The 65219-nt window shown below is 35.3% G+C and overlaps 2 protein-coding genes and 1 long non-coding RNA gene across 7 annotated transcripts in view; 1 reads left to right on the top strand and 2 right to left on the bottom strand.

Annotated features, from left to right (window-relative positions):
- Positions 1 to 5508: 5508 nt before the first annotated feature.
- On the bottom strand, positions 5509 to 41658 carry LOC106868254 (uncharacterized). 3 transcript variants are annotated; one of them, XM_014913425.3, is made up of 12 exons: positions 40310 to 41655; positions 36481 to 36539; positions 33753 to 33814; positions 26441 to 26525; positions 21370 to 21493; positions 20937 to 21065; positions 16802 to 16935; positions 13401 to 14307; positions 12142 to 12208; positions 10857 to 10999; positions 8385 to 8448; positions 5509 to 5881 (listed from the first exon to the last, which is right to left on the bottom strand). In XM_014913425.3, exons 1-12 carry the CDS (start codon positions 41573 to 41575, stop codon positions 5577 to 5579), a joined length of 3345 nt encoding a protein of 1114 aa, XP_014768911.1. In that variant the 5' UTR covers positions 41576 to 41655; the 3' UTR covers positions 5509 to 5576. The 3 variants fall into 3 exon arrangements, 2 of the variants coding, with proteins under 2 accessions (XP_014768911.1, XP_089213970.1); XM_089357844.1 differs by lacking the exon at positions 5509 to 5881 and adding an exon at positions 6821 to 7795 and having other exon boundaries at positions 40310 to 41658; XR_008264926.2 differs by lacking the exon at positions 5509 to 5881 and having other exon boundaries at positions 12134 to 12208; positions 40310 to 41658.
- Positions 41659 to 41698: 40 nt separating this feature from the next.
- On the top strand, positions 41699 to 44015 carry LOC149134220 (uncharacterized). The gene is made up of 2 exons (XR_016243201.1): positions 41699 to 41948; positions 42853 to 44015. It is a non-coding gene; the product is annotated as an uncharacterized LOC149134220 (long non-coding RNA).
- An 11466-nt stretch (positions 44016 to 55481) lies between these two features.
- LOC106868253 (uncharacterized) overlaps positions 55482 to 65219 on the bottom strand; it is a 23472-nt gene continuing 13734 nt past the window's right edge. For all 3 annotated transcript variants that reach the window (XM_014913424.3, XM_014913422.2, XM_014913423.2), the window contains 5 exons: positions 65017 to 65145; positions 63453 to 63586; positions 58652 to 60974; positions 57382 to 57481; positions 55482 to 55971 (listed from right to left, as the gene is read on the bottom strand). In XM_014913424.3, the coding sequence (XP_014768910.1) occupies positions 55601 to 55971; positions 57382 to 57481; positions 58652 to 60974; positions 63453 to 63586; positions 65017 to 65145 (3057 nt within the window). In that variant the 3' untranslated portion in view covers positions 55482 to 55600. The remainder of the gene's footprint in view (positions 55972 to 57381; positions 57482 to 58651; positions 60975 to 63452; positions 63587 to 65016; positions 65146 to 65219) is intronic.

Here is a 65219-nt window from a genome sequence, read left to right as displayed (position 1 = left end):
TTGATTTTTATTACTCTCTGTACATGTCCTGAGATAGACACCCAAACACTCTGAAATCTCCGTATTGGAGCTTCCGTTGCGAATGCCAAGCAGTACAGCATGCCTTTTCCAAATTTCTTCTTGCAGAGTGAGCTGCATAATGGTGCTGTTTTTCTCATAGAAGGTGCCCAACTGACCTTACCATACTATGTAGTCAATAAAATCGAAAACAAACGATGCGCATGCGCGAAATAAGAAATGTAGAAAGGCGACAATTTATCCATTGTACCCTTATATATATATTTACACACACACATACACACACACACACACACACACACACACACACACACACAGAGATATATATATATATATATATATATATAAATTAAATAAATAAATAAAACGGAATCTAAAAATACGTTACGAACAACATATCATACACAATTAATAATTATTCATGAATATGTCAATGACCAAAAAGTGTAATAATAAATTACATAAAGGAAGAGTGTTTATATATATATATATATATATATATATATATATATATATATTATAGCCGGTAAGCTGTGGTGACCAGTTCATCGGGAACGGGTGGTATCTTGCAGTTTTTAAAAACTATGTGTATATATATATATATATATATATATATATATATATATATATATATATATATATATATATATATATATATATATATATATATATATATATATATATATATATATATATATATATATATATATATATATATATTTCGGTGCGAATGGTTTTGTTATACAGTGCCCTGTTTTGCAATCCTGTAAATAATAATAATAATGGTATTTAGATAAGCTTATGGCGGTCACTGTGGAATGACTAAGGAAAATAGTCTAATAAAGGGGCATATAAGCCCTCGACAGAAAAAAAAAAACAAGGCGTTCCTATCCGCGGTGGACTCGAACGAACATCGCTTTCTTAACGCGATTTGATGTGTAAAGGTAACACAGTCGCGCTAACAAAGGGATGTGGGTTCGAGTCCAACGCGGATAGGAAAGCCTTCTTTTTTCTGTTGAGAGCATATATGCCTCTTTATTAAACTTTTTTTTCCCTAGTCATTGCACGGTGGTCGCCGGACATAATGCAGTTCGTGAAATACTAAACAAAAAAAAATATGGTACCACACCCAACATTCTTAAATGAAAGAGAAATCAAAAATACATTGGGTGATTTAACCCCGTGTGTTCGTTGTGTCTGGAAATAAAGACAGGGCATCACAACAAGAATGTCTCAGATTATATGTGCCGTTAAATCAGAGCTGACGTGAGGCCAAACAATTACAACAATAACTGTTATTTCTTATCGGAGATGAATGTTGCTGATGACGTTTTGGTTCATGGGAAAATACGATATTCAAGTACAATATATTTATGGTTACATTATTATCAAATGTGGCCCATCAATTTAATGGTAGTTTTTTTTATTTCTTTTCACTTCCTTCTTTTGCTTTTTTTTTGTCTTTTCAGAAGGGCATTTTCAAGTGTTTAGTTGTTGTGTCACTGATCGGGATGGAATGTTATTTTCTTTATGCTTGTGTCTCCTATTGAGATATGGCTATGTTTGCTTTTATGTGGGTGTGTGTGTGTGTGTGTGCGTATGTGCGTGAGAATATCTACCTCTATGTCTATATGTCTCTGTTCCGATGTGTGTGTGTCTCTGTGTGTGTGTGTGTCTGTGTGTGTGTGTCTGTGTGTGTGTGTCTGTGTGTTTCTGTGTGTATGTGTCTGTCTCTGTGTGTCTCTGTGTGTGTGTCTGTCTGTGCGTGCGTGTACGCATGTGTATATTTATAATTATATGGCTGTGTGGTAAAAAGCTTGTTTCCCAACCACATAGTTTCGGTTTCAATCGCACTGAGTGGCACCTTGGGCAAGTGTTTTCTGCTATAATGGATTTGGTAGACGGAAACTGAAAGAAACCCGTCGTATATATATGTGTGTGTGTGTATATATATATATATATATATATATATATATATATATATATATATATTGTGTGCGTGTGTTTGTTCCGCCCGCCATCACTTGACAACAGATGATGGTATGTTTACGACCTGTGAGATAGCGGTTCGGCAAAAGGGTTCGATAGAATAAGTACTAGGCTTACAAAGAATAAGTTCATTATGATGTGTGGTTTGTGCCTGGTGAATATGTTTGCGATATTTCTCAACATATGAAACTATTAGAAGCACTTAAAGCCATGTACTATGACCCTTAAATAGGTTTGATATATATATGTATGTATACATATAAATATATACGTACATACTACACACATACACCTCACACATATGTCTCTATGTGGACTTATATGGGAGTGCATCATATATATTGTATTTGATAGGAGTTTGAACGTGGGAAACAATATAACGAATATAAAAGTCAAGACAATGTGGCTACACTAGATTAAATGATACTGAATTCTGAGCTATTAATTTCCATTTCGTTAACTTCTCAACTGAAGAGTTCAATGCTAAAAGAAATAGAATACAATACAAGGACAAAGAGAGGAGATTAAACAATGAGAGGTTTAGAAATGAGCTGAGCTAAAACGAGAAGGAAACAAATTATAAGAGGGCGAAAAAAGTGAAAAGAAGAACTTGTGGGTTTTCTTGTTACCTTAATATTCGTTCCGAATGATTTACGTGTATGTATGTATGTGTGTATGTATGTATGTATTATGTATGTATGTATGTGTGTATGTATGTATGTGTGTATGTATGTATGTGTGTATGTATGTATTTATGTATGTATGCATGTGTGTGTATGTATGTATTTATGTATGTATGCATGTGTGTGTATGTATGTGTGTATGTATGCATGTGTGTGTATGTATGTGTGTATGTATGTGTGTATGTATGTATGTGTGTATGTATGTATGTGTGTATGTATGTATTTATGTATGTATGCATGTGTGTGTGTATGTATGTATGCTTGCGTATGTATGAATGTATGTATGTATATATGTGCGTACATACATACACATGCATACATACATTCATATACACACACACATACATACATACATACATACATGCATACGTAATCTCTGGGACTCTGTCAGTTACGACGACCAGTGTTCCACTTGATCCGATTCAACCGAACAGCCTGCTCGTGATATTTAACGTACAAGCGGCTGAGCACTCCGTAGACGCACGTACTATTACCTTAGTTCCCAGCGTGAGTCAGTGTGACAAAGAATGTGACAGGGCTGACCTTTTTGTGGTACAGGTAGCACCTATTTTTGCATGCTGAGTGGACTGGAGCAACGTGAAGTAAAGTACCTTGCTCAAGCACACAACTGGCCGCCAGTGAACCCACGGCACTATGGTCGTGAACCGAATACACAAACCCCATACTTTTACATCAAGTAGATATGTATATATACACACACACACATACCTGTGTGTGTTGGTACTCCGTCGCTTACGACGTCGAGGGTTCCAGTTAATCCGATCAACGGAACAGCCTGCTCGTGAAATTAACGTGCAAGTGGCTGAGCACTCCACAGACACGTGTACCCTTAACGTAGTTCTCAGAGATATTCAGCGTGACACAGTGTGACAAGGCTGACCCTTTGAATTACAGGCACAACAGAAACAGGAAGAAAGAGTGAGAGAAAGCTGTGATGGAAGAATACAGCAGGGTTAGCCACCATCCCCTGCCGGAGCCTCGTGGAGCTTTAGGTATTTTCGCTCAATAAACACTCACAACACCCGGTCTGGGAATCGAAACCGCGATCCTATGACCGCGAGTCCTCTGCCCTAACCAGTGGGCCATTGCGCCTCCACACCTACAGGAAACTGAAAACCTGGTGCTTTAGAAATGAACTCCATTGAATTAGTTAAAAATATTTCATAGTCATTGAGAAATGACACTCCTTAATCGCCATCGGAAATGTAGAGAACTTAGTCATTTGAAACTTAGAAATCTGAAGCCAAACATGCCGCTGTTTGCAAATTGCCCTATAGAAAATATTACATAAATGTAATCACCTTTGACGTCAGAATTTTCAGAACAAGAGTAGTGAGCGTCATTCGTAGCACTTCATTGAATCCAGGAAAAACTGTTGAAACTCCGCAACAACATATCTCACAAAGGGATTGATCGGGGGTGCAGCTCCAGGGCGTGCTCTAGCTCCACATTTACACCCCCGCGTTCAGTTTATCTCGACTACAAGACGTTTATACTGCAGCATGATGAAAACATGTTATGACATTTATATTTAAATCCTTTAAGGAGACACACTTCGTTCATCATTTAGGAATATCACAAATGTTTCTACTGCTTCTTTTCTCAATACTTTCCAGTAGATGTGATCAAGGTGTAACTGGAAAAGGTTACTATTAGCGCCTCTCAGTTTCTTTTGGCCTACAACCATAATCGCTCAAATACCTGCGTGTGTGCTACTGTTACAGGATCGGCATAATGCTCTTGATGGTTCATTGTAAGATGGCGATAACATGTTGAAGTTACATCATCATATAAAGGCCACTGAACTACTGAACCATTTTCAAAATCTCGTTCGATAACTGGTCATAAGGTGTTTCTTCGACGCCGTTCCACATAAAAGTATCGACAGTCAGAGCCTCGTTTCAGATCAAAGACCATCAATTCTACGTCTATAGTTCCTGTTGTTTTGTGCATTTACATAACTTTGTTCAGAGAGAGGAGCATTGTTACCATTTAGTATACTTCTGAGTGTATTTCTGTCGACCAGCAAATCTTGTCTCCTCAGTTTGAATGGGGTTATCATTTGTTTCAACCATCTTACCTTGCTAACGAACAGAAATTATGGTTTCCCCCACTTCTCGGTATATATTATATCTTTGAATTAACATATTTGAAGTCTTTCCTATTAGCTACATCGCAAACTGAAAGCAGTAAGTTTGATTTTGATGTGGGTGGAGCAATGAAATTTCTCTAACTATGGAGTGATAGGCACGTAGGGTTCCAAACAGTAAATACCTCTGAGATACCTTTCACGAGGTATTTGTGAATATAAGGCTATATTTGTGAATATAAGGCGCAATGGCCCAGTGGTTAGGGTAGCGTACTCGCGGTCATAGGATCGCGGTTTCGATTCCCAGACCGGGCGTTGTGAGTGTTTATTGAGCGAAAACACCTAAAGCTCCACAAGGCTCCGGCAGGGGATGGTGGCGAACACTGCTGTACTCTTCCACCACAACTTTCTCTCACTCTTACTTCCTGTTTCTGTTGTGCCTGTAATTCAAAGGGTCAGCCTTGTCACACTGTGTCACGCTGAATCTTCCCGAGAATTACGTTAAGGGTACACGTGTCTGTGGATTGCTCAGTCACTTGCACGTTAATTTCACGAGCAGGCTGTTCCGTTGATCGGATCAACTGGAACCCTCGACGTCGTAAGCGACGGAGTGCCAACAACAAGGCTTTGACAGAAGACACGGTGTCGCACAGCGAAGTCTAACCCAGAAATATGTGGATACATAAAATAACAGAAAGAACAAAAATACCATGTTCACATTTTTTAATCATTTCAATATTAAACCAAACAATAAAATAAAAACGATATAGTTCCCCCTAATCATAACGTGAAATACGAAACAGTGTCTCTATATCCAAAAATCTGTAAGACTTTAGAAATTCTCCTAATATAAACTGACTTTGAAATGCATATTTTGCTACGGCACTTTGAAAGCGCAACAGTATGTTTGTTGGCAGATCTGCATAAATACAAATATCTTTTCCACAAAAGGGGCACTTCCAGAAATCGATATAAGACCACCGTAATTTTCTGTCATCATCAAAATATTTTGCATGTTCTTTTGCACGGGAGTTGTTGTTTTTATTAATGTAGTAGATCTCGTTCTCATTAGTCCATGAACCTACAAGAAGATAGATTTAAAGAATTTTTATTAAACAGGTGTAGCTGTGTAGTAAGAAGCTTGCTTCCCAACCACATGGTTCCGGGTTCAGTTCCACTGCGTAGCACCTGAGGCAAGTATCTTCTACTATAGCCTCGGGCCGACCAAAACCTTGTGAGTGGATTTGATAGACGAAAACTGCGAGAAGCCCATCGTGTACATATATATATATATATATATATATATATATATGTATGTATGAAAGTATATATGTATTTGTGTGTTCGCGTCTGTGTTTCTCGCCCCACCATCGCTTGACAACCGATGTCGGTGTGTTTATGTCCCCGTAAACTAGCGGTTCGGCAAAAGAGACCGGTAGAATAAGTACTAAGCTTACAAAGAATAAGGCCTGGGGTCGATTTCTTCGACGAAAACCTCTTAAGGTGGTGCCCCAGCTTGGCCGCAGTCAAATGACAAACAAATGAAAGAATAAAAAAAAGTGGCAACAGCCTCATGCTTTCCCTGAAAATATTTCAGGGCGTGGTCGAGCAAGCAAGTTCGATTTGCAAACGACCTACTTTCAGGCTGGATTGTTCTGTGCAGTATCTTCGCCAAGTATTTTTACTTCACCCTTGTGTTGGGTGATGTTTTCCGGTGGAATTTTGGTAAACATAATTTGTGCTTAACACCGTCATTTTTGGCAATTTTCTTTCTCCGTCTTCCCTTCTTTGGACTTTTTCTGTATTCCTGATGAAGAGCTCCGCTCGAAACATAAAATCCTCTTTCTTTTCTTTCCTTTCCTGGGTGTCCAATAACATTGTACTTATTCCACGTCATCGCGTTGTTGTTTTTTTCTTGCTTGGTCATGTTTGGATTGATCATATATATATATATATATATATATATATATATATATATATATTGGGTTTGGCAAGAAAATTAGTTCGGTTTTTTAGTGTGGAAGTCATTTTTTTTCTTACAAAGAATGAACTTTAATCAATTATATATTTTCCATTTTGTTCAATGACTTTTTGCCATCTTTCTGACAACTTCATGATTCCATACTCATAGGCCTTCTAATCATTATTAGCCAAAAACTGAAGCAAATGCGATTTCAGGTCATTATAATTATTGTATGTTTTACCATTGAAAGAATTTTGCAAACTTCGAAATAAATGGTAATCTGATGGTGCAAGGTCAGGGCTATATATGGTAGATGTGACATCACTTCCTAACCAAGCTCCAGTAAGTTTTCATGAGTTAGCAAAGACGCGTGGTCTAACGTAGTCATGGTGGAACACGATTCCTTTACGATTTGCCAATTCTGGCCATTTTTCTTTCATTGCTTCCTCCAGTTTCAGTAGTTGTTGACAGTAAATATCTGAATTGATCGTTTGGTTCCTGGGAAACCAAACTGACAGCATAACCTTTTCTTTCTTAAATCAATTCAGCTTTCGATGTGGTTTGTGCTGGTTCATTACGCTTGAACCACGATCGTTTTCAATTGATGCTATTGTAGACAATCCATTTTTTCATCATGAGTGATGATTCGTTTCAAGACAAAGCCGATTTCATTGCATTTGAGATGCATGTCGCAAATATTAATTCGTTGTGTTAAGTGAATCCCTTTCAACTTATGTGGAACCCAAATATCGAACTTCTTAACTAGTCCAATACATTTTAAGTGATTTTCAATTGTTATGCGATACACTTAACCTCTCCGCAATCTCTCGTACAGTTATTTAACAATCAGATTCAATTATGGTTTTGATTCTGTCATCATCAACTTCAGTAGGTCGACCTGAATGTTGGACATCTTGAGTGAAAATTCTCCAAAACGGAATTTATAAAACCATTTCTGACATGTGCGTTCCTTTAAGCAATCAACACTGTAAACTTCACATATCTCTTTGTGAGCCTCTGCAGTGTTCTTGCCTTTACGGAGATAAAAAAAAAAGCAAAATATGGTGAAAATGTTTGTTGTTGCACTTCATGATAAAATCGACACTGAATTAACAGCTGTAAACAAAGTTACGCGCAATTTACCTCTCAAGTAAGCTAAAAGTAACAGCTATAAAATGTCAAAAGGAAAAAAAATCATAACATTGAGAAAAGTCATTTAAAAAAATCGTAACTCTATCTATTTGCGAAAAACGAAATTACTTTCTTACCAATCGAGAACATATCTATGAGGGGTGGAGGCGAGGATACACGTATGTGTGAGTGTGAGAGAAAGAGGTGGGGCGACCCCTTAAAAAGCGAATTTCAATTTTATAATTGGGAACAGATTCTTTTTTTAAGAGCATTTTTTTATTTATATTCCAGACAGCTCTTGCATGAAGATATATGTAAAATATGTGATTGTGTTTACGGATGATAGACATAATTCCACACAGATAATTCACACACATATGTATCAAACTCGGTGAGTTTTCAGGATTCGAATTTATGATGCTCCTCACGTGCATCAAAAATTATTACCTAATATTCTACCAGAGAAATATGAAGGAAACTATGTTCTTACCATGATTGTTTGATTTCGATGTTGGCTTGCTTTTCGTCTTCCCAATTTTCCACGACTTCATTTTCTAATAATAATAATAATAATAATAATAATAATAATAATAATAATATTGGTTTCATATTTTTACCACATGGGTAGCAATTTTGGTGAAGGGGTTAAGTCGATTACATTTACCCAGTGTTCAACTGGTATATATTTTATCAATCCAGAAAGGATGAAAGGCGAAGTCAACCTCAGCGGAATTTGAACTCAGAACGTAGCGCCAGATGAAATACACCAAAGCATTTCACCCGGCGTGCTAACGATAGTGCAGCTCACCGCCTTTGATAATAATAATAATTGAATTTAACATATGAGAGCGTCTCATAAAGCGAGATTTATATATCTTAATTTGCGGAAGAATTTGTAGTGGGTAGTTTAGCTTAATCGGTCAAAGCATCGTGACATGTAATCACGGGGATGTGAGTTCGAGTCCACAGCTAGCCACCTACACTTTTCTCTGAAAAATAGGGATAATTTATCCTGTTCAGGCTATATTATTAGCATTATTCTGCGATTGAGAATTTAAAAACACTTCTTTAACTTTCAATAATAATAATTATTATTATTATTATCATTATCATTATTGAAATAGGCATAAAACCCGGTTGAGTACAGCTCCAGAAAACAGTGTTATTAGGGACAGCTAGGATACTTTGACGGGTTCTTGGCATCTAAGGTTACTTGTTGTAGCCCGATGCTAGGATTTTTTTTTTCTTTTCCAACAGTCTAATCTGTTGTGTGTATATGAAATAATAATAACAATAATAATAATATCTTTAAAAGGATTGACGTAACTCTTCACGAAGGTAAAGATTCAAGACGAAGAGCGCGATTCGGTTGTAATAGATATTTTATTGGTTGAACGATATTTCAAGAGTAAGTCTGTCTTTGTGAAGTTCAAAATAAGAAGCGATAAAAATTCAAAATTATAGAAATTGAAGCATAAAGTATGAACGAGATCAACCAGCGTCCACACGTTGATAGAATGACATCATCAGTTTTTAAGTTTCAATTTTATATAACAGGTGAAAAGAAAAAGACAGAAAAGAAAGATGCACTCTTGTTTATATCGCTAGCAAGGAGATCTTCCAGCGCTGAGTCTATCAGATCACGTGATTTCGACCTTGTTTGGTCTTATCAATGATGGACATTCGATCGCTAGAGACAGCAATGAACAGGCACTGACAGCGCGTGCATTTTCGACAGTTTAAATTCTTGCATTGGCAATATCCATTATCCATAACTAAGGCACTAGACTCTCATTAACACATATTTCTATCCTTTCTGAAACTAAAACCCATCATTACGCATTATCTTTACCTTCTATTTCTTCCAATCACTAGATTGCAGCCATACTGGAACACTGATAAGAACAGTTTTAGTGGAACGAATCGAACCCAGTATTTTTTCATTTCACATCTGTTACATTTTCTAGCTGTCGTTTTTGCTGAAACACTAAGGCAAACAAACCAAACCATGTGGTCGAATACAAACACAAAGGCACACATACATATACGGCGGGCTTCTTCGCAGCTTCTGTAAGACACTTGACAGAGGTGTTGCGTTGTGGGACTGAACTAGGAATGGTTTTTCCTAGAAGGACCAAGAATCACTGCGTATTTATAGATTACTTCATGTAGAAGGTATTGCTTTGAGTCATACTAACAGTCAGTCGAAGACAACGTTGAGATACTCTCCAAAGTTACTATATTTAGGAATCCCTTTTCATGCTTCAAAAGTTGCGTCACAAGGAGACATCATCATCACTCATTATGATACTATTCGTCGCATCTGTTTGGATGCTGATGATGTTACACGTCTGACTGGACATTCACCCTATTTCCTCAACTCTCCGGTGCTGTAGGCCAACCCACACGCACGCAGTCGCAGAAATATACACATGACAGATAGAGAGCAAGAGAAAGAGATATAAACCAATGGAGACGAAGGATGGGAGACAGATATTACAATTTATCAATTATTCATGATTAACATAATCAATGTTCTGTCTTCATATACATTAAGAGACGTATGCTCACACACAAGTATAAAGAAATTCTAAGTTGATAATATAGCGTTCGAAAACTCGGGCGGCGAGCTGACAGAAACATTAGCACGCCGGACAGAATGCTTAACGATATTTCGTCTGTCTTTACGTTCTGAGTTCAAATTCCGCCGAGGTCGACTTTGCCTTTCATCTTTTCGCAGTTGATAAATTAAGTACCAGTTGTGTACTGGGGTCGATCTAATGGACTGGCCCCTCCCCCAAAAGTTCGCGCCTTGTGCCTAGAGTAGAAAAGAAAATATCGTTCCAAAACTATAAACATGTGTTAAACAGACGAAAAAAAAAGTACTTTTGGAACAGTCTCGACAGAGGTTACTACGTCGCAAATACGCAAGCAAGGACTTAGTACAAAAGTTTATAATTACAAACAGTTTCTTCGTCTTTTTCTCATTTGCGTCTTCTGTTTCATTGTATGTACCAAGATAAAAAAATTGGAGATTTGTCGAAACACTGGTTGATGCATCGGAAGAAATTTCACGTTCTTCAACTACTGCTGATGGAAGTATGTCTGTAAACATAAACATATATATATACATGCACATATATATGTGTGTGTAACACTGAGACGAAAGGAAACATAAATTGAAAGGAATAATGAATAAACGCTCCAATTGGTCAAAACAACTTTATAACATTCCCATATTATCATAAATCAAACACAAATATTAAATCAAACATAAATATTAAAACATCAGGGCATCCAATGATAAAACCCAATATAACATATACACATATATACGAATAAAAGGTTATAAAACCTAAAAGGGCAATACGAGTGAAGTCGAATGATGAAAAATATATGGATTAAATTTATGCATAATAAAAGCGACTAAAAACTTAAGGCAATGGAATTAAAATAAAAGAAATATAAATGAAGGGCAAAGTGGTAACAAGAAAAGAGTCCATTGAAATCCATCTCTACGATCGCTTCAAAAGATGTTGCCCCACTTCGTTAATATAAAAATCCATTAAGGAAATTCAAAGATAATGGCCTTCCCTTCAGGAGAAGATTCACAAAAGTCTCACATTTCCGGTCGTCAATTGGAAATGAAGAGAGAAGGTCGGTAGGAGTAATATATATATATATATATATATATATATATATATATATATATATATATATATATATATATATATATATATATATATATATAAATTAAACAATGGGGTAAAAAATTGGATATTAATTAATATCAATTTAATACCAGGTAACTAGCACATTGAAAGAATCAGGGAGATTCAGAAAAAATATCTGAGATCTCAAGGATTATCGCATATGTTTATATAAAAATATACACGAGTATATATACAGGAGGCCAGTAGGTGGACTGGTCATGTGCTAGAAGAAGATCACATGTCATGTGTCTACGAAGACCGAATAATTCTTAAAGGGAATTTAGCGAAGCAACAAAAGCGTAAAGCGGGCAAGACCAGTGAAAATTACACGAAATAATACAATTATCTGCAAACATGTTTCGAAATTAACATTTTCTTACCGAAAATATCTTTTCCTCATCAGTACAGAACGTTGGATAGATGTAATTTAGAGAATCGTATACTAAGTTGTACTCCACAAGGAAAGCACGTGTATATATGTATATATATATATATATATATAATGGAAAAATTTGATAGAACATACTTTCCTACCTTGCTTCTTTGAACTTGGTACACTCCGAGTACACTTCGTCTTCTTTGGGTTTTTAGTTTTCCCTCCCTTTATTTTAAAATGGAAACAAAAAAGACAAGTTTAAATACATGCAATGTAACATTTCAAGTGTACCTAAACGCATTTTCAGTAGTATTTTATTCTAGAACTGACACTATCTGTTATTTCTTTTACCCCCCACCCAGTATCTTCTTTTTCTATCTGTACTGAAAATTGGCCGCATCACTATATACTGCCCGTTGTCTTGGATGTGATTTTTGCATACGTAACATATACACATTTTTGTTAGATGATAGTGTTTTTCGTACGATTATAACTTTTCCTGTTAACTTGAAATGTACAGTCTCACCAAGTGTCAGCTTTATCTTAGTGGTTCATGTTAATATTAATTAACGATTATCATTAATTTGGACACACGTTTGGAGGCAGACTGTTTGATGATTACAAATAAGTATAAAACAGAAAAAAAAACATTTAGTCGTTTAAAGAGAGGTAATTAAGCTCGATGCTGTTTATCTAATTATGATGTTAGGTAAAAATATTGATTTCAAATTTTGGCACATTAGAAGCAATTTCAAAGTAAGGGGTACTTATTTTATCAACCCCAAAAGGGTGATAAACAAAGTCGGCATCGGTGCAATTTGAACTAAGAACATGTAGACGGATGAAATGTCGCTAAGCATTTTATCCGGCGCGCTAACGATTCTGCCAGCTCACCGCCTTAGTCGTAGGTAAAAATATACTTTTCTACTCTAGGCACGAGGCCCGAAATTTTGGGGGAGGGGGCCAGTCGATTAGATCGATCCCAGTACGCAAATGGTACTTAATTTATCGACCCCGAAAGGATGAAAGGCAAAGTCGACCTCGGCGGAATTTGAACTCAGAACATAAAGACAGACGAAATTCCGCTAAGCATTTTGCCCGGCGTGTTGACGTTTCTGCCAGCTCATCGCTTTTCTTAGGTAAAAATATTTATTTCTTTATTGCCTACAGGGGGCTAAACATAGAGAGGACAAACATGGACCGACAAAGGGATTAAGTCGATTATATCGACCCCAGTGCGTAACTGGTACTTATTTAATCGCCCCCTAAAGGATGAAAGGCAAAGTCGACCTCGGCGGAATTTGAACTCAGAACGTAAAGACAGGAAATACTGCTAAACATTTTGCCTGGCGTGCTAACGTTTCTGCCAGCTCGCTGCCTTTCTTAGGTAAAAATATTAAACGAGATCTGTACTTACTGTATTTTTTCCTTTCTTTTTTAATAATTCTTCAGACTTTCTATCTTTATGTAGATGCACGTTTTGTCGGGTTTGCGAAATATTTTCTCTCATCCGCATTTCATTACGAAAACAATCATCTTCCTCACATGAAGTATTTGCATTCAGGCAAGTCGAGATACTCCATTCAGAAGATAGATATTCATTACATGTTCTTTGATATATGTCTTCAATATCGGTTGCTGAGTTTGGTGCTGGAATTTGTAACTGACTATCGTGATATGTATTTGAACTTCTGATATTCTTAACAGAATCTATTGGCGCTTGCGAACAAATAAATGACGAGTGTCGTGATGAATTTTCACCATCAAACCATGTTCTTAATTCATTGAAATGTGCTGATCTTTGTGGGTTTTCTTCCACTCCTTTCTGTCTTTCCTTTTTACTTCCCTCATTGTATATATGTTCCTTAGGAACTTTACGTAACTTGACAGATTTTAACATATCAGTTGTGATCACACTAGGCCCTATATGTTTGTTCTTATCTTTATTAGTAGCTACGTTCTTCTCAGCTCTCCACGTCAAGTCTTTGCAAAATCTTGATTTCAATGGTTCAGGCTCTTTATTTGTTATAATTTTTGGTGTAGTTACTGATGCATTTTCAAAATGTGATAGCTTTGACGTCTTGTATTTCATCTTGGTTGCTGTTTGATAGTGCAGATGTTCGTTAACATGAATTTTGCCAGATGCTCCGCGTTTTATTTTCTTCCAAGTGTGTACATACGTGCTCCAAGATGGTATCGCAACATGCCTCAGGAAATGGAAAACCCAAGGTATATAGGGAGGATTCTTAACAGCTTTGCGCAATACATTACGATAAGAACGAAAATTGTCACCATAAAACACCCATGTTAATTTCTGGTGTAAACTGAAGAAAATGTTAGAAAACAATAAATGAATAAATACATAAACAGTTTTTAAAAAAAACTGAATTGTTCAGAAATGCAGTTAAGAAAAACAGAAAAGAAAATTAATTACATTGTTAAAATATTACAATTTTACAGAGTAAGGATAATAAAATAACTACTCGGAGTAATATGCATTCCTCCGAGGTGAGTAACAGGGATTATTGGCATGTAGTGAATGAAGTATATATTTAATTTGAAACTGTATTTTGTAAACAATAGCACTGTGACTTGCCAACAGGCCATTTTATAAACAATAGCACTGTAAATTATAAGTTTCCAGGGGCCAATCACTGCTTCTCTGCATTACTCAATGCTATAATATATACAGGAACATTTGTATTTTATCAATTACCACTCTAAAATTCAGAACTAACAACTCGCTATATATTTCCTCCTGTCCTGTTATCCATATGACGAACAACTGGAGACAAGTTTCTGAATATTATAATTACAAGTTCTGTATATATTTACTATGTCTTTTGAAATGTTTAAAACTTTGTGTTTTGGCTGAACAAGAAAAGTTCTTTCATGTGGACGATCATGTGTTTGGCTTGCAAGCACTATACAACTGGAGATTAAAAGGAGTACTCTTCAGCAATCCCATGATTGCAGTGCAAGTTCGATTCTCCAGGTGAAGAATCGAACTTGTAATCTAGTTTTTAAAATTATTTTTCCCTTCATATGTTTTCCTAATTATTACTTTTCTGGTAGATATTCCGGCTCTTTACGTTCTGAGTTCAAATCCAGCCGCAGACAACACTGTCTTTCAACCATCTGGTATCGATAGAACAAAGTCCCAGACAAGTACTAGGGCGGACGGTATCAGCAAATGCCCTTTCCATAAAATTGCTGAGGTTGTGCCTAAATTAGGAACAATTATTTTGCAGGTAAGGGAAAGGTGGATTGACAGGATCTTTTCAACATAGAACAAAACGAAAAACAAAATCAAACATGAAGTATATGGTTACAACCCTTTACATTCAGAGTTAAATAAATTTGTCAATTTTGCCTTTCATAATTTCAGGGTCGATAAAATAAAGACCAGTAATCTACAAGAGTCTATAAAATCGTATTTTCACTTCCCTCCCATATGCGCATATTAAAAATTAAGGGCAGTAGAATTGGTAGGCTCAGTAGTGCATTGCACAAAATGTTTGGTCACGTTTCTTTAAAATATGAGTACAAATCAATTAGACTTTTATCCCATCTAAAAGAAAGAAGTTGTGGCCTTGTATCTTTGTTAAAACGTCTCCTTTATTTGTTTCTTGCGCTGCGATTTCCATATATTGTTCAATATCTTACACAAAATAAACTCCAAAACAACCTACTTCAGGTTACGAGTACAGTTATGGTCGTGTGATAAGAAAGCTTGGCGGTGAGCTGGCAGAAACGTTAGCACGCCGAACGAAATGCTTAGCGGTATTTCGTCTGCCGTTACGTCCTGAGTTCAAATTCCGCCGAGGTCGACTTTGCCTTTCATTCTTTCAGGGTTGATAAATTAAGTATCAGTTACGCACTGGGGTCGATGTAATCGACTTAATCCCTTTGTCTGTCCTTGTTTGTCCCCTCTATGTTTAGCCTCTTGTAGGCAATAAAGAAATAAGAAAGCTTGTTTTTCAATAATGTGGTTCCAGATTGAGTACTCCTACGGCATGCTATCTTTATAACGTCTCTTCTGCCTGAGTCTAGAGTCAACCAAAGCTTTTGTTAATTAAATGGAATACTTTAACATTGGGCCACGAGAGCCTGTCGACTGGATTGTGCGTGTTTTTGTGTGGAAGACTTTATGCTATCTAACAACACAACCTTTTCTATACTGTACCATCAGGTCAATGCACAACCCTTGGTGACTTCACTGACAAGTACAATAAGTTTATCAAGGGATTTTCGTCTGAAATTACGAAGGTTGATTTCCGTCTCTTTCCTTCAGTTACTTTTATTTTATTTTATTTTATTTGTTTCATAATTTTTTTTTTTATGGGCGAGATAAAGATAAGTTCGCCTGAGTACTCAGAACATAAAGTAATCAGAACAAATACCGCAGCATATTTTGTCCAATACTCTAAAAATTCCACCAAGTCAAAACCTTTGATGGCTAATTTATTTTTATAGACTACGCAAAGTTGAAAAGCATTGTTAACCTCAAAGGCATTTCAATAAAGAACAAACGGGACAAATTATTTTTTCTACGCTCAAATCACATGAAGCAAAAATTCTTAATCATCCGGATATACTTCCATTCTAAATACATGCATACATTTTTTTCCCGAAAATATGTGTAGAAAATCACTTTTAAATCATTTAATTAATTATGTAGTTATATAAATTTAATTACGTAATTATATACATAATGATATTTTATGCAATTGAAAGAGCTGTAGAGCACATTTAAATTATGAACTATAGGTGAAATTTATACATGCATACATACATTGCAAAACATAATGTACTCACTCGTAAGTGAAAGGATATTTTGCCTTAAAAAGGCTCCATGTTTTTCCCCAATGAAATATGACTGGATTACGGAAAGCTGTCACAATGTTTCCTACTGTATTGAAGTTTTGTAACTTCCAACAAACACAGGCAACCTTCAGTAAAGAGAAAGAGTTTATTTTGAACTTCGTCATTGAAATATAGTTTGATAAATACTAATACAAAACACAGTACATACCCTTCCTCAAGTATATTTACAAATGTTTTTGTTTGGATACGACACATACACAAGCAAAAACACACAAATACACACACAATATGTGTGTGTGTGTGTGTGTGTGTGTGTAGTGTGCTTTTCAAAGCTCCTCTTCGGGTATCTGCTACCAAATGTTATCATACAGTAGGGCTTATTCTATTACTGGTTATACATGTGGAAAGTCGAAAATATCCGTAGGGTGTAATCGAAAGGATTTTAATGCGACATGGATTGAACAGGCTTTATTACAAATCATAGCAAGTGTTTCAATGCATTATTATCAGTTTTAACTACTGAATGTTCTATATATATATATATATACATATATATATATATATATATATATATATATATATATATATATATATATATATATATATATATATATATATATATATTACAACTATTGTAACCTGTCTGTGTCTTTGTTTAAGCATTTTGCTAAGTTATGAGCCCTATTTCCATCATTTTAACATTTATTTTTGTGGAGAAATCTGTAGGATACGGGATATTCATTTGTTTCCCTTTTTAGATTCGCTTTTTAGATTTGTGGTGCAATGTATAAGATTATTTCTACGATTAAGCAGAGAAATTAGTAACGCGATTGTTGTTTGAATGCTTTTTTTAAAATCACATCTAGTTATATAACGTGTTAGATAGAAGCATTGCAATCACTCCATGTTTATTTGCATGATTAGCTGGCGAGAAATCGTCCTACTGCTCAATGTACAAGTTAAAAACTTTCAGTTTACACCTTAAAGTTTGCAACCAAATTATTTAATTGGTTAACTGCATGTACGCTTGCGGTAATCTTGTTGATATTGTTAAAAGGTTTAGTATTTTTGTAGTATATTCTTACCGAGTTTATTTATGAATGCATGCTATGCAATTTGTGTTTATGACGTACATAATATGGCCGTGTTTACTATTCAATTATGTATTTAATCTTTGTAATTAAAACAAAAAGAGCTGATATGAGTGTGTGTTCTTTTTTTTTTTTTTTTGGCAATAGGTGTCTGATGTATTGTTTTCTAATTTGTTCTATTCAGTCTGCTTCTTAGTTTGAATATTTGTTGCTGATCTATATTCTCTTTCTAAGAGAATCTAACCACTGACTTTTCACATCTATATGGACATCCATAGCCTCCATCTGAGTACAGTTCTTTATTAGTGCCTTTAGTGTAGGCTTCATGTAATATATCTTATGCATGTTACCTTCAATGTTTGGGTATAGAATATATAGATTTTGTATCGTTAGAAGTTTCATTTAGAATGGACACTGAATTTTAGAACAGTGTTGTTTTCTTTAACCTTTTTCTAAAGTATCCATCATCCAGGAATTATATTATCCTTTCTACTAAAGACACAAGGTCTGAAGTTTGGTGGGTGGGGACTAGTCAGTTATATGGTACTTAATTTATCGACCCCGATAGAATAAAAGACAAAGTCAACTTCGGGGGAGCTGGAACTCAGAATGTAAAGACGGAAAAACTGCCGCTAAGAATTCTGTCGGTGTGCTAACGATTCTGCCTGTTCGTCGCCTCCAGGAATGATATTATCAACATACTCGATGTATATCATTTAACCCTACCTTGATATCATCTCTTTATTTTATATTGTGTTTGTGTATATCGAGGCAAACTTAGGCCCAAATTGAGCTGATCTGTCGTTTTCTAATATGAGGAATCGATACTTCTTTTGTATTACACAAATTATATTTATTTTATGCATTGCACGTGCAAAATTATGATTACTATGTTAAATATAAGATTAACCACAGAATATTTACCAGCGGAGAGTTGTGATACTAAGAGTAGAGTCAAATGATATTCCAAAATTCATTGTGACTTTGACCTTGCCTCACACTCTCTTCAATCATTTGACTAAAACATACGGACAAACTGGTATGTGAAAATCAATGCTGTATTACTGTGTATTTCGTGTATCATGAATTTACTGTGTATTGTATAAATGAAACGTATAATATTTCTTTAAAAGATAAACTCGTTGTGAATAGAAAATCCTTATAAAAGAGAACACAGTAACACACCTTATACATTGCACCCAATCGTGAACTCAGACTAATAATATACAACAAAGACACTAATATGAAAGTTTCTTTATCTGTAACAAACCACACGCCTACAAGCCCGGGAATATGCAACTAACGCCTGAACAAAAAAAAAGTAATCTAAATCTAGAACACACCCTTGTTTTCAACTCAACTTGCTTGAATAAGAAATCAGATAGCGCTTGCGTGCGCATGAGTGTGTATGTGTGTGTGTGTGTGTGTGTGTGTGTGTGTGTGTGTGTGTGTGTGTGTGTGTGTGTGTGTGTGTGTGTGTGTGTAGCCACAACAAAAGCAAATGTATTTGCAGTGGTGGATTTGTTCAGGTACCCTGACGTTTTCTGTCATAACACCATCACACCTTACTTAAACAATCGGAATGAAAACAGTTATTAGGTATCAGTTAATTTTTCGTGTCTTTGTACAGTCAGTATTAACATAAATGAATTAATTATAATTGTATTAAAATTTTGTTTAAAACATTAAAGAAGTTTAGACATGAAGTCTAATCAGTTGGTCGCTTATAAGTTAGTGTGCTCAACCCTATATATATATATTTGCATCAGTCAAACTTGTTCGTTAAAAGTATGGACAACGCATAAATAAATCGGTGCGTCTCTCGAATGCATGGATTCAGTAAGCCAAGTCTAAATACAGCTAATCATATCATATCCATAGTGATTATCAATCTGTTAAATTAGAACAGTAACATTCAGTATCTACGCACGCACACACACACAAACACACACGCACGCACCCACAAACACACACACACACACGCATACACACACATGTATGTGTGTGTGGGGGGGGGTGAGTGAGTGTTATAAAATTTACTTTTATAGAAGTAAATTTTTTGTAACAAATGAAAAGTTGACAGTGACTTCAAAGTTGCTGTCGACCTTTCGTTTATAAAAATTTTTTAAATATGTAGTTTACTAAAAAAAAAAGAAGTATTAAGAAATTCTTTAGTATAATGTTAAATTAATTTTACACATAACTGCACATATAAACAAATATTAATGTACACAAACATTCATATATAAAACAAAATTTTAAAATTTTAATTTTAATTCACCTAAATTTGTTCATGATGTAATCAGTTTACTTTCTTGATGTAATCAATCTATTTTTCATGATGTACTCAGTCTACTACGTATCAATAAAAAACACGCCTGAAACAGCTTTAGTGATCCCAAACCCATTTGTATTCTTTCTTTATGTATCCACCTTACTTGGAACCTACCTTGCATTGGATCTGAAACTCACAGTGAATCGTGAAACTACATGCCGGCGTACATGAGAATATAAATTCATATATTGTATATTTACATGTACATGTGTATTGATTTGTTCATGTACATGTATATGTAAGTATTTGGCCATGTACGTATATGCATGGATATATGCATGTCTGTATACGGTGTCTATATGTATATATATGTGTATGCATTTATGTACATATGTATGACGGACGAATGGACGGACTGACGGATGGATGGATGGATGGATGTGTATGTTCGAGATATTCATCGATATCTATTCGAGTAAGTACGGAGTGTATGGCATAAGACAGTCATACAACTGAGCTCAATCAAAAGCAAACAAATAACCTTGTGTCTAAAGCAGGAGTCAGTTAACGGCGTTTACCGTAAAGCAAGACCTTGCTCTTTTGAAAAAAAAACCAAAAAACATCCATGATTCTAATACGATTTACCGTTAAGCAAATTTCACGTTTTACACTTAATGACCTCGAAAGTGTGAAACATGATGTCAAAATAGCAAGAATGAATGTCTCATAATCTCATGTTTATAAATTCGAAAATGTATACCTGCAGAAAATATTTCATGGTACGCAAGCGATTCTGTACATTCGTTTGGTTAATGATTTCAGTAATAACCATACTAATGACTTGATCACAGAATGTCATTAATACTGCGACGCTGTTATTGGAATATTTCTATAAATATAAACGGAACAGAACATGAATATTATCTAACAGTGTTACATTTATATTTTTATTCTATATATAGTATAGAATAATTGGGTGATGTTAGTTTGGTCAGAGTTTGACCTAAATTGTTCCAAATTCGTAATCGGAGAAAAGACATAAGAACGAAGGTTAGGATTGTGGTATAAAATATAACTTTTTAGTTTAAAGTTATACATAAAGAAGGCTATACATTTTATATTTTACTTGGAAATGCTTAAAAGTTACAAGAATTTTAGGACAAAAACTAATTTTTTAAAATATTTAAATTTACCAAACGTAAGTGCCTCTTCTGAAAATGTATAAGATCCTCTGCCCTAATCCTCAGAATTAGCGTTTTTGTTACATAGGTCAGTTCAAAGGCCAACTGTTCAGCTTTGATGTCGGTAAAGTTAGGTCTGTAATTGAAGATAAAAACGTTATAGTTAAATTATTGTACATTCCTAACAGAGGCAAATCAATATATTTACATTATAAACGAAGTATCTAAATATTATAATAGAAATTTCTTCCTGATACGCATTGCTTTATTTATATGGTGGTAAGGAGCTATCGATCGTCTTTTTATGTGTCAGAACACAAAAATAAAATGCTAAAATTATATATCAAGGCAAGAACATCAGATTCGAGAAAAAAATAAGCTGGACGAAACTTCGAAGTCTTTGTCATTGATATTATTGTTTAAGAATACTAAATTTGTACACTACAAGAGTATAGAGTAACCCTTCAGATTAATAAATGTAAAATTGTTTTTATTATAACTGAACATAAAGCCAAACATTAATCTCTCTACGTATATTTATATATTGCTGTGTTCCTCTGTCTGTTAGTGGGTCTGTCTGCCTGTCTGTCTATCTGCCGGTCTGTCTTCCTGCTTATCTTTATTTGTTGAATTTTGTAGTTTATTGCATATCAAAAAATTGTCAGTTACCATATTACATGATGTTACCTACAAGAGATAAAAATGTTCTCTTGGATGTCCATCTCCCAGTAACGTTCCATATTTTCCAACTGAAATCGTTAACATTTCATCTCATTTCATTCATTTTACATTCCAATATCAACTCCTCCCGGGTTGACTTTGCCTTTCTTCCTTTCAGTTTAATTTTAGTTCTGACACCTTTTTGTAGATGTTGCCTACGCTTTTCGCTATAATACATACACATATAATTATGAACTTTTCCTCAAGTATTTATATGTGTGTGGCGGGGTAGATTTTAAGCCCAAAGGTGTCTCACAGTATCATATACGCTTCATCAAGTTATACACATTTCATTCCTTTCCTCACTTAAAAGCGTAATTCAGTTAAATGGCTTCGAGGAGGTATAAGATATGACATTGGCACTCAGCTCTGGACGCGCGCTTATTTATAGTAGATTCAGCTACAAGCTAATGCATGTAACGCCTGTACTTAAATCATTAATTTACATAAATATATATCTCAACCACATATATTTAACGTTTATGCTTCTCATAGTTTGTGCATTATATAGTTCAGACATGGATGACATAGAAAGCAGACATGCTGCCGGGCCATGCTGTGTTGCGCAGGATTGGGAACGTGGTGCATCAACAGGGCAACTCTGGAGAATGGATGAATGGGTTTGTGCCTTTACCCAGCCGCACACACATGGCCCGGTGGTGTGCGGGATGGTAACATAAAGCATCAACTGGGCGCCGACAACTTGGACAAAAAGGTTTCATGAAATATTATACGCTACTTATAATGCATAAGGAGTGTCAATATTTTATCGTCGGAAAATGGCCTAAAACAATGATAAAACCTAGTGCAGTTTACTCAAATCTGATTAATCTGCATTTTTGAGGGGCTCAAAGACGGCGTCGGAGATTTTTTTTAGGCAACAGCAATTCGAGGAACCTGATTAATGTTTGTTACAAATTTGGAGGTTAGCGACTGGATACTCTTCAAGTTACGGGCGTTAACGCTGCGAAAATGTCTTAAAATACGGTTTATCTGCCCCTGGACCCGCATTAGGCAAGAAGTTGAACATTTTTTAGCCCATGACACTCCATGGACCCTATTTAATGCATGTATGAAATTTCATTAAAATCGGTTGGGTGGTTCCCGAGTTTTAACGACATGACAAACACACAGACAGACACACATCCTTATATATATATATATATATATATATATATATATATATATATATATATATATATATATATATATATATATATATATATCTGTCATGTATGCAAATGCGGGTTCGTATCCCACGTGCAGCATTTGACTTTTTATTCTACCCAAAAGAGACTTTAAACTCACTATTTATCTGTTTTTATTTATAGCTTTATCTACTTCGAGCTCAAACAGTTTTCTGGAAGTTTCTAAATCCTAATAACATGTGTATGTATGCATGCCATTGTTCAGTTTTATTTCAAGATTTTATGCCAATAGAGAAAGAGCCGCTTTGTAACCTAGATCCAAGGTTCCTTCGTTGGAATTTCAACATCAACAACAGCGTATTTTTGCATGTATGTATGTATGTGCGCATTTTTTGTTTTGTCTTATGTATGTATTCTCAAGCATATACTTACATATTCAGACTAGCCCATATATATTTAAATGATAAACTTCTGAAGACGTTTTACAAATTTTTTACAGTTTCAGTGATGGATTGGATCTGTAGTCTTCAAATTAGCTTTCTCCTTTTTGGTTTTGAGAGACCTAATTTCTCAAGATTGGTATTTGTGTGTTACATATCCCAAGGCCCCAATAATTACAGGTATAAACCTGTATGTATGTATGTATGTATGTATGTACGTATGTATGTATGTATGTATGTACGTATGTATGTATGTATGTATGTTAGCTGTTCGTAGTTTTTCTATACAATGAATATAGGTAACTAATTTACGCACATATGCAATTAGCTTGTGATGCCAGCCGAATACAATACCAGTCCGATTTTGTTCTTGAGAATTTAAATCCAGTTAGTACTTTTTGTCCTAATAGTGTATTTGTTTATTTAATATTCTTTTCAATCTCTTACTTTGCCTTTAACTGACTAACAGCTAAAATATTGCCAACAATGCTAAAGTTAACTCTTTTTTTCCACTTGAATTCATCCTTACTGAAACTGCAACGCCTATGATTATTATTGTCCGGTCTGCACTAAAAAGTTACTTCGTGACTCAATAACTTACGGAATTGTAGGGCAAGTGTCGTTTTGTAATGTGGCCTTGCATATTTTCCACTTAAATGCAACAGTCGTTGTTAACGTTGTTGTTCCCCAAATTAGTCCTTGCTGAACCTACTTAGGATCAAAAACATTTCAGTTATAACCATCCTCTGGTTTGTGCGTGTGCGCTTGTGTCCTGTCTGTATGCGCGTGTGTGCATGACTCTTTGTACGTGTGTGTGCGTATGTTGCAGCAAGCTAGTAGAGTCGCTATTGCATTGCATAAAATACCTCATGGTATTTGTCCCCATCCTTCAGTCTCTGAGTGTAAATCCCAAGAAGTCAAATTTGCACTATATCACTTTAGAGTCAATTAGGAAGGCATGAATTCTGAGTTGTGAATTGACAGAACAGTAAGAACGTTAGACCAGATGTTGTACGGTATTTTTCCCGGTCTATACTTTCTAAATTCAAATTCCTCCGTGACCTACGTTGGCGATAGCCTCAAACCAGTCCTGGTTTAAAAGGTTTAAAAGGCACCTTCGATGCCTTTAGTGGAATCTATTTTGTGGCAAGTAGTAGGGCTAGACATCTGGTTTAATATCTTCCTTGCTTCATATGGACTCAGAAGCCCTATAGCGAGCCATGTCCAGTGCATTCCATACTAATTAAAAGATAGGAAGAAAGAAACCAAAATATCAAAACTACATTAGTCAGTGTCCTTCCTTTATAAGAAGTGATTAAAAAATATCTGCCTGCAATTTCTAGACGCTCGTCAGTACATCTTGAAAGTCTCTGGTTGCCTCGATCAATAGCATAAAAGTATATATATATATATATAGGAATATGATTCAACATTCCCATCATTGCAAAATTACAAAAGTATCTGATTGGATTTCTTTCTATTCGTATGTCTTTAGTTTTTAACGAAAAGCATACCCGAATCCCTAGTAGTTAAGACATTGACATATAGTAATAAGTAAAATGTTAGTTGTCTTTATTACAATACATTTGACTGAATCGATTCTATAGTGTTACTGGTACTATTACTTTCAAAACCTCGGAGGGACGAAAGGCGAAGATTTCAATGTCATAAATTTTACGAACAGAAAACAGTACATAAAGATATTGACTAAGCATTTACTTTCAATTCTTTGATTCTTTCCACCAATCGATGGTCTCACTCTCGTTGCGCACACGTGACCATCGTCCATCTTTCTTTTCCTCGCGTGATCATCTTTCTTTTCCTTCAGTCTGTCGTACAGACCAGACGCATTTTATCTGTCTCCTCGTCTATCTTTTGTTTTGTCAAAGACAATATTCCTCCAGCGTTCGCTACCTTACCTCGTCTGGACTAACGACCCGCCGTGTTTGTTTTCGTTTGGTCTGTTGTATGTCTCCACTGTCCTGTTTCTGTTACCCTTCGCAAATTCCAAATTTTATTTTGGTTCGCGGGAGCAACTGCCTTTCGAAGCCTTATATTGTCGTTAAATACTCGAAATGAGTATTTCACAATTGTTACGATATTGTATTCGGCTATTCGACATTAAATTGCGTCTCTTGGTTAGGCTTAAAATCCTGTTCAGGACTTTTGTGCCGTATGCAGTTACCTCTTAATCGCTACTACTCCAATGTTCGTTCTGGCCCGTTATGACAATACCTGTCAAGGGCCCCAATTATGTTGCAGCTAACAGAAAATAGTCCTGAGGCTAAGCCATACAGGACTCGGAGAACGCCGGGCCTCTCGACATGACACACAGGTCCATCTTTTCCAGGACACACCACGATGTCACGTAAACTTGTTGCCCTTCCTAAATGTTAAATAGGCCCTGCAGTTCAAAAGTAAGCACGTAAGAAGCAACAAGAAACTGCTGCTATATTTTTTCAAGATAGATCATGGTTCTTCAGACTTTGGCAAAGAGATCCGTGATCATAAACGCCTGGAGGTATCCCACATGACAAAGAAGTCTCCGCGATACAACAGTGCTATAGCAACACAATTCCTTCTAATATAATGTGGATTTAGGTCTATATCAGAAGATGTTTATTTGCAAGTCATTCCCCAGTTTTCTAGAGTAAGCTATATTTACTTTTGGTAATTGTTCGTTGTTTGAACTAATCAATGAAGATAACTCTTATATGAGGTTTGCAAACTTTTTCATTGGGGAGAAAAAAATTCAGTCGAAAATAATTAACTTACAAATAACAGTCCTCTTTCCTTGGATATTTCTGTTTGCATATTGAATACCTAATAGATTCCTCAGAGTCAGGGTCATCACCAGAGTCTGTAAAAAGTATCGAAAGAGAAAATAAATCAAGCATACAGGATAAATTAGGTTTTATTTTAAACCAATTTTAGGACTCAAAGCAGAACATTTACTGACGGGAGGATTCAATACTGAAAGCAAAGTCAAATTTATAATAAAATTCATAAAAGTGTAACCACTTACTCAGGATTTTTGCCGAACCACTAAGTTATAGAAAACAAACTCAAGACTGTAGTCAAGCAGCGTGAAAGAAACACAAACACATATATGCAACATGAAATTATGTGCTTTGCGCAACGCACCGCCTGGTCCAGGAATTGAAATTAATGATCGCGAGCCTTACACCCTAAACACGAGGTCATGGTGTGAAATCTGGATTTGCTTCGACTTTCTTTTTATTACCAGAAGCAAGGATTTAGGATTTCTTTTCATTATGAAGGGTGGATTTTTATTTTAATTAAACTATATTGTTTTACTGTCAGCAATGTCTTCACTATTAAGTGTTCATGCAGCGAATAATCCTGGATATTTCTTTTCACCTGTCATTCTAACGGTTATATGCAAAATGCTGACAGTTATAGACGAGTCGATAATGTTAAACGGTTGATTAGAAAGTCAGTAATTTATTAATAGTCAGCAGTATTATACAACATTCATAAACTGAATTTCAATCAATTGAACAACAATATGACTCATTAAATTCCGTAGTGTTTCTTACTCATGATACCCATACACACTCACCACACTTAATTAGACTCATTGCTACATTTTATAAATAGGGAAAGAAAATATAAAGATATTATTAACTACTTAAAAACGCCCATTTTCACCCATCAATCTGTTTGATATCGTAGCAGAATCTTACAAATGAGAAAAAGTGTTTAAGACTTCAATCATAGTACGTCATAACCATTTGAAAAGAATATAAATAAAATGACTATGTGCATAAAACTTTTTCGATAATTATTTACTCGACTCAAACATGATTTAATTTGAAAATAAAATGTCGTATACCTTTAATGGAGAGTCATGTCATTTCAAAATCTTAGTTTCAATTAAATTAGGGTACACTCCTGAGAACAAGTCATCCCAGCCTATACCTCTCGATACACATAGCTGGATATCACATACTGTTATAAGAAATAGCAGAGATAATTTGCCTCACGTAGAAACGGTACGATATACTTAAGGATATTGCAATCACTTCTAATTGTAATATCCCAATATTGGAAACTCTCCTGCATCTTTTTTAGGTATCTCAGAGTCACTAGTGTTTTTCCCATTAGCCTGTACGCTTCACCTAAGTGGGGCAGCGTGGATTGAACAAACCTTCACTCACAGAAGGGTTCCTTCTGTGATCACTTATCGACTACAGCTGCGGTGAACTGGTCCCAACTGAAGATTTCTTCCAGTTATTTGGGTTAGGTGACGTAAATAGTCCCAACTAGGAATAGAATAGCATCACAAATTAGGCTTCACGAAATTTGAACTGAGTCTGCAACAAAACAGCTGGTCAGAAATTCTACCAGAGAGAGAAAATACATATTTAGTTTCCCTGTGGATTATAAAATAATATAAAAGAGCTAATCTCTAAAAACCAGTACAAGAATCTCTTCTATTTCAAATGCCAAGACCACTCTTCATGATGAATAACAAAAAGCTGTTTTCTGTTTTGACACATGAAAGTTAAGTACAATCGTGATTACAAAAAGAAAACTCCCAGTAGAACTTGTAAGCGTATTAATAATAGTGACGCGTTGTGTTGTGTAAAGCTTTGAACGTGAGCAATTCACCTTGTCAAAAACACGTAACTGAGTTAATATTCAATATTGAGTATTTTGTTTGCACTTATATTGCGTAGTCTCAAAAAGATTAGGGTATTTGAGAGTTTAAAAAACCTCTAGGACCGGTGAGAAGAAGAGCGAGAGAGAGAGAGGAAGGGAGGAATGTATTCTCAAATCGGAGATTTGATTTGCATCTTTACAACAGAGTTGACTGTGTCATCGAATTGGTTTTATTAAACTGCACTTTACAGGAAAATGCTCTTTTAAAATTTGTCTCGGCTTCGGGGTATTTGAGAATCCAGCTCATGACTGTAGATTGGAAATATAGTTTGTTTAGGTTATTTAGATATTTTAATATTTTCGCAAACTATTGATTACAAGCGAATTGCATTATGAATTCTTCTTGGAAAGCCGAAAGAAGTGCTCGTTACAAACCTGATAGCAACGAATATGAAACCGAAGATAATTTTGTAAACCAAAGCACAGACTAAAATGTTAATAGGAAAGGAAAATATCATGGCATTTGAATATGCAGACACTATTGTAAACATGCATTCATATTTTACCAAATGCGAATTCAAAAAGCGGTATGTTTCTCATAATATTTATAACAAAACCAATTACAACAAAAAGCAGCTTTGCCAGCGGTGTGAGTCAGAGAGAACGCTATTCAGGAGTAAGTCAAGTAAAAAGAAAATGTGGAAGAGGTATGTTACAAAAGACATTACCTTCTCGTCTGAGGTATTATCGAAAGCTGGGCAAGAAGAAAAGCGAGATTAAACAAAACAGAGTTGTGAAAGGATTACGTGCCATCGAACAAACTAAGTTCTACGAAAGTAAAAGCATACAAATATTTAAGACAGGCAAATAGGATGGAACTGAAGGGTGACACTGCTATCCATAAACTGGACAGTAAATGGAAGACGCAATAGAAAAGACACGGCTAAATAACTCGCAATGAAGCTTAGTCCTTGACTTGACATCATCCTCAAGGCACCATATAAACAGTTGTTAGCGCCGAGTTAGCAAACAACGTGTAGTCGTGCGAGGCGTATGTACATACAGGTTCATTTTGAGCTCCAAAGACTACAAAGCTATCTTGGAATTTTACCTCCTTCGGGAGTAGAAAGGAAGGCAAAATAGAATAGAAAATCTTATTGCTTAAGACTAATTTGATAGCTCTTTGTGCTAAGTGGTGGAGGAAATAGGACAGGGAAAAATCCATCAGACAGCAACAACAGCAATACTTCGAAAATAACAGAAAAAATGCCTCGTTCTCATAAGGCGGTGAGCTGGCAGAAATGTTAGCACGCCAGGCGAAATTCTTAGCAGTATTTTGTCTGCCGTTACGTTTTGAGTTTAAATTCCGCCGAGGTCGATAAATTAAGTACCAGTTACGCACTGGGGTCGATATAATCGACTTAATCTTTTTGTCTGTCCTTGTTTGTCCCCTCTATGTTTAGTCCCTTGTGGGCAATAAAGAAATAAGAAACATTAGCATGCCAAGCGAAATGCTTAGCGGTGTTTCGTCTGTCTTTACGTTCTGAGTTCAGATTCTGCCGAGGTCGACTTTGCCTTTCAGCCTTTCGGGGTGGATAAATTAAAAATCAGTTGCGTACTGGAGTTGATCTAATCGACTGCGCCCCTCCAACACAAGTTCAGGCTTTGTGCCAAGAGTAGAAAAGACTATTGTCTACTTCCTATTAAATTTCTCATGGACATTTCTGTAAATATAATTTTTATACATTCTGATGAATATGAGTGGTTTCATTTTTCTGAATACAAACTCTGACACACCTTTGTAAATACAAACTTATTTCTATGGACGGCTATTCGTTTTTTATGTATTTTTATGACTCAGTGACGTTATAGTTTCGTGTGTACTTTCATTCTTCTTACGCATAAATCATTCTGAATTATTGTTTGCATAATGTTCTATATTTTCGAATATCTATGTCACCTTTAGCTCGTAGTAATCATCTTAATCTTCTTAACGAGCTAAGAATCCTTTTCGTTAGACACAGACATATTTGTGTGTCAAAGAAACTTGCTTTGCAACCACTTGGTTTTGGGTTCAGTTTCACTGTGCGGCAGTTTGGAGAAGTGAGTTATTCTATAGTTCCAGATCAAACAATGTCCTGTGGGTGAATTTGATTGACGGAAACTGTATGGAAGCCCAAAGTATATGTATGTGCGTATGTGTGTTGTCTTTGTGTCTGTGTTTGCCCATTTTAACCGCTTGACAACACGTATTGGTTTGTTTACGTTGCCATGAAAATTTACTGAGGTACGTATTTTTTTCTTAAGTCTAACAAAAAAGAAAAGAAGGATATGTCTCAAAATATGCAAGAATATCGTAAATATTGTACTTTATCAAATTCAGAAAATTCTTCATGTAGATGTAAATTACAGTACACCCCCATCCCTCTTAGTGGAGGCAGAAGATGAAGTAACAGGAAAAAAAAACATGTTGCAGTCATATTTTAGAGTAATTTAAAAGTTACCCGAAGAAGATGCAATGAAAACTGCATTTTATAACTAATAGATAAACAGAGGCGTTGTTATTTTTTTTCTTTTTCCTCACCTTTCCATTTTTAATGCATTTGTTGAAATTACCGAAATACGACAACTTTAACACGAAATAACTTCGAAAATAAAGGATTTTCTTAAAAACGCCAATAGTAAATGATGTTTTAAATGACACATTCTACCAGTATACGAAATTTGAAAGTGTTTAGTTACAAAAAATTATTTTTTCTATGTGCCGGCCGAAAGGAAAAGATCCCATTTGTGGAGACAGGGGATATTCTTTTCTACTCTAGGCACAAGGCCCGAAAGTTTTGAGGAGGGGGCTACTCGATTACATTGACCCCAGTATGCAACTGGCACTTAATTTATCGACCCCGAAAGGATGAAAGGCAAAGTCGACCTCGGCGGAATTTGAACTCAGAACGAAAAAAACAGACGAGATACCGCTAAGCATTTCGCCCGGCGTGCTAACGTTTCTGCCAGCTCACCGACTTTTGGAGACAGAAAATACTCTAGCAGAGTTCTAAGATTTTACATCAGTTATTTTGATGCCCATTCAGCACTACCCTCATCACGAAATCGAAGATCGTGAAAAACGCTCCACCCTAATGTTTTGAGAGATTTGTTCGGACGCTTAATATTTGGAGTTCAAATCTTGCTGAAATCAACACTGCCCAACATCCTTTCGGAATCGATAAAGTAAAGTGTCATTTAAGTTTTGAGATCACTGGCATCGATTAACCTACCTCATCTCTCAAAATTGCTGATACTGTGGCTTAATCAGAAACCACTAGTATAAAAATATGAAAAAAAAATTGTATAAGTCGAATGAAATAAAACTTCATAGCAAATTTTTGTATGATAGCTTATGCTAGGCTGAGCATGAAGTTTATTACAATTTCAAACAATGTACAACTATTGCAATTTCTTATTTTTCATTATTATTTTACGTATATACATCTACTTTATTTTTTTTTAAGCCGCCTACCTTTGTAGAAAGTCAACTACGAAACTTGTTTCCATTTTGCCATTCGAATTTTTTTATGATAAAGCAATGGGATTTCCAAATTCCTGTTTGGCAAGGTATTTTCATGAAGAACAAACACCAGAATTCAACATTTTGAGCTTAGCGTTCGAAATTAGTTTATTTAATCGAAATACATAATTTAAAATCATTCATGCATACATGCATATTATACAAACATACCTAAATACATACACATGTATGTGTGTGCTTGTATGCCTCTCTATCTCCCTCTCCCTCTGTCTCGCCGTATACTGGTTAGGCTAACTGGTTAGGCTGTTACACTCGTGATCGCTAAATCGGGGTTCGATTCCCAGACCGGATGATGCGTTGTGTTCTTGAGCAAAGCACTTCATTTCACGTTGTTCCAGTCCTCCTTTCAATCAGGGGTGGGAACACTGGCCTGTTCGTGTAGTCAGCGGGGTGGCGTCCTTCGAAGGCCAAAACGATGCAAAGCGCATTGTGACCAGCGATGTGTAACAACATCTGATACTCTGGTCGGTCACGTCACACACAAACATATATATACATACTTACATACTTACATATATATATATATATATATATATATATAAAGTGTAGTATATTGCCACTTAAGTGTGGCTGACCCCTAGGGGTGGATGTTACTGTTGCTTTTAGCCCGATCGCGTGAAATGTTTATCCACCAACCTAAGAAAGATCTTAGCTATGCATGTCCGGACGTTTAGGGAGTAGGGAGAGCGAACCATAAGGTCTTGCGGTAGCGTTTCCTTTTATGGTTGCTCGATTCTGATGTATATACTTTATATATAATCCTTATGAGCTCACATAAGCCAGGGGGCTCCCTGAACTCCAGGACGGAAGTTTTTGGGAGCTGTCCACATTTTCGGAAATTTTTACTTCAAAACTGGAAAACCTAGCTATGAAGTGAAGGAGGACAACTCGCTCGGCCATAATTTTTAAGAGGAATATTTCTTCAGCTATCACCGGCTTTCTCGTGTTTTTTTTTTAAAAACATTCTTTGCGCAGAACAGTTGTCGTTTAGAAAAACTGAAAATATGTCTAGTTCACACTAGATATGAAACCAATGGTATTTCTCTAAAACTGTTACTTTACACATACTAAAATAGACTGCTTTATTTTTTATAGATTATGCTCTTTTTCTGACTTTTAAACTTAAAACTCATATATATATAGACACTTTATTTCACGTTGCTTCAATCGACTCAGCTGGCAAAAGTGAATCGTACCTATATTTCAAAGGACCAATCTTATTTCTTATTTCTTATTTCTTTACTACCCACAAATGGCTACACACAAAGGGTACAAACAAGGACAGACAAATGGATTAAGTCGATTATATCGACCCCAGTGCGTAAGCGATACATATTTCATCGACCCCGAAAGGATGAAAGGCAAAGTCGACCTCGGCGGAATTTGAACTCAGAACATAGCGGCAGGAGAAATACCGCTAAGCATTTCGCCCGGCGTGCTAACGTTTCTGCCAACTCGCCGCCTTCAAAGGACCAATCTTGTTACATTCTGTGTCACGCTGAATATCCCTGGGAACTACGTTAAGGGTACACCTTGTCTGTGGAGTACTCAGCCACTTACTCGTTAATTTCATGTGGAGACTGTTCCGTTGATCAGATCAACTGGAACTCTTGTAGTTGTAACCGACGGAGTGACATGAGATAAATTTTAATCTAACACCGAGTTTAATGTCTCACTTGTTGGAAGCCTTTAATGCAGGTCTCTAATACTGAAAATAACCTACGATTCGAGCTTTCTTCTACCCTGAATCCATCCAGTAAAAAAAGCGTAATCATGGACGCGACCTTCATTTCATAACTAAACTAAAAAATGAGATATCTTCCGCAAATAAAAAAACAACAAAATATTTAGAAAATATATTTCTTTTCATATTACCTATTTTCTTGATGGAACGAGAGATTAATAAAGCTACATCCACTTCTTCTGTATGTGAATATCTACAAAGAAATGAATTAAATAATTTTTAATATTACATTTGAATTAAGGCGTTGAGCTGGCAAAAACATAAACATACCTGGCAAAAGCATAAACATGCCGGGCAAAATGCTTAGCGGTTTTTCGTCCGCCATTACGTTTTGAGTTCAAATTCCGCTGAAGGAATTTCTGACCTTACGCCAAAATTTGACACAAACATTGTATCTGAATAAGGCAGAATCATTATTACGCCGAGAAAATGCTTAGCGGCATTTTGTCCGACCTTACTTTCCGACAACTTTTGACCATTCCTGGTTATTGATAATTGCCAAATTCTAGGATTCTAAGTTGGCGCAATGTGGTTTTGTACTGGACGTTTCTTTTTTGGTTCTTCACAGTTGCTATTCTTCCTGGTCAAAAGAGACCTCGGAGTAATGTCGATTAAAAGATAACTCCCCTCTCCTTAATATCTAGATTTTTCATCCTCATACCCCGGAATAGTTTGCAGTTTGAACACATCTTGCTTGCGGCAAATTCAAGGAGAAAAATATTATTTAAGATATCAGCGTGTGATTTGCGGGAGATCTAATTGAGATCTTTAGCAGGTCGATCGAACACTGTACGACAGACTAAAGGAAAAGAAAGATGATCACGTGAGAAAAAGAAAAATTAACGATTGTCACGCGTGAGTAACGAGAAAGAGTGAAAGAGGAATAGGGTGAGAGAGAGAAACACAGATAGAAAACGGTGAAGGGGAGAAAAAAGAATTAGAGAAAGGAAGGAATAGAAAATGAAAGGGGATGAGAGAGAACAGTACAGGGTAGAGTCGCATCAAAATTATTAAGATAAATTTACTTGGAAATGGATGCGTGGCGTTCTAACATATAATAATATATGCATATATATATATATATGTGTGTGTGTGTGTGTGTGTGTGTGTGTGTGTGTGTGTGTGTGTACGTACATATATGTATATATGCAAATATATATATTTTATTTATATTATTATATGATTGAACGCCACGCAACCATTTCCAAGTAAGTTTATCTTAATAATTTTGATGCGACTGTACCCTGTACTGTTCTCTCTCTCTCTCTCCCTTTAGTTTTCCCTCTCTTCCTTTCTCTAATTCTTTTTTCCTCTTCACTGTTTTCTCTCTCTCTCTCTCTCTCTCTCTCTCTCTCTCTCTCTCTCTCCTCTCGTTACTCAAACGTGACCATCGTCCATCTTTCTTTTCCTTTAATCTGTCGTACAGAGCAGATGCATTCTTATTTGTCTCCTCTTCTATCTTTTCTCTTGTCAAAGACAATATTCTAACAGCGTTCGCTACGGTATCTCGTCTGGCCCAACGGCTCTTTGTGTTTGTTTTCGTTTGGTTTGTCCTGTTTTTGTTACCAACTTTGACCCTCCGCAAATCCCAAATTTTATTTTGGTTCGCGGGAGCAACTGCCTTTCGAAGCTTCATATTGTCGTTAAATGCTCGAAATGAGGAGTAGTTGTACAGCCGTCAACTGATGAAGAGTCGTTCTTTACGTCACTTGTCTTGTTTTCCATCTGTTTCTCTCGTTGGATGGACACCCAAGTTTGTCTTCGGATTTCATGTTGTTTACGTCATGTGACGTCCTGTACCATATATGCATATATATATATATATATATATATATATATATATATATATATATGTGTGTGTGTGTGTGTGTGTGTGTGTGTGTGTGTGTGTATGTATGTATGTATATATATATATATATATATATATATATACACACATATATATATGTATGTACATATATACATATATGTGTGTATATATGCATATATATTTTTTATTTGTATTATCATCTATATCTATAAATATATATGTGTGTGTGTGTGTGTGTGCTCCCAGCATAATGATATATTACAGTAACATGACAAATAAATGCGTAACCTATTTGCAACTTCTCTATAAATTCATAATTTATTACATCAATATCATAGCAACATGGATTCCAATACAAAAGTCTCGGTGTATTAAATTACCCAGGTATTATACCGTATAAATTTTAATATAATAATGCATACCTGTCTTATCATAAATCACCGAAGAAGTGACTTCACTATAATAATAATCCTGTTATAAGTTCATAAGTTCTCAACTGTCACGAAGTGTAGCTTATCTTGGGGCAGCTTTCAGTCGAGCCCCACCAGAGGCCATTTATATCAGAAAGAGACAGAAAGACAGAGTGAGAATGGATTTCTGTATAGAAATGGTATTTTAACTTTTTATCAACCCGAAACCGTGAGGGAGGTTATAATCGGCGAGATTTGAACTCATATATAGCCGAAATGAATAACGCCAAGTATTATATCTAACGCTTTAACGACTCTGCTAATTGGCCGCCTAAGTAATATAATATACAATATTTTAAATATTTATTTTTACTCTAGGCACAAGGCATTGAACATTTGGGGTGAAGGTGGGGCTAGTCGATCATATCGACTCCAGCCAGTGGGTGAAATGCAAAGTCGACTTCGGCGGAATTTGAATCAGAAAGCAGCGGCAGACGAAATACCGCTAAGCATTTCACGCGAAGTACTAACGATTCTGCCAACTCGCCATCATCGTACAATATTTTAAACAATGTATTATATCCATAATAATGATATTTTTGGTTCACAGAAGATACGACAGAAATAAATTTATATTACCTCCTATGTGCGTTTATATAAGATTTGTACATTCTACTCTCTTTCTGCGACAGCCACATCTGGAAAAAGTAAAAGTCACAAGAAACTAAAAGTGTAACGATATAGTACAAACGAACATACATTCTTATACATATATAAATATGTATATATATATATATATATATATATATATATATATATAATATATATATAATATATATATATATATATATATATATATATATATATATATATATATATATATATATATATATATATATATATATATATATATATATGTATATATATATTTATAAATATATATATATATATATATATATATATATATATGCGAGTAAAAATAAATACAAAAAAGGTGGGTTTTTTGTATGACTGTGTATAGAGGAATATATTATTTTGTTTAAAAGAGTTCCAACACTGTCTGTTTTTTTATGTTTTATTTATATTCCTGCAGAACCAATGTGGGGTATAGAATATGGAATATACAATATATAATATAATATACAATATATAAAATAAAATAAAATAAAATAAAAATGGATGGCACCATGAAATAAAGTATTGAATGTAGATGAAATATTGAGTGTTCAATATAAAGGATCAAATATATAAATATAAATATATAAAGGCGACTCGAGTTTCAGGGCTATTTCCCTTCGTCATGGCCGGTATGACAGACTTTAATATATATATATATATATATATATATATATATATATATAGTTATCAATTGTGGAGGAACGCGACTGTCACTACATAAACCTGATGACTGCATAACGCATGAAACTACTAGTTTATTTCAATATTGTAAAATTGCAAAATTGCAAATAAAATGTGAAAATCAGACTGCTGGAATTTCATTGGTTAATATATATATATATATATATATATATATATATATATATATATATATATATATATATATATATATATATACTAGACTGGATTAGACTACCCGTGACCCGTTCGGTCACTGACTGCTCAGATAATAAAAGCTGATTGAAGCTGACTGAACATTGCATTGAAATGAAAGTTAAATATTTCAATTCGTTCGTGTCATCATAAGTCTGGTTTACAAGTTCATGTTTAAGGTTTTATTAATTGTTTACAGCATCTGATAGAAATAGAACTTCTGGAATAAACTTGAAAGCCAGTAACACCATTTATTCATGGCATATGTGCATACTTCTACAAAAATGCAAACGTAATTGTTATATAACATAAGCATAAAATTAATGGAAACAATTTTCATAGCATTATATATTCCCGTTTCAATGTTATATTAGTTTCACACTATTTTCGCATTATGCCTCGTTTTGGCGATAGAAACCACGTATCTCGAGAATTCGTGGACCAATTTACGCAAAACTTGTTTTTTTTTTCCATTTTGTATTCAGATTTCAGGGGTACCATACTTTCAGAGTACTTTCCTATTATGCGCCCGTTTGGTTGTATTGAATTACAGACACGTATGCACGCAAGCATGCACACAAACAAAACTATCCAGGTGTTCACAGTAAATAGCAAGGACTCCAGGATTTACGGCTTAAATTTGTGGAAACAAACCCCCAAAAACCACGTATCTCGGGAATCCGTGGTCCGATTTACGCGAAATTTGTCTTATTTTCTTTGTATTCACATTTAAGAAGTACCTGATTTTCAGAGTACTTTCCCATTATACGCCGGTTTGGCTGTATAAAGTTAGACAAGCACGCAAGCAAGCAATCAAAGACTTTTAGTATTATATATATATTATACACACACACACATATATATAAGTATATATATATATATATATATATATATATATATATATATATATATATATATATACATATATATATATATATACATATATATATATATATATATATATATATATATATATATATATATATATATATATATATATATATATATATATATATATATATACATACATACATACATAAATATAAAATATATATATGCATATATATATACATACATAGATATATATATGTATATATATGTATACATACATATATATACATAGTAAATAATATAAGATAATATAATATAATATATATATGTGTGTGTGTGTGTGTGTGCGCGCGCACACACACACACACACGCACACATGCTTATATGGGTACAGGACATCACCAACGGTGAAAATAACATGAAATACGTAAACAACGAGAAAAATGGAAAACGGGAAAGTAAACACAGAGAAAGGACCTTCATCAGTTGTCGGCTGCGTATCTACTCCTCATTTCGAGTGTTTAACAACAATATGAGTCTTCAAAGACAGCTGCTCCCATAAATTCTAAATTAAAATTTAGGATTTATGGAGGGTCAGAGTTGGGAACAAAAACATGACAGTGGAGACATACAAGGAAACTGAACGAAAACAAACATGGAGGGTCATTAGACAAGAACGAGACGAAAATAGTGAACACTGGGAGAAATATTTTTTTGAAAAGAGAAAAGATAGAAGAGAGAGAGACAATAACATGTCCGTTCTTTTGAACGTCTGTGAAGGAAAAGAAACATGGTCACGTGTGGAAAAGATGAATGATGGTCACGTGTGAGCAACGAAAGCGAGCAGGAGAGAGAAAAAGAGAAAGAGGGGAGAGAGAGACAGATAGAAAACGGTGAAGGAGAGAGGGGGAGAAACGGGAATTAGAGAAGGATGGGGAAAGAAAACAGTATCGAGTAGGGAGTCGTATCTCGTGATGAGGGGTATGAATTTGCGGGTTACTTTCTGATTCGCGTTTATACCTCTCCTAAATATCTGACCTTGTATTAGTGTTGAAAGTCAGTAACATGCTGATATTATTAAAATCCTTTTGCTGCGTTTTCCCTAATTTTCTCCTTTTCTCTCTGTCTCCCTAGGTCTCTCCCTACCTCTCTCTTTCTCTTTCTCGTTCTTATGAGACCCTGTTTTATCACTTCTTGGTCATAAATATCATAACTCTTCAAACTAGCAGGAGTTTGGTAGCCTGGTTCTTGTCCCATGTAAGTAAATTTTACTTACTTACTCCATAATAGAATCTATAATCAACACACTCGATTACAAACGAGCTTTAGAGATTTATAAAAACCACCTAAAGAGATGACTGGTGTGCAGGTCCAAGAGTTTAACAGAATTGAGATACGTATGTACGTATGGATTAGGTAATGTAGTCCGAGGTACATCGTTTCTGAATATCAAAACACAAGAATGCCTTCAAGAACAAGTTTTCATCATTGGTTTTTCGGATCAGAGTTAATGGCTAAACAACAGTAGAATAATTTTAGCAGTTGTCATAAAGAATAATCGTTTCTACTATAGGGACAAGGCCCAAAATTTGGTGGGAAGGGGATAATCGATTACATCGACCCCTGTGCTCAACTGGTACTTATTATACCGACCCCTAAAGTCGACTTCGGCGGAATCTGAACTCAGAACGTAGCAACAGACGTAATACCGCTAAGCATTTCACACGGCTTGATAAGGATTCAGCAGCCAGCTCGCCGCCTTTCAACTGTCATAAATAATGTATCTCAGATTTTAGCGAACCTCTTAGAGAAACTAAAGCCAAATTCTCTGTGAATGCACTACCATCATAAAGTTATGCCTTTGTACCACAATATATGTTTTTGTCAAGATTCGTTTGGTTTTTATTTGTGTAGTTTTCTTTATGAAACAAAACAAATTATGCATAATCGGCCATTTGATCGGCAAAAAGATTTTGTCGAAAGCCTTAATGCAACCGTTCTCGTAGAAACTTGACGTTATCGTTTTAATTTACAATGAGTTAATTAATACTTCTATATTCTATGTAATACAAGAACATTAAATTACCTTTTTAGTTTCTATTTCAGAAACATATCCGGGTATGACTTTATCGTATATGTCCAGTAAAACTTTCTTACTGGAATGGTACGTATTTTCATCATGAGAACACTGTGTGAAGAGGCTGCCTTCATATGCATGACTATAAATGTAAATGGAAGAAGAAGATTTTTTAATATGAGGTGCCATCTTCACCAGTTTCAAAGGCACTTTATGATTTTCGTACAACGTTGGACACGATCCACACCGACGGAGAAGATTTACTCGCCCGGTCTCCAACGACGTATTCCAGGAAACGCCAGCAAATGGTAAATCTGTTTGACTAATAACACATTGTGCCCAAGATATTCCTGCACATTTAATAAGAACCGAAATATATTTTAATATACTGAATTCTATACTATCTTCGTCCCCGTCAAAATCCAATTTAAAATATTTGTCACTTCGTGCAAAATACTTCTTCGGAAAGTTCTCAATATCATTCGAAATATCAAGATCTAGAGCAATTCCACCACCAGAAATGTTTGTTTTATTCTCCTTCTCTTTGTAATTTATGAGTTTGACTAATTCAAGCCAAATGTTGTGAGTTTTATTATTCTGCCAATTATTACACATTTCGAATATCCTTACAGAACCAGTCAAATAGATTCCAATCCTTTTATATAAGTAATTCATGACAAACATATCAATATTTCCCAAAGGTATCTGTTCATTTAGAGTTAAGTCGTGTAAATTTTGTGATGCGAAATAAACCTGCTTGTTTGTTATCACAATATAAACCTGTCTCATTCCTTGCCCTTTTAAATTAAGTTCTACAAAATAGTATTCGAAGACTATAGGTTCGTTGATACTGCAAATATCCAATAGTTGTTTGGATGCTTTTTCAAAAGAATCTACTATATTTTCTGCGATTAAAACACGTTTACCGATATTTCCCGACTGACTTCCATATGACAATTTATTGATTAACAGTATTATATTTTCCCAGTTCTTCTTGGACGCCGCATCAGTGTCGCTTAGCTCAAAAATCATTGAATTCTGATTTAGTAGATTCAAAGCTATTCTCTTTCTCGTTTTATCGAGAACACGAAGCTCTGAGTCGCTTAAGGAAATGACTTGTTCTGTTTTGCACCTATTTTTATCCATATTGCACAAAATGACATATTGCTCGGAAATTTTCAATCGCAATATACGCTTAATTTTCCCGTGTGGATTGAGTTCTTTAAACTTGCCCTCAAATACAATATTTTGAGACAAATGATCGTTTGGATCCATTTGTCTCTGAGGGAAACATTTACTTATGATGAAAATGTTCGAAAATGCTTGTTATGCTGTCATTTACAACAGCGAAATAACAAGTCCATTTTTTTGTCAAAAACGTCATAAAAGATTGTTATAAAGTCATAGTTAATAGAATTTTATAGAATTTGAATAGTACGGTTTATACAAAGCTCAGCAATCACTATAACATAACTTGTTTCTCATTCCGTGTTATAAATTTCCTGTTTTAAAAGTTAATGTTTGACAAAATATTCACGAATACATCACTACGGGGCAACACCTCCGAAATGGAAGGGATATTTAGTGAAATTCAAGGACTATTTCGTGTATACTGCCGAAATTCTGAGAAAATTCCAACTGCTAATAGGTTCTAACATTATTATATTAAACAAATAATGAATGTTGATTTCAACCGGAATCGATACTGAACTGTCATCTTCATAGGTCTAAGATATTGTAATGGTCATGAAGTTGTTGTTGTTGCTGCTGTTTAGCTTGGTATCAGCCTTTATTCAATAGATCTGTGATCAAATGCTTTCCAGTCTTGACCAATCTGATCGCATTATCTGTATTCTTTTCCCCCTTTTTTAGGATCGTAGAGTATATTTAAGAATATTTCACTTCTATTTCTAGCAAGTGGACTGACCAAATATCGTCACCTTTAATATTAGAACTTGTTCACTCTGCTATTACTTCTTAAGTTAGCACCACTTATGCATCAATCAATCGATTGAGCAAGAATGAAATGGAGTTCCAACAATCGAAATATGCCCATATAAATCGACTAAGACTTCTCGGGTGGGTTTGTTGTTGAATCCATTACAGATTTTATGGTGAATCGTACAGTTTTTTTCTTTTAATTGCATGTAATTACTATTTCAAAAGAGAAAAAAGAAACGATAGGAGATTTTCAAAGGAAGACGTTGTTTAGTAAATAACAACATTGAGAATGACAAATAATATTATAACATCTACCACACAAAGAGCGCCGGAATTAGTAGACTGAGATGATTCACAATCCATCCTTGACATTTTCATCTATTATCAGTGTAACGTCCTTCGGTGCATGTCATTGATAAGATTCAACTAGGTCGAAATGCGTTTGGCGTTCTTGCTAGCCGCTGTCAGAATGATTTTCGTCTCCCTCCTATACATGAGGTGTCGGCTAAAAAGTACACAGGCTGACTATCAAAGAGTGATGCTAGAGATGTGAAATTTTGCATGCAATAATATCAGCTCTTCTTATTTATAACTACATTGTTTCTTTCCAGGTAAACTGACATCAGACTCTTCAGAGACGACTTCAAAAGAAACTAGTAATGACTTAACTTCAAAATGAACGAAATCTGGCATCATGATGTTATCAAGTACCTGCAGAAAAACGGGTTTAAGCCCTCAAGGACAATCATGCCGACATGGTTGCTAAATTAGGGGATGTTGATCCAACTTTATCAACAGTGAAAAAGTGGACAGCTGAATTTAGAAGAGAAAAGGTGGGGTGTTGTATCTGACCCAAGGTCTGGATTTCTGCACCTGTCACCACAGGGGAAACATTGATTGTGTTCACTACATGGTGTTGGATAATATGCGATTGACTATAAGTCAAATAGCCAATTCTATTAGCATATCTCTTGAGAGAGTTGAGAATATTCTGCATAATGAACTTGGCATGAAGAAGGTTTCTGCTCGGTAACCGCCTCGTCTTCTGACACCTGATTGAAAATGCATTAGGTTGATCATATCACGGGAAACTGACAGTGTTTCCGGCAGATCCAGCTGGTTTCCTTGGATGTTTCTTAAGCCAGGATGAATGCTGGTTTTATTACTTTGAGCCAGACGAACCTGGGCAGTGCTTACTTATTAATGCTGCTTATTAACTAGTGAGAAATTCATTTGACATTGCCTGCCAACTTTGTGAATAAACGGAATGAGTTGGTATGGAAATGCCGTCACCAAAATAAGAAACTTTATCTGCAACTTATGAATGTAATTTCTATGAAATTATTCGTTATTTTGTAATTTCTTTGAAATTCTCCTTTCCTTTTTGGAAACCTTTTAAAATTATATATTTACCCTTTCTCGAATTTGCTGTGAAAAGATTTCTAGTAACTAAATATTAATGCAAAGTTTTTGACATAAATCATTTTTTGTAAACTGTTGTGCATTTAATTAAGCCTTATGTATTATGTTCCAATATTAGTAAAATGACTTTTTTGTACAAATATTTCACCTCACTTTACAGGATTTGATTTCTTTCTCTTTAACTATACGAGGTGGCGCTGAAAAGTTCCTGGCTTTAATCGTATCGTGAAAGGCCTTGTTGTAGGCCCAATCTTTGAGCTCTTTTACAGGGCTTAGAAAAGCTGAAGGACCAGTGCAATAAGTGTGAGAATCTGAGAGGAGAATATTTTTGAATAAAATCATAATTAATTGATTCTCTTGTATTTTCTTTTACTCAAAGACAGATACATTTCAGCATCTCTTCGTATTGTTTAATTTATAATTTTGGTTTCTTTTACTGGAATTTCCTTTTAGATTCTAGCTGAAAATTTTTCTTTCAGTCATCTATTCTCTACTCTTTCCTGTTTTTTTTTTTTCATTTCGTTTTTCTCTCTCCATTTACAGTATTCTTATACCCCACCTTGTTTCTTTCAATGCTTTAACTTCCACCCGTCTTCTCTTTTCCTAACCTTTAACTTAATGCTAGCCAATTGTAGAATGGATTCCTTCTCCAATATCCCACCTCTTTAAATATATATTTTTCTATTACCATTTCCTCCTCACAAACACTCATTCCTTCTGCTTCCTGTTCTCTTCATATCTATCTCTGATTTCTTAAACCAGTTTTATAACTTCAGTATCAACCTTATGACCTCAGTATCTTATACTTTTCTTTAATCTTCACTTTCACTTCTCCTCCCTATAAATAAAATCTTTATAGCTTTAACCTTAATTGTATCATTTACAATAGGCTAAAAATAATGTATGAAGTATTTCTTACTATCTCTTCTTTTTTAAACTTTCTCCCGCCCTCTGTTATATATTTGCTTTTGTATACTTTGACCTTTCTCTTATTTCATGTCTCTCTGTTTCCTCTTTCTTTTTCACTTTCTTTCTTTTTCTCCGTCCTCTCATTGAGGGTGTTTTTATTCTTTGCTTACGTAATAATAACATAATAGGTGGGAGTAAAGAGTGATGTCATTTATATAAGAGCGAGCATTGTTAGAAGTGACAGCAAGCATTTCGTCAATATATATGGTAATGGATTAAAAGAGACAAACAGAAAATTCTGCGTACGTCAGAGTTAATAAAGTGAGGGTCGGAGATTTTATTAAGGGGTGAGATTTTACTAAGAGATTTTATAAAGTGGGGAGATCTTATTAAAAGATTTTATTAAGGGGTGAGATTATATTAAGAGATTTTATCGAGAGATAATTTAATAAAGGGGTAGGAAACCCGCAGCTACGTGGGGAGTGCTTTGAGAGTTTTGTGCTTGTGTGATTAGTCTAAACGGGTATGCTTGAAAGAGTAGTTCCAATCAATTTTTTAACTGCCTTGGGTAGATTAAATGTACAAGTGCTATCATTAAGAGTTAGTGTAGAACCTGCGGAGATTCGACTACAGACATATCTTAAAATGGCATAGGTATCGGAAAATGGTGGTCATGATGTGTACTATATGAATGTGTGGTTGGCACTTGTAAATTAAACAGTGGTCGAACAAAAAGAGTGGAGACCCTAATAGAGTGGAAAATGCTGAGTTTCGAAGTAAGAAGGAGATCAAAGCTGTTTATAATGAATGTATGTTAATACTTATCATAAATGAGATCTGCATTTGGAATGGGCGGTTAAGACGTTAAAGAATGACGAAAATGACCAAGATGCGTGTGTTGAATTTAAACAGAGTATGATCTCAAATAGAAATGGTTAACGATAAGGTTAATACTAAAGATAGGGAAGTGGCGGTTCTGTACAACTGTGCGAATATATAAATATATATATATATATATATATATATATATATATATATATATATATATATATATATATATATATATATATATAGGGCCATTTATTCATAATGAACAGTTATTCCTTACACGTTTTTTAGTTCTCCCTTTTTCTTCTTTCAGCTCTTTCTGCCGAGGTTGTCTTTGCCTTTCGAGGTCGATAAAATAAGTATCAGTCGATCATTGGAATGAATGAAAATCGACTACCTCCCTGCCCCCAGAATTCTCACACGGTTAATTTTCTTTTCCACATATAATCAAAAGTAAAACTTTTTTCTTTTACAACCGCAATAAAAGTGTCAAACGCTAATCGGTCATATGTAGGTTTTTAATTCCTGTTGGTAGAGACTTAAACATGCAGTTACACAGAATAATATGATAGGCAAACCTTTATGTTTGTTCATCGACACCTCGTAGCCTTGACTTCAAGGAATAAAGATAAATATTTTTAAATAAATTCCATCCTATCATGGGAGGATACATGATCCAACTTGTGAAATTATTCACTTTCTCTGACTGTTATAACTGCAGTCTATGGGACAGATAGAATATTATATTTGAACAGGAAAATAACAGAAATAAAAGTAATCGCTTCAGTTTTAGTTTTCTTTGACAAATATAAGCTCCTTCTAATTCGATAACGTAGCACTCCGTCGGTTACGACGACGAAGGTTCCAGTCGATCCGATCAACGGAACAGCCTGTTCATGAAATTAACGTGCAAGTGGCTGAGCACTCCACAGACACGTGTACTCTTAACGTAATTCTCGGAGAGATTCAGCGTGACACAGAGTGTGACAAGGCTGGCCTTTTGAAATACAGGCACAACAGAAACAGGAAGAAAGAGTGAGAGAAAGCTATGGTGAAAGAGTACAGCAGGGCTCGCAACCACACCCTGCCGGAGCCTCGTGGAGCTTTAGGTGTTTTCGCTCAATAAACACTCACGACGCCGGTCTGGGAATCGAAACCGCGTGCCTATGCCCGCGAGTCTTCTACTCTAACCACTGCGCCATTTTGTCTTCTCTAATCCAATACATTTTGGCGAACTATTCTGTGCGCACAAAATTCACGAATAAAAATATAATCAACTCAGACACAGCATGAATGGTACATGGTTAACTATCTCTTTATTTCACCTTTTAATATTGGTTTCAAATTTTAGCACAAGGCCAGCAAGTTCGGAGGATGTATAAGTCGATTACATCGACCTCAGTGTTCAACTGTTACTTAATTTCTCGACTCCTAAAAGATGAAAGGCAAAGTCTACCTCTTCAGAACTTATATTGTGTGTGTATGTGCACGCGCGCGCACGTGCGTGAATTCGGAAAGAAATCAAAAATAATCATTTGTATTATAAGCGCCTGGTCTGAAATTTTGGGAGAAGTGGGATAGTAGATTTCACCGATTCCAGTGTTCAACTGATACTTATTTTATCGACCTCGAAAGAATGAAAGGCAAAGACCACCACGGTAGAATTTGAACTCGGAGCATAAAGACGGACGAAATGCCACTCAGCGTTTGTTTGGCGTGCTAACGATTCTGCTTGCTCACCGCCTTAATAAATCTCTTAAATAATAGTTTCAAATTTTGGCACAAGGCCAGAAATTTCGGTGAAGGAGATAAGCCGATTACATCGACCCTAGTGCTCAACTAGTACTTATTTTATTGACCCCGAACGGATGAAGGGCGAAGTCGACCTCAGTTGAATTGGAACTCAGGACATAAAGACAGACTAAATGCTGCTCAGTATTTTGTCCGGCATGCTAACGATTCTGCCAGCTCGTCGCCTTATACTGGTAATAATTCTTATTTGTTTGAATCCCAAAAGATCAAACTAAGAGATCAGTAAACTGTGACTGCAGCCTTGTCTAGTCATTTGAGCCGATCTTACTCACTACGCATTCCTCGTTAAGAAACTTGAGAAGGCATAGACATATCATAAATATTCTATATCTATTCTTGTTAATCTATTTGTCTGTATAACAAACCGATATTTTTTTTATCAAACGTATCTCGTATAAGCAGAGTCAATAATCCAGTTTATATTTTCTTTTGCAGTAATTCTATCATTCATAAGCCCCAGCTATAAAAGGTACAATTGTCGCAGTATGCAATTACTTACTTCTACAAATCACTTGAATATGATCAAAAGAGTTCTATAATTTTTTCTTAGAACCGAAAAGAATATGTTTTAGAAAACAATATTCAACATTTCAGTATACGAAAATTGTGAAGAGTGGCTAGTCAATTACATCAGCCCAGTGTTCTACTAGTACTTATTTTTATCGATCCCAATGGGTGAAAGGCAAAGTCGACCTTTGGAATTTGAACTCGGGACATAAAGACGGACAAAAAATCAGCGCGCTCGCGATTCTTCCAGCTTGCCACCTTTAATAGTTTGGTATAATATAATCACAATCATAAGGCGATAATAAAGAACTATAGAAATATAAAAAAGATAGGCAGAGATGAAAGATGAAAGGGATCTTGTAGCTCGTATAGACACATTTCAACGGTGCATATTATGTTACGTTTAGTTGCGCTGCAATCTTGCGTTTTATCGTTCAAATACATATATATTTCTATACTTATAAGGTCGCCACTTCATGGATACGTCATATTATAACAAAATACTGAAGATTAAAAACTAACTTCCAAACGTTATTAAAGGAAACAGTGGAAATTGCTTCAAAGGTTAAAAGTAAGCTAAAAATAGTGCTACAGTATGTCATGTTAAAAAGAAAGCAAGATATGCTCCTACGTGGATAAAATTTTGGACGAATAGTATCTCACATCGACCGCCTAAGACGATCTCCGGGCTTATGAACCTTTTAAATGAATATTTTCTGTTGCAAATATTCGCAAACAAAGCAGAACCCCCAGCAGGAGGAAAGGTTTATTATCATGACCATTCGGTACATGGTTCCCTCTAAGCTTCTGTAATTAGAATTGCTGCACAATTCTCCTTAATTTTCTATAATATCCGCGCATCCCAGTGCAACTTAGAGTTCGCATATCTCGTGCAAATTTGCAGCTGCACTCAGAGAATGTTGTGGTATGCACATTGGCAGATTTTCTTATGTTGTTCTTTGTATGATATAAGAAATGTATTGTTAAGGTTCTCGTTACTCGATGATGGCTACATGATGGCTACCACATGTTCACGTAACGATGTACGAACCCCAACATTAGATAAATTCATTCGGAATCAATGTACGCAAAATAATACAGTATATAGCATCCTCGTTCTGCTCAAGACTAAAAGGAAAATAGTTATGAATTTGATTCATAAAAAAATGTATGGAAAATAGAATTTATCAAATAAAATATGCCCGTCTCCAATCAGAATTAAGGTTATTTAAACCAAATGAAAAGCTTTACTTCTCGAGTTAAACAAATAATGCATAAAAGTTATAATTAGAGGGATACGTTTTCATAAAACATGCATAATTTATAGCTATACACTAGCCACAAATGGAGACCATAATGATATACACGTATGGTAAAAGCAAGGAAAATAAAATATGGTAGGAAATTAACTTTGCACCAAAGATCTAGGAGGAGTTAACGAGCATAGAAAACGTAACGGACTGAGAAACATCACTCAAATTTATGTGTGTGTATGTTTGTGTTTGTGTGTGTGTTTATCATATATATATATATATATATATATATATATATATATATATCCTTTATGTTCATTTACGGGAAACGCTTTTGAGAATGAATATAAATTTCCTATTTTATTATACCGGCTACAGCCTAATGATACCAACTAGCAATAGCAGTTTTATGGGGCTGCATTGAGCTGCGCCGATATAATGTAGGATAAATATAGTAGTAATAATAATAATAATAATAATAATAATAATAATAATAATAATAATAATAATAATAGTAATAATAAAATTCCATGGATGGAATTTATACATATTTTAATGCACCATAACGCGCGTTTCCACAAATTGCATGTTTCTTACGATCATAGTCCGTATTCCTGGAATGTTTACAGTACAGTCCGTAGTATCTATGGATATCGGGTGGATCATATTCATGTATTTATTTTCTCCTGTGATATGGCATTCACGCTGGAAGCAGCGAATGTACAACTGAAGGGTTGTTTATCAATTTTGACCAATGGCAAGGTTTATTGGGGAATGTGAGCAGTTATGTATGTATTTGGTGGTAAGAGTAGATGTGATCCTGAAAAAACAGAAAATGTTATAGGGCCCAAAATGGAAAAGAGAAACCACAACACTAAGAAGGACGAATAGATATTATTATTATTATTATTATTATTATTATTATTATTATCATCATTATTATTATTATTATTATTATTATTATTATTATTATTATTATTATGGTGGCGAGCTGGCAGAATAGTTAGCACGCCGGGCGAAATGCTTAGCGGTATTTCGCTTGTCTTTACGTTCTGAGTTCAAATTCCCCCGAGGTCGACTTTGCCTTTCACCTTTCAGGGTCGATAAATTAAGTACTAGCTGCGTACAAGGTCGATCTAATCGACTGCTCCCTCTCACGAAATTTCAGGCCTTGTGCCTATAGTAAAAATTATTATTATTATTATTGGCTTTTTATCCAATTAGTCCTTAATGCTTGATCTTATGCAGCTACTAACAAACTTTCTATCTCCCTCTTCAGCTTTCTGCAACCATAACCCTGTCTCCCTACTACTATTTGCTGAAACTATCTTTTGGAATCTACCATGCAACACCTGCCAGTCAGATAATTTCTGTTCTTTTTTCTGATTTTTAAGTTCGTTTAGTGTTTTGGTTTTCCTATGTCTAGCAGCTTTTAATAAACTTTCTTCACTATTACCTACATATGAGTCTATTTCTATTCTAGCTAACTCAATGCAGTCTTCCACTGATATTAATCCTCTTCCACCTTCCTTTCTAGGTAGGTATAATCTTGCTGCTCCCGTAGTCCTCTAGTCATATTGAATTCCTTCCTAGTTCTTCTGTCCAGCTTGGCTAATTCAGTTTTTATCCAATCTACAAAAGCTGCAGAATATCTAAGTAATGAGACTGCCCAAGTATTTACAGCCTTTACTAGATTTTAACCATTTAGCTTTGATTTCATTAGCTTCCTCACCCTTCTGATGTTCTCCTTCTCAATTTTCGTTTTTATTTCTATAGTTAGTTCTCTGTTAGAGTCTAATACTCTTAGATACTTATAACTCTCCCCTCCCTTCAATAATTTTAATGTCTTGTAATCTGGTAATTGGATGCCTTCGCTGCTGAAGACCTGTCCCCTTCTCATGACTAATATTGCACACTTATCTATGCCTATATCATTGCTGAATAGTCTTACAGTCTGTATTCATACTAAAAGCTTCATATCTTCCATGTAGAACAAATGATTAATTTTTCCCTTACTATTTCTGAACTGATATCCTGCCTTTGTCTTCCTTAATATTAATGAGGGAGGAGGAATCAAACATAGAACAAATATTAAAGGAGTCAGCTAGTCCCTCTGAAAAATTCCTGTTTTGATATTAACTTTCTTTAAAAGTGTGTCACCTGAGTAGAGATCTACTTTCCTTTTCTTCATGCTAAAGCTAAGTAATTCTCTTATGTTGTCTGCTATGCATAACATACTCAAACATTTGCTTATTCACTGTTCAGTCACTTCAAATATACCCTTATATAGCCCCTTCTTTTAGGTTCACTTTTCTAAGTAGCACTGCATCACTATCCTGTTTTCTTCGCTGGTCTACTTCCTCCTCCTTGTGGAGCGAGATGCCTTCTCCTAAAGGTCCAGCTTAATTTTCGCCGTTACAACCAGTTGTCATCACCACTATTATTATTTCTCGACATCTGAAAGTTTCAAGCAACTTTCTATTGCATCACCTGTTGCACCTTTGTGCTGGTGGGGTACTGCATTTTATTTTTTTGGCGGGGGTGGATATTGCATTGTATCAGTACGTTTTGTTATGGGGTTTTGTTTGAGTCTTCAGTTGTATTAGATTTTATCTTGTGTATTGTTTATGTAGCGCAGGTTTTGTTCTTCTGTCGTGTATCGGCCTTCTATGACACATGTTGTGGGTTTTGTTCATGTTGTTGGGTATTTGCAGTATTAGTTTATTCTTGCATCAACTGTTTTATAGTATTTATGATTACCCGTCCGCTGTTCTTTTGCTTGGTTTTTTTATTATTGGTTTATTATTATTATTATTATTATTATTATTATTATTATTATTATTATTATTACGAGCCTCAAACTAATGCACCTGCTTGTTGTTCACACACCTGTTTGTTGTTCGTGCACCTGTCTTTGTGCTTGTTTTCTATAAATTTAAACTATATATATATATATATATATATATATATATATATATATATATATATATATATATATATATATCTTTTATCTTTTACTGGTTTCAGCCTACGGCTGATGTCATGCTGGTGCACCACCTGTAGTTACTCGGTATTGTTTCCTATATTGTTTTGGGTGAGGTAGCGAGTTGGACGGAGCTGCTCTTCTTTGCGTCTCCTACTGCGATGTGGGCTCATCTGGTATCTCAGACAGAAACCCGTCCAGACGTTCTTTGAAAACTTACACACACACACACACACACACACACACACACACGCACACACACACACACACATATATATAGATGTGTGCATTTTTCCATTGTTTACAATTACTACGGAAAAAATAGATAACTGGTTACCAGGGTAGCAAAAAATTACACAAGTAAAAAGGGCGTAATACCTTGTTTTTAAAGGTACAAAACTCCGGGTTTACGTGAAATATTTTGTATAATATATATAAATAAATAAATGGAGTTAAACGCAAGTGTTATTCAAATTCGTTTACTTCTGACACTTGTTTTGGTATTATTCCAAAGGAATAAAATGATGTAAAACAATGTAATCTTCTCTTCAGGGAAATGAAGAAATAAAAATCGTCAATAAGACATTTTAACAGAATATAATGGATATGTAAAGTGATGAACTGAACGCTATTAAGTTTTTAAAGGTAGCCTATAGAAAGAGGAGTAAAGGAAAGAAAAAATCAGAAACCAAATAAATGAGAAATATAGAACGATATGCAAATGAAATAAAACCCTATAGTCTTGGAAAAAGATATATGTAGTGAAAGTGAAATGTAAGAACAAAATCAATGTTTGAATTATATATAATGATAGATATCGCTTATATGAACTAAAGGTGTGTTTCTCCCAATGCTTACATCGGTAAGCACGCTCTATACAAGGCTCCTTCATTGGAATTTCAACATCAACAACAGAGTAGTTTTGTTTGTATGTATGTATGTATGTATGTATGTATGCATGTATGCATGCATGTATGTATGTATGTATGTATGTATGTATGTATGTATGTAAGTGAAGATTTATTGTTGTGTTGCATATCTAGACATGCTCATATATATTCAAATGATAAACTTCTGGAAGGTTTTAGGCGCAGGAGTGGCTGTGTGGTAAGTATCTTGCTTACCAACCACATGGTTCCGGGTTCAGTCTCACTGCGTGGCACCTTGGGCAAGGGTCTTCTACTATAGCCTCGGGCCGACCATAGCTTTGTGAGTGGATTTTGTAGACGAAAACTGAAAGAAGCCCGTCGTATATATATATATATATATATATATATATATATATGTGTGTGTGTGTGTGTGTGTGTGTGTGTGTGTGTGTGTGTGTGTGTGTGTGTGTGTGTGTGTATTTGTGTGTCTGTGTTTGTCCCCCCACCATCGCTTGACAACCGATGCTGGTGTGTTTACATCCCCGTAACTTTGCGGCTCGGCAAAAAGAGACCGATAGAATAAGTACTAGACTCACAAAGAATAAGTCCTGGCGTCGATTAGCTCGACTAAAAGGCGGTGCTCCAGCATGGCCACATTCAAATGACTGAAACAAGTAAAAGAGTAAAAGAGTAATAATAATAATCGTCTTTGCTAAAGGCACAAGGCCTAAGGTATAAATCTGAACTTGTAATCTGGATAGAGTAACTGTAGATATCTCAATAGTTTAGCATAGGTGTTCTCTTTTTCACTGATCTTCAGCTTTATGTTAACGTTCACTGGGCAGCTAATTTCCACAACTGTGCACAGTTTCTCTTCTCTATCCCAAATCATTATATCAGGTCTGTTGTACTTACATTTTGAGGCCTTCACTGATACATTCCCCCAGTATTCCTTTTTATTATGAGTGGCTATGGCTTCTACCATATTGTGGATTCTTATCTTTTTATCCTCGAAATTATACTTCCGACGCATTTTATTATAGAGTGTCCTAGCTACAACGTCATGTCTCATCGGTAGATAATACCGTGATGACATTTTCGGATAACTGCTTATAATGTGGGTGATATCTTCAGTGTGAACTCCACAAGGTCACACTGTATCGGTTGTCACACTTTACGGCTTTACCTGCACCCGTACCCCTTTGGTGCATCAGGTACATGGTTGATATTCCCTGTTCCTGGATTGTAAACCCATATGTATGTATGTATGTATGTATATGTGTGTGTATGTATGTATCTCTTTTACTCTTTTACTTGTTACAGTAATTTGACTGTGGCCATGCTGGAGCACCGCCTTTAGTCGAGAGAATCGACCCTGGGACTTATTCTTTGTAAGCGTAGTACTTATTCTGCCGAACCGCTAAGTTACGGGGTCGTAAACACACCAGCATCGGTTGTCAAGCGATGTTGGGGGGCGACAAACACAGACACACAGACACACAAGCACGCACACACACACACACACACACACACACACACACACACACACACACACACACACATATATATATATATATATATATATATATATATATATATATATATATATATATATATATATATATATATATATATATATATACATATACATATATACGATGGGCTTATTTCAGTTTCCGTCTACCAAATCCACTCACAAGGCTTTGGTCGGTGGCCCGAGGCTATAGTAGAAGACACTTACCCAAGGTGCCACGCAGTGAGACTGAACCCAGAACCATGTGGTTGGTAAGCAAGCTACTTACCACACAGCCACTCCTGTGCCTGTATGCATGTTCGTTATATGTTGCATATGCAGGCACTCACGATCGCAGGGTTGTGTCTTTGCTGGTGTCCTTCAACACGACACTTCATTTCACGTTGTTCACTTAGCAGGCAAAAATGAGTTGTACCTGTAATTTTAAGTAATATTCAGTGTCACAATGAATCTGCCTAAGAACTACGTTAAGGGTAGTCGTGCTTGTGGATTGCTCAGTCACTTCCACGTTAGTTTCACTAGCGGAGTAATCCGTTGACTTGATCAACAGGGACGCTAGTCGTCATAACAGACGACGTCAGTTATATGCAGTAAGCAATAGAAGCAGGATTAGCTTAAAATATCCATTTATGTATCATATTTCACGTAAATACATCGTTAAAAGGCAAATTTACTGCACTATTCGTCCGAAGATATTCGATGATGGACGCGTTATGTTTAAAAATACGGAGTTGTCACTAGTCGCTGCTGTGATGCTTTTCGTCCCACCCGATAAATATTGATTTTAGACATAGCACCTAAGTACACCCACACACACACACACAAACACGTTTTGAGAGGGGCGGGATAGTCGAAACCGTTGACTCCAGTACTTGGCTAGTATTTATTTTATCGACCCTGGGGTGGGGATGAAAGACAAAGTTTGATAGTGGTGGGAATTGAACCCGGAACTTAAATTACCAATACAAATACCGCAAGACCGACGAGCTAGCCATTCTGCCAGCTAGCCATTCTGCCAGCTAGCCACTTTCTGTAAATACATCGCAACGATACGTACCACAGAGAGGAGGGGTCAAGACTCAATACTTGTTTTAACTCGAACATTTTTACTCTTAGGCTTCAGTATGATAAAATATGTATTGCTTTATTTCATCGTATGTGTATGAGGTGTATGTGTGTGTGTGTGTGTGTGTGTGTGTGTTTTGTCATTTTTCCTTCTTGTTTTGTTTTCAGGAAAGAATGTTAATTTTTACTTTCGGTAAACAATTTTTCCATTTCTGTGAAAATGTAGGATTTCAGAAACATTCTTACGTTATATTGACTTTGAAAGTTGTAACAGTTTGCTGCTTTCTGAAAACATAGAAGTAAAGACTGAGGGAGATCAGCATAGATACAAACATCACAACCACACAGTGAGCATTTCCAGAGATCGAAATATGCTGCAGAACAGCTTTTCCCACCTTTGAGTTTATAGAAGTTATATAAAGTCTGATCAAGATTGGTAGTTGAACAATTCCCTTTGTACTTTTTCATAAGTATTTCCCTTATCTTTGATCTCATTTTATCCCGTAGATTCAGGGCGGAGCGGTTCGAATTTTGAACAATGTGATCCTCTAAAACAAAACGAAATGAAAAATGCATATAAATATGTTTATTTAAACATCAAACTTGCTATTTTTATGAAACAAATGGTTTCTAAGTGCTAAGATAAATTATGAGGGGCAGTGAGTAGTTTCAGCTATTTATAACGTTAAGCGGATGAGATTTAAGCGTGTTCCTGGATTTGACGCCAATCTATCGCCGGAAACTTACCTACATGATTTGATCATTGTTCCTCGTAGCAAGCAGAAGCTAAGAACTGAGAGTCGAATGATTACGTTGCAATGTCTAAATGGTCATCAAAATACTGACAGTTGTGAATAAGCCCCAAGATTTGTGAGTTTCTAATCTCTTCGTCAATATCTTTCTAATTCATACAGACTAACAAAACTAATAAATACGGCTTTTAACGAATGTCGTAGCAATGCTAATTAGACAAAATAAAACAAACCTGTCCTATCATATAAAATAACAAAAGAGCATCAACCATGTGAAATATATCATCATCGGGTGCTTAAATATTAGTTTGAAGTTTGACACCAGGCCAGCAACTTCGAGGGAGGGGCTAAGTCATTTACATCGACCCTAATGCTCAACTGGTACTTATTTTATCGACTCTGGAAAGGATGAAGGGCAAAGTCGAGCTCAGCAGAACTTTAAATCAGAACATATAGACGGACGAAATGCTTCTAATCATTTTTCCCAGCGTGCTAATGATTCTGCGATCTCACCGCCTTACAAAGTGCCTATATATTCTCATTAGCAAAGTGATCAAAGGCTAATCAATTTCTCGAATCACCAACACCCATAGAGCAATTACTTATTCTTCGATACAAGAACATTACTTAGAAATTTAAGCACTTCACAGTAGAACCATGTACTTATGATTTTGAGCTTGCTACGGGCAGGAAGGAAGGAAGTTTATTTTGAGAAATGGATGAGGGAATCTTTGAACCAGAATAACTAGAAACTCTTGTAAATGATACCTGCGTGAAAAAGGTAAGGGACGAAGAAAGTGGAATCCACATATGAAGTACGCACAGTTTTCTAGAGTGAATTTTGAGTATAAATGTTGCCTGGATAGCAAAGATGTCTATAAAGAAGGAGTGAGAAATTGCGTCTCAGATAGGTCTGTGATACAAGGTTAAATGTTTCTAAGCAGTGCTTATTTCATTGACTCCGAAGCATGAAGGATCAAGTAAACACGATAGGATTAGAAATCCAAATGTTCGAAATTGTAACTAAATACCACAAGGATATTTAGGGTCAGATGATCAACTGATTGTAACACTTTATCCCACTAAATCCAATCCATCGGTCTTTCAAAACGACAAAACTTGTAAAATCTTGTTCCATGCTTAAGTGTTCAACATCAACTTTACTAGACACAACACATACATAAAGGTAGAAAATGATATATTAACCTTTGTTTAAGTTTGAATCTGTTTCAGCGCCGCATTTGCAACATCTTTCGCCACCGGTACTGTTAGATGCTTTTTTCTCTGTGTTTAATACTCTTTGTTTCTAGAATAGTAGTTAAACGGAATGGGTTTTTTTCTCTTGTTCTTTTTTTATATACACTTTTTTATCGAGACTTTTTTTTATATCAAAGTCTAGAATTAACTGGCTGATAACAAATATAACTATTAAGTGTTTAATATGTTTTTATCAACTTCTGTAATTAAATGGATGAGTGACTATTACAACTATTAAAAGTTAAATAGTTAACATTAGTTGCATATTTTTAGTAACCTCTAGAATTAACTAGAAAAATAACTATTATAACTATTACAAGTTAAACGTTTAATTAAGGATTAAGTCTAGAATATTTTAATCGGCTGCAATTAAATGAATAACTATTTTAACTTCGAGAAGTTAAATGTTTAATTAATAATTAAATGTAAAAATATTTTCATTTTCTTCTGCAATTAACTGCACGAATAACTTTTATAAATATTAAATGCTAGATATTAATTACTTTTATATTAATAATAGTTAAGTTTTTACATGGAGATGCCTATTAGTGATTATCGTAGATGTTGGAAACCCCTTCAATGCAATTAAGATGTTTATTAGAATAATACAAGACGATGGACTCTTCTGTCTATTTTGCCCGATGAGTCACCAGTTATTTGATCACTCAGTACTTTTTAATAGCGTACATATTTATAAACTTTTACAAGGAAAAATTGACTGTGAACTCGAAGTTTTGTCAGATCTGTCAGATGAAGATGAACCAGCTGAAGCTTTAAAGAGTCCGTCAACCTTTACCCTTTGAACGTTTATTTATATACATACTTACACACACACACACACACACACACACACACACACACACACACACACACACGCACACACACATATATATATATATTCAAGGGGTGCTAAAAAGTTCCCAAATTTCTGTATTCTTTTACAGGGCTTAGAAAAACTGAAGGACCACTGCCATAAGTGTATTAATCTGAGAGACGACTATGTTGAATAAAATTATAATTAATAGGTCCTCCTATATTTTTTTTTATTCAAAGCTAGAAACATTTTAGCAGTCCTGAATTCCCAACGGGGTGGTCATCTTGGTGAATACACTCTAAATCGAACAAATATTACATTTACTCTGTGTATGTGTGTGTGTACATATAATGTATATACATGAATGTATACAAATATCACTCTTGTAACAGATGTTATATTTACCGTATGTATGTTTTTCGCTTGCAATATATTCTCTTTTTTGGTGTTCGCTTCTGTTTTCTCGTCACTCTTTTTCAGCTTCTTCTTTTGAATAGAATTTTGAGGAATATTTCTCTTAAGCGGTTTAGTCTTCGATGCCTGGACACATGGAGCTGTGGGATTACTTTTAACTGATTCATTGGATGATCTAAAAGAAGCTGAGCGAGGTTTCCTTACATCACTCATCGAGCGACTTGATATTTCACTTGTCATCTTTGTTGAAATATTTGACTTGGAAATATTAAATCTAACAGACTGGTCCTTACCATCTTTCTCGTTGATATTTTTAAAATGTCTTTTACTTGATATGTAACTCACTGACTTAGCACTACTCTTACTGGAAATACTTGACTTAGAGTAACTCAATTTCAAAGGAACTTCACATAGTCTATTCTCCTGTTTCTCATTAATTTGTTTGTTTACATCTCTACTTGCCTCATTTACTAATGTATTCGAGATGTTATCAGTAACTTGTTTACAAGCATTTTTATAGCCACTAACTTCTTCAACAATTGTTTTCACAACATCGGCTATTTCACGAATTTTCTCGAAGGCGTCTTCTTTGAGAAGAAGCATTTCGAAACAACCGACTTCTTTGACAAACATTTCTAAAGCACCGGCCACGTCACGGATTTTATCGAAAGCATCACTTTCGTTAAGAATGTTTTCTAAAACATTGGCTTCTTCCGGCAAATTTTCCAATGCAATAATTTCATCGCGAAGGTGTTTGAAAGCACAGGATACTTCCTGAAACTTTTCGGCAATACTCACTTCGTCGGAGACATTATTGAAAGGTTTAACTTCACCAGAAATTGCTTGAAGATCACAATCTTCTCCAGGAATATTTTTCAAAATACTACCTTGCTCGGAAATTGTATGGAAAACGCCAATTTCTTTAGAAACTTGTTCTATGGCATGAGATTCTTCATAATCATGTTCTAAAACGCCATCTTCTTCATGATTGTGTTTTAAAGAGTTTGTTTTTTCAGGATATTTTTGAAAAATACTAACTTCTTTACTAATATTTTCGAAAGATAACTTTTCTGCTGAAATATCTGGTAATGTTCTACTGAGTTTTTCTATCGATGAAGACACTGAAACGCCTTGAAAGTATTCTGGCTCGCTCATGTTTTCATTCATTGACAAAGGGTGCTGGTAAACAACATGAAAACAAGTTTCACTCCTTCGTCTCATTGTCGGAACTAATTTGTTAGCATTCTCATTCAAAACGCTTGATTGAGAGAAACTTAATTTCGGAAGGGTTTTGCATATATTTTGTGTATCATTCTCTTTAACATATTCTTGAGAAATTTCAACAACCTCCCTGTAATCACTGCTGTCAGAGTTTGTTGCTGAAAGCACTCGCTTACCACCAGTTATTTGCCCTTCTTTTGTGTTTTGACTTACAACAAACGATGCAGAGATATTTTCGTCCACTTCCTGATCATTGGCTTCGTTACGTTTTTCTATTTGATTTGTTTTTCCTTTATTATTTGGAACACTCGATTTGTTTATATTTTCTGTTGGCAAACTAAAACTTGATGCGATTGAAATACTTTCTTCACCGTTTGCGTTACTGGTCGACGTAGATTTTGGCATATTATCTGAAGTACTTGTCGTCGGAGAAGAATCTGTTTTGGATTTTGTAGAAGTTGATTTTCCTCTTTTTTCGTCGCTGGATTTTAATTGATAACGTTGTACTTGATAATGAGTGCGAAATCGATAGGCTTTTTTGTTAGTTAAATCGTCGGATACAATCCCATGTTTTATTTGACCTAAAGCGAGATTTAACTCTGCTTTATTCAATTTTTGAGTTGTTGTTTTTTTATATGAACCTTCTGCATTCTGGATATCTATGTCCTTGATATCCATGTGATATTTATTAACTTCCGGAAAAAATTCTTTATATGATACTTTATGTTGAGTTGTATTTACAAGATTATTTTCTTCATTAGTTTTTGGACCTTTGATAGATTGCTTTATCGTCGGGTCACTCATATTCCTCCAATCTTTATAACTTCGGGTTTTGGTTAACTCTGAGATATACAAGTTTGAATTAGTTATGTATCTTCTACATTGAAGTGGTTGTAGTTTCTCATTTAGTAAATTTCGGATTCGGTTTTTCTTCCAACCATGTACGTAAGTTTTCCATGTTGGAATTATTGTGTGGTTTAAAAAATGGGAAATCCATGGAATGTACGGTGGATTATCAATAGCTTTTCTAAATGCATTGCGGTAGGATCGACAATTATCTTCGAAGAAAACGGATGAAAGTTTCTGAAACGAACTGTGAGACATACAAGAGTTATTAAGCATACACAATGAGGAAGATATCTTTGAAACAAATATAGCGTAGGAATATGTATCGGATGACTAGTCCTTGCAAGTTTACCCATTTACAGCTGCGTAGTCTGGAGCAACGTGAAATGAAGTCCTTTGCTTAAGAGCACAACGTGTCACCCGGTTAGAGAATCGAACCCACAACCTAGCAATCATGAATGTAACACGCCTAAAGACCAGGCTACGTACATATATATATATATATATATATATATATATATATATATATATATATGTATGTATGTATGTATGTATGTATGTATATATATATATATATATATATATATATATATATATATATATATATATATGTACGTAGCCTGGTCTTTAAGAAAATGTTAGATAACGCTCTCGAAGCCACAATCATAACAGGAAAAGGCACTGGTGAGTCTGCTATTATTCCCCGAGTTCCACTTATTCCGTCTAACTGTGTCTTTGCGATGGATAGAGTCCAATTCCCCATTCGATTAAGCTTTGCTATGACCATTAACAAAGCCCAATATCAGTCACTATAAGTGGTTGGGCTGGACCTCAATACACCATGCTTTTCACACGGACAGCTGTACATGGAGTGTTCCAGATTTGGAAACTCGGCCAATCTCTTCTACTACACTCCCGAAACATTGACAAAAAACGTGGTTTACAAGGCAGCCTCCAATAGTTTTTCCGTTGAGTTGAAATCCCTTCAGGTTGGCCCTTATTGCGCTTATTTACTTTTCACGATAAGTTATGTTAATCTTCCAACAAATGCCCGTTGTTAAAGTCAAGCATTTTTTTCATTTCAATGCAGTCTCCCAGATGCCTCAGATAATTTCATATTGCAATTAAACATATTTTCTTACAGATTGCTTTCATGTCCATAGCAATGTCGTGTATGCTTTTTGTACCAATTCTTCAGCCATCCAGTTAATTAAACGGCATTCCGAACGATAATTTTCCATATTTTCACATTTAAAAACCCGATATCTGCAAAACATGTTCCCTTTTGAATACCACTTATTTTTGATTTAACGTCTCAACTATGTCAAATAATCCTCAATTTTAAGCATAGACAGAAGCGGAATTGCACTATTTTAGACTCCAGTTCTATCATGAATTTACATCATCCAATGGGCGGGGGCGTTTGCCAGTATATATATATATATATATATATATATATATTATTTTATTTAAAAGAGTTCCAACTCTGTCTGTTTTTTATGTTTTATTTATATTCTTGTAAAATTAATGTGGGATATAGAATATGGAATATATAATATATAATATAAAAATGGATGGTACAATGAAATGAAGTATTGAATGTCTTAGGTAATTCGGAACACCAGACTTTCTCTGACGTGAACGGACGCCAATTTCCCCCCAGTTGCCCAAAGGACAATTCTTAGCTGAGTGGACCGTATTACGTGAAATGAAGTATCTTGCTCAAGGACACAGTGTACTGCACGGTCCAAGAATCGAACCTATTATGTAAAATTCTTGAGCCCACTACTTTAACCACAAGTCCACTCGCCTTTAGTCTCGTTGTTTAGAACCTTCGAATTATAACACATTCACTGCTTTTTAACTCTTTCTTATGTTTAACATTCTTAAAGATTCCTTCTTAAAGGCGGTGAGCCAGTAGAATCGTTAGGACTCCGGACAAAATGCTTAGTGGCATTTCGTCCGTCTTTACATTCTAAGTTCAAATTCTGCTGTGATGGCCTTTGCCTTTCATCCTTTCGAGATCGATAAAATAAGTACCAGTTGAGCACTGGTGGTGAGGCGGGGTCGATGTAACTGACTTACTCTTTCTCCGAAATTTCGAAACTTGTGCCTATAGTACAATGGAATATAAGTGATTTGTTTTCAAGTTCACGCACGCACACACACACTCACATGCACACAAACACACACATGTGCGCACGTAATATAAGTTTTGCAGACCGTTGTGAACTAGTAGTGAGTATTGTACCACGCTAATCTATTATGTACTTAGCTACGTTTCTATAATCCATACAAGCGAGTAACCGTCAGGTCATAAAACAGACCTTGAAATTATGAACAAGTCCTGAAAATTTGGGGAAGGGTATTAGCCGATTAAATCTACCCCAGTACTTGACTGGTACATTGTTTTATCGACTTCGGAGGGATGAAAGGCAAAGTTGACCTCAACAGTATTTAAACTCAGAATGTACGGAGTCAGGACAAAAGCCGTAAAGCATTTTGTTCGACGCTCCAGTATTTCCATTAATCCTGCTCCCTTTTGAAGTTATGAATAAATAGGCAGTTACATCTCGTTTAGTTTGTTTTGAAATGCTTCATTTTCTCTCACTTCTATTAATATTATTATTATTATTATTATTATTATTATTATTATTATTATTATTATTATTATCATTATTATTATTATTTGTAGTATATAGTTAGCAACAGTAAAAATACGTACTGATATGTGAAGGGATATTTCATCTTGAAACAGTCCCATGCTTTCTTCAGGTTATAAATTGCTGGGGAGTGAAAAGCACAAAGTATGTTGGCTGTCGTATTGAAGTTTTGTATCTTCCAACAAACAATGGCAACCTTTAAATAAAACAAAAATATTCAGAATGTTACTTACAGCTGTTTCAATTCCAGACCTTCAGAAAATTAATTAATTAAATTTAAAATAATTTGAAAGTCAAATTTCGTCGGAGGTAGCTTAAGATACAAAATAAGTGTTCAATTCCTGCATGTTGAAGAAACTACCTCTGACGAGATTCTACTTTCAAATAATTTTTTATTTTTATTAATTAATTTTCTGAAGGCCTGGAATTGAAACAGTTGTAAGGGATGTTAATCAATGTTTTTAATTAATAAACAATAATTTACTAATTAGCTCTCTATTTTCTCATCTTATTAAAATAAATAAATACGCACTGGGGTCGATGTAATCGACTTAATCCCTTTGTCTGTCCTTGTTTGTTCCTCTATGTTTAGCCCCTTGTGGGCAATAAAGAAATAAGAATCGTTAGTATGGCGGAGAAACGCTTAGCGGTATTTAGTCTACAGCTACGTTCTGAGTTCAAATTCCACCGAGGTCGACTTTGCCTTTCATCCTTTCAGGATCGATGAAATAAGTACCAGTTATGCACTGGAGTTGATATAATTGACTAGGCCCCTTCCCCCAGAATTGTCAAGAGCTTGTACCCAGAGTAGAAATAATCATCTATGAATGTTGTATGTATGTTTGGCTGTGTGGTAAGAAACTTACTTCCCAACCACATGGTTCTGCGTTCAGTCCCACTGGGTGACAACTTAGGCAAGTCTGTTTAACTTCATCCTTGGGCCGACCAAAGCTTTGTGAGTGGATTTGGTAAACGGAAACTGAAAGAAACCTGTCGCATATATTATATGCATATATCTAAGTGTGTGTTATTGTGTTTGTCCCCCTCCACCGCTTGACAAACGGTGTTGATGTGTTTATGTCCCCGTAACTTAGTGGTTCAGCAAAATCACCTGATAGAATAAGTACTAGGCATAAAAAAATTAAGTCCAGGGGTCGATTTATTCGACTACAACACTTCAAGAGTTTTAGTCATGTCCCAGCATGCCCCAGGATGTCTATAATCAAATACCTGAAAACAGTAAAAAATATAACATATGTATGTGTGTATGTATGTATGTGTGCATGTATGTATGTGTGCATGTGTGCATGTATGTGTATGCATGTGTGTATATATGTATATATGTGTATGTATGTGTGTATGTATGTATGTATGTATGTATGTGTATATGTTGGTATGTATGTATGTAAAATGTGTATGTATGCATGTATGCATGCATGTAAGTATGTATGAATATATGTATGTATGTATGTATGTATGTATGTGTGTATGTATGTATGTATGTATGAATGCATGTATGTATGTATGTATGTATGTATGTATGAATGTATGTATGTATGTATGTATGTATGTATGTATGTATGTATGTATAAGTGTGAGCGAGATAAATACTTCCTTGGTTTTTACCTTCATGAAATAGCGCATGGCTTGTAATCTTTCAAGCATATCTTTTTGAATGACCACTTCTGCAACAACCATATTCCTCATTTGTTCTGAGAACGTCATCCATATTACCAGACTGTTATTTGCGTACATCTGCACACACAAAAAGAAATACAAAGTACCACGGTGTTGGCGGGCGCCAGAGAGAGAGAGAGAGAGAGAGAGAG

This window comes from Octopus bimaculoides, chromosome 9 (assembly GCF_046866305.1).
Source record: "Octopus bimaculoides isolate indiv1 chromosome 9, ASM4686630v1, whole genome shotgun sequence".
NCBI classification, from domain to species: domain Eukaryota; kingdom Metazoa; phylum Mollusca; class Cephalopoda; order Octopoda; family Octopodidae; genus Octopus; species Octopus bimaculoides.
Note: the sequence above shows the minus strand (reverse complement) of the source record. Positions and strands in the feature narration are given on the sequence as shown.

Bases quoted from the DNA above. Each gene is read 5' to 3' on its own strand.
- LOC106868254 (XM_014913425.3), bottom strand. From the start codon at position 41,575: ATGGATCCAAACGATCATTTGTCTCAAAATATTGTATTTGAGGGCAAG. The intron at 21,494-26,440 runs GTAAGTTAATTA...CTTCAATTACAG, and splicing joins AGGAAAGAGGACTGTTATTT to ACCTAACTTTACCGACATCA. The intron at 12,209-13,400 runs GTAAGTACAGAT...TTTAAAATAAAG, and splicing joins AAAAGAAAGGAAAAAATACA to GGAGGGAAAACTAAAAACCC.